The 72,089-nt window shown below is 36.1% G+C and overlaps 3 protein-coding genes and 2 long non-coding RNA genes across 5 annotated transcripts; 2 read left to right on the top strand and 3 right to left on the bottom strand.

Moving 5' to 3' along the window:
* Nucleotides 1-31,298: 31,298 nt before the first annotated feature.
* LOC113300544 (serine carboxypeptidase-like 18) lies at nt 31,299-34,449 on the bottom strand. Its single transcript, XM_026549751.1, has 12 exons — nt 33,971-34,449; nt 33,740-33,868; nt 33,552-33,654; nt 33,388-33,425; nt 33,200-33,301; nt 33,014-33,100; nt 32,695-32,853; nt 32,441-32,549; nt 32,248-32,356; nt 32,000-32,116; nt 31,856-31,901; nt 31,299-31,529 (listed from the first exon to the last, which is right to left on the bottom strand). Exons 1-12 carry the CDS (start codon nt 34,394-34,396, stop codon nt 31,446-31,448), a joined length of 1,509 nt encoding a protein of 502 aa, XP_026405536.1. The 5' UTR covers nt 34,397-34,449; the 3' UTR covers nt 31,299-31,445.
* A 771-nt stretch (nt 34,450-35,220) lies between these two features.
* LOC113293996 (phenylalanine--tRNA ligase, chloroplastic/mitochondrial-like) lies at nt 35,221-39,533 on the bottom strand. Its single transcript, XM_026542432.1, has 11 exons — nt 39,419-39,533; nt 39,079-39,322; nt 38,737-38,927; nt 38,268-38,474; nt 38,039-38,156; nt 37,831-37,907; nt 36,528-36,707; nt 36,332-36,376; nt 35,877-35,981; nt 35,613-35,726; nt 35,221-35,531 (listed from the first exon to the last, which is right to left on the bottom strand). The coding sequence occupies exons 2-11, from the start codon at nt 39,320-39,322 to the stop codon at nt 35,481-35,483; spliced, it is 1,332 nt and encodes a 443-aa protein (XP_026398217.1). The 5' UTR covers nt 39,419-39,533; the 3' UTR covers nt 35,221-35,480.
* Nucleotides 39,534-42,141: 2,608 nt separating this feature from the next.
* On the top strand, nt 42,142-43,971 carry LOC113293173. Its single transcript, XR_003332094.1, has 3 exons — nt 42,142-42,480; nt 42,640-42,770; nt 43,577-43,971. It is a non-coding gene; the product is annotated as an uncharacterized LOC113293173 (long non-coding RNA).
* Nucleotides 43,972-67,135: 23,164 nt separating this feature from the next.
* LOC113300534 lies at nt 67,136-67,941 on the top strand. The gene is made up of 2 exons (XM_026549742.1): nt 67,136-67,221; nt 67,431-67,941. Exons 1-2 carry the CDS (start codon nt 67,136-67,138, stop codon nt 67,939-67,941), a joined length of 597 nt encoding a protein of 198 aa, XP_026405527.1.
* Nucleotides 67,942-69,698: 1,757 nt separating this feature from the next.
* Nucleotides 69,699-70,527, bottom strand: LOC113300506. Its single transcript, XR_003335816.1, has 2 exons — nt 70,326-70,527; nt 69,699-70,184 (listed from the first exon to the last, which is right to left on the bottom strand). It is a non-coding gene; the product is annotated as an uncharacterized LOC113300506 (long non-coding RNA).
* Between the last annotated feature and the right edge of the window lie 1,562 nt (nt 70,528-72,089).

Below are 72,089 nucleotides of genomic sequence, written 5' to 3'. Positions count from 1 at the left end.
AATAAGATAAATAGAAAATACCACTCTTTATTGGAAAAATAGCTTCCTCTATCGCCTCAACAATGGGTTTTAGCTCCTCATATTAATCACTTGCTCAAGATACATGGTTATAGCCCAAAAGTTGATTAAAAGATGAAAAAGTGCTAAAGAAGCGAGTTTAAGACTCGCAAAAAGTGTCACAGATGAACGATGATAAAGAAGTGCTGCTATCGCTGTTGTTTTAAGACCGTACTTCTCTTGTCGTTGTCACTGTTGAAGAACGATTGTCTGTGAGGGTCTGTTCTTCGTCGTGCTCTTCGTGTGCAACAGCAGCAGCAGAACCCGATACTGGATATTGATTGTTTTTGCTTCTCTGAGGTTTTAAACTTCTCCCAAGGTTTTTCTGCTACTTTTTATGACTCGACCCAACCCTTATATAGCAAACAGAAGCCCTAAAACTCGATTTGATTCCCTCTTTTCTTCGGCAGAAAGTTCCGGACTTCTCCACTTTCCAAATTCTTCCCTACGCGTTTCTGAGCCGTTCATGTCACTAGAATATCTCTGTTAGGTTGATATGAATCTCCAGAGAAGATATCTTGCCTTATCTCAGACGTAACTTCCATATTTGGAACTCCACAGACCCGTAATATCTCCTCCTCCTATGTTTCCTTTTCTCGGCCATTCTAGCCCAATATGTTCGACCCAAACGCACACACAAACCCTGTTATGCTCTAGGAAGTCCAGCCCAATCGAATTCCACGATTGAATCTCTTTAAAACTGCTCAAAGATTCGAACCCAAAATTCTGTTTGCTGCAAGTTATTTTCCCGCCAAAGTTTTTTGTTTGAAACGTGAAGAAGAAGTTCCCCCTATCCAGAGTAGGGGTGCCGATAGCAGGTGCTTAGGGGATCCCTAGGGTGGCCCTTATCCAAAACGCGGGTGCCAAAATCGCTTTCTCCGGGATGTTTTCAGCACTTCTTCGGCGTTCCTCCGGGGTATTTCTGGGGTGTCTCCGACATACTTATGGGGTGCTTCCGGTACGTTATCTACGGAGGTTCAAATGCTACATTTTGAGCCAATTTCGCCGCAAAAGCTTATTTTTCCAAAAACACCTACAAATACATAAAATAACCAAATAAGTACAATATCGAGCACTAACAATATATACAATTGAGATATATTAGACACATAGATGCGTCTATCAACTATGTGAGGAAGAGATGAAGAACTCATCCCTTCGACTTAAAATATTTATGGTTTCAATGCATCATCCAATAAGCCGAAAGGAGAAATAACAATGTGTATCCTCTCAAGAACATAACTAAAGAAGTAGTATTCTGCGTGGTTGATGTGGATTCTTCATACAATTCCTTTATAGGCAGACCATGTCTTCATAGCATTCTGGGAGTGGCTTCTACCTTTTCATCAATGTATCAACCTTTACCTCAAGGCATTGGAGTAATAAGGGGCGACACTAATGAGGAAAAAACCTGTAATGAAATTGATGTTCACAAAAGTGAAGGGCGCGCAAGTAAGAGAAGAAATTGGAAAAAGGAGATACAAGAGGGCAAGAGAAATTAAATATTAATGGTTGATGTTATAAACAAAAGCGGAGAAATGAATAAAATTTCTACTAAGGAGACAACCTTGACATCATATCATGACCATAACAAGCGCGTCAAAGAAGGTGAATTTCATCCAGGAGAATTGGTATTGCGACAAATACCGCCCATCCATAAAAATGGAAACGGAAAATTGGAGAATGCATGGGAAGGACCATACATCGTCAATAAAGTTATTGGAAATGGAATATATGAGTTGATGGGTGATAAAGGAGAAAATATGGGAGGAAAACTCAATCAACCTTGGAACCAAGTATATTTTAAGAAGTATTGTCCTTAGGCAATGCGGCAGTCATAATACATCTAAAGAAAATATTTGAAACGCGAATCTAATGAAGAAGAAGGATTAAAGGGAGCAAAAAAAAGAAAAAAATTTGATCTCAAGATATGGGTTTTTTACAATAGGTAGTTATTGTGTAGGCGAATAAATGAAGAAAGAAGAAACCCAAGTTGTACGCATCAAACATATGAATGAAAATGAAAGATTATTTCTTCTTCAAAATTGAATGTTTCATAAAAAAATACAAGTAGAAGAACGAGGAAAAAATAAGATCTTATAACCTCAATAGGAGGCAATAAAAATCAAAACCTCTAACTAGGAAGGCTTGGCATCCAATTGTGGCGTGCATCCTAATTCGCGAAAACGCAAGAGAAAAAAATAAGACCTAACGCGCATCATAATTGGGGAAAACCTAGTAATGCCTGACTCGGGGGAAATCTAGATCGATCCTGAAACTTGAGTCATGGAGAAGTTGGGGCGAAACAAAAGCATATCCAGCAGAGACTCATGAGTCGAAAGACTAAGGTACTAAGCTCTTTCCTAAGGAGTGTAGAAACTCGATCAAGGCGTCGCGGTACACGGTTGAGTCAAGAGTGTCTGGGGCGTCTGGAGCGTACCTGGGAAAACAACTGATTGTTGACAAGTCCTGACTATGATACACTCGTCTCCAAAGATACCCCACTAGGGTGTGATCTCTTATGAGATCACAAAAACAGTTGATTGTTGGCATAACCGGATGGGAAGAGCCCACCCTAACCCGGTAGGGGTAAGCTTCCTTGAAGAGTCAATCAAGCGGAAGATAAGGGTGGTCCCTCCATTAGGGAGCTGAATTATGTGAAAAAGACATCAATATCACAGGGCTATGACTCAAGGGAGAGTACGGGCTTGTCGTATTGACGAGTCAATATATCCTGCAGAGGCAAAAATACGAAAGACGATAAGGAGAAATCAATAGGTCACTACTTGAAAGAGTAAGGACCGCCTGGTATTTCGTCGCCCTACCATAGAATAATAACTTGAGGGAAACATAAGACCTATCAACAAGAGGAGGCAAAATAAGACCTCTACCTAGGGGGCGTAATAAGACCTCATAAGAAACAGAAATAGACTTATATAAATGCCTTTGAAACTAACATTGTTTTGCAGGGAGGTAGGTCAAGAATGGAATATACAACATCAAATAAAATTGAATACAAAGGAAAAGAGAATTTAACGCACATATAAATAAAATAGAAAGGAAAGGAATAAAAAAAATGCACATACGCAAAAATAACAGCACAAGAGATAATTGAAGCACTGGAGGTAAAGTAAAGGAAAAGATATACAGGTATATATGATATTAAACCAACAATTTCGTTAATGCGAAAAATATGCATAATAAATACCTCATCCGTATAAATCCATGTGAACAATAACGCACAAATACATAACCCAATCATATTGAGACGGCTAACAGAGGCAAGAATGGGAATAGAATCATAGAATGTTACCTGCCTCCATATGATAGACTTATGCATATGTTATACATTATTATCGTCGGTATGGTGCTTTTATTTCGATTAATGGACAATTGCAGGATTAACAAACACAAATAAAGGTACAAAAGGAATATATATTGAAGAAAAATCACGGGAACATCCAATGTGCAAAAGGTGAAGAAGGAGAATGTAATACTAAGAGCATACATGAGCATACAGGAGATTTACAAGCAAGAAAGGGAAGGAAAATCGAAAAGGATCTTCAGAAAGCGCGGATATTTTCCGCCCATACCATCTTCACCATCTTCAGAAGAATTCTCTCCTGAGTCTCCCTCAACCTCCAAGCTACTGCCCTCTTCGCCAGTTTCCTCCAAGCCTCCGCCTCACTATCAAATATTTCAATGTCTTCCTCATTATGGGAAACGTCAGAAATATTAAAATCCGGAAGAGGAATATTATATAGGGTACAAATCTCTTCTGCGTTCTTCTGAACATGTGCATCACGCAACCGAACTGCGTCTGTATTCAAAATGGAGACACAAACTATCAATTTCTTCTTAAGTCAGCGGTACTTAGAATCCCTGGCAGAAAAATTTAGTTTCAAATCTTCAATCTCTTTAAGATGAATTTTCTCGATTCTGCAAAGGAACATAGAAACATTAATGCCGCGTACGAGAAAATCCTAGAACAACAACACAAAATAGAAATGATTAAAAGAGGAATTATAAGCAACCTTATTTTTCAGAAAGAATGGCCTTAACGAATTCAGCATGATTAGACTCTACGCTAACATTTGTAGATAAACCCGACCTAGCATTATCAATAACCCTAACAGCCATTCAAACTCATCGTCATTCTCTATAAGAAGACGAGAGCAAGTAAGGCGTTCTTTTCGCTCTCTCCATATGAACTTGGAGTTGAGCCTCAAGAAATTCATTCAAATCCTTAGAACCCTTAAGAACTGCCTGATCCTTTTCAGTAATAAGTGCGTTCTTTCTCGACTCTAGTCTCTTAATATCATCCTTATTTTCATGAAGACTGCGCTTAAAACTGTTATTCACAGATAACATGGACCTATGTTCAAATTTAAGGGTTTCATATTTCTGACCTCCTCTAGACTAATTTTCTCTAATCCATCATTTGAGATGTTATTCAAGGAAGCATGCTCTAGAGGAATTTCTTCCTCAACGGGGTAACTAATGACTTCATCAGTTAGATTGTAAATCTCTGCAAACAAGAATTATTAAAAGAAGTAGAAAAATGAAGCGGAGGCATTAGAATGAGAAGGAGAACATAATACATACCAATTAGCTAATTCCTCATATTAAGGATCTCTACCACGCGGCTAGAACTAGAAGAAAGATAGTCTTTAAGATTAAGGTTCTCAGCTTCAAGAGTTTGAATCTTTCTATGCAGATCATTAGTGACCGCGTAAGATGTACGAGCTCTCTGTATCGACAAGGATAAAACGAAAAAATAAGTAAAGGGCGTGAAATTATAATAAAGATAGACGCGTAAAAATGTAACTTACCAAAGACTCTAGTGTAAATTGAAAGCCAGAAGTTAAGGCAGAGGCAATACCACGAAGAGAGTCGTGACTCAAGGAAGGAGCATCACAAATCTTAACAACCGCATCACATGCACGACGTAATGCGGCATTATCAATAAATGATACTGAGTCGGAAAAGATACTATACAAGTCACCCATTGAATACGTGGATGCAGAGGTGTCAGCAAGAAGAAGAGTGTCATCATACGAGCAAGAATTTAAAGGAGTTTTATAAGATGCTTTCGTCTTCTTAGACTTCTTAGAAGGATTCTGAGCCATAGACGTGGAGGCAGTCTTCTTACCCTTACCTTTAAGAACATCACCACCCGAAGAGAGAGAAGCACCATTGTTAGAACCCTCGGCGTCTCCAGTCTCCACCTATGATCCCAATAGGAGATAAGAAATAGAGGCAACAATATTTTTAAAATTAAGTGAAAATATTTCTTACTTCATTGGTGCGCGAATCTGACGCCTTGCACGTATTTTTCTTGGCTTTCTTAATGTGCTTCACAATCTAAGATCAAAGACGATAAAAAAATAAATGAAGAAGAAGAAATAAAAAATAAATGAACATAAAGGTGAAGTTAAAATTAGTATACCACATCCTTCTCCTCCGGCCATTTAAATTCCTAAGGTTTATATGCGGCAAAGTCCTCAGGAAGGGGAAGAACAGACCCTTCAGCACCCTTACCAGTTATGTAAGGACCCTCAACGATAACATGACGCTCAGAGTCATTGGAAGGATTGTGAAAGTCAACATCCCGCGTGATCTTTTGATCTTCTGCGAAACCATCCGCTTTTTTCAAGCGAACGCCCCAACGAAATAATTCATTCTTCACGATGACAACCTCATAGTGAAGGAAGAAATTATCAACTGTGTACTATTCTTTGATGATTGGGTAGAAAGACCCCAACCCATCCGAATGATGATCATATTCTACCATTATCCTAATGCAATCACCACTTAATTAAAATATACCGCGCGAGAATTTGATATGTGAGAGGAGCTTATAGAAAAAGGGAATCTGAGGATTTTAAAGAGGAATGGAAAGACCAGCTGACAGTTTCCTAGGCGAAACAATAAATCTTTGATCACTCCATTGATCAAGAACGAACCATTCAGGTCCAATTTTAGAAGTGGGAGTGTAATCTTGCGGAACTGTGAGGATAATATCTTTGAGTTTAAGTTATGATTCCAATCTTTTGAACTCTTTAAGGTTCTTCCATCCGAGTTTAGGAGCCATTTGAAGAATGGGAATGCAAGGATAAAGAAAATGTAAAGATCAAGATGATCAAATCAATCAATATCAGGATGATCAATATGATGATGATAAGAAGAAGAGTGATAAACACTTTTTTGTGTCTAAGTTGTCCTCAATTTTCTGTATTGTCGGTACTCGATTTTGTACTTATTATGGTGTTTTATTTGTTTGTAGGTATTTTTGGGAAATAAACATTTTTGGTGATTTGGCTCGAATAATTACCCGGGGAGGAGTTTTGCTATCCGAACTCTCGGTTTGGATAAGGGGAACCCCAGTGGCTAAGGGGCACCCTCTTTACTATTCACAACCACCTGCTATCAGCACCCCATCACAGGAAAAGGGGCACCCCACCTTCTTCGTTTGAAAAGCAGATTTTGACGGGAAAGTAGTTATTCTCCTGCGTGATTTTTTGATCAAAAATTTGAAGACACACTGTCCGATTTTCTCATTGATTTGGATAGATATCGAGTTATTGCACCAAAACAGATTTGGTAAGAGATTTATCGACGTGAAGAAGGGAAGATATTCGTTGATTCTTGGTTGCACAGAGAATGAAATAAACCAAGCACGTTATGCGGATGATTGCATGAGTTTAAATCAGTCTGAGACGTGTGTTATACGTATCTAGAGATTTTGAAAAGCCATATGACGTCTGAAGGAGATAAAAAGGGAAACTAATCTTGTGCTTTACAGCCGCAGACACGTAAAAATGCAGGGAAAATATTCTCGAATTATTTTCTTAACTACGAGAACATATGGAATCAAAGTGGATAGATTTGGTCCTGGAGGATATAAATAGGTGTTTGTAGATTAAACAAAAAGGGATGGAGAGTTTGGGTGAAGAATAAAGGTGAAAATCAAGTTGCAGTAATATCTCTGCTGGTTGTTGAGAAGAAAGGTCGAAGAACATTGAGCTGCCAAAGCCTGTCGGTAATAAACCGTGGTTTATTCCCGGTTTTGCCACAGTCTTTGCAGCGACACATCAATAGTGGCTACATCACTTTACTGTTATCTTATACTATAACAAGGGTTTTGTAACATATATGAAACGTAGCAAATACCCGATTTTCATCATTTTCTCTCTATTTCATCTTTGTAAACAATTTTTCAGCATGAATCCATATTTTGAGCAAGTTTACACAATGATGAGCTAGACCCAATCTCCGGGACGATGGAGGAAGCTATTTCGTCAACGAAAAAGTGGTATTTTCTAATTATTTAATTTGTGCAATTCTTTCTTATGATTAGTTTCCTAGATTGAGAATAGATTTGATGGTTTTTGTTAAACAATTGTGTTTTCTATTGATGGAACATGCTTAGACTAGGGTTTTGATGTCTCATGCTTTGGATTAACAATTCTTGTTTTTAAAAAATCTACTTTTGCAATAACTTAAAATCAAATTGAACGTGTTAAATTGCATGATTATAATTAGTATCACTTTGGAATTGGTGAATAGTGGAATCCTAGCCCCGGTCTCTCCATAATTTTCACAACACATCAACTTTTATTTTATTTGTTTTCTTTTCTTTAAAAATTAAGTCTAAAAATCACAATCTTCACAAGTCTTAACGAACCACATTACTTACCACTGTAAAAATACCATCAATTTTTGGCGCCGCCGACGCGGACTTGTCTTTAGGCTAGAGTTTTTAGATTTTTTTTGTTAGGTTTTTATTTTTATTATTTTTACTTTGTTCTATTTTACGTTTCTTTGGTATTTGTATTTTCATTACATATTTTTCGAATTTGGAGCGAAAGAAAATGAAGTTTCCGAAGATGTTCGTGATTTCTTTGGTATTTGTATTTTCATTACATATTTTTTTTTATATTTAAAAAAAAAAATTAGTTTTTAGAAATTGTATTAGGATATTCTCTATTTTTGTAGTTTGCTTTTTGTTTTACACTTTTCTTTTTGGACTTTGGACTTTGGACTTGGACACTTTTTTTTTTTTTTTTTTTATAAAACCTACGGAAAGGTAGTATTAAATATAAACTATTTGCAGATAAGGACGATAATTACGATATTTCCTCGGCCCCTCGGGTTTGTACATGACATAGGAGTCGTGGCCCGAGTCGACTTCAGCGGTTCATCCTGCGTCTGGAACGAGAGGTAATTTTTTCGAAACACCCGCGAATCCTCTGTCAGCGGGTTACTATATTCCTTCTTTTGCATATATGTCGAGGAACTGAATACGAACATTTATTTTTCTAGTAAAGGGAAAAGCCTGGACATACAAGATAAGGGTTCGGATTTCATCACCATTCTCTTTTTGCCCGCCTTAATAAAACGAAACCAAACGCGGACCTAAGCCTAAAATTTTGACTAGAACGAGACCGATAGGGTAACGAGCTTAATAGGAAAGTCGTTCGAAAAATAATTGTTGCTCTCTTGAGTGTACTTTGAAGTTCTTGATGGTTAATGTAAGTTGAGCGTGCACGCCTTGTAACCCAAGTTAATGTTTTGTCAGTGAGGCCTGGGTGTCAAAGCTCCATTGAGCTTCCATTGTCTCTATTCAACTTACTTTAACTTAGATTGATTCCAGAAAAGTGTGATGAAATTGTAAAGAATTCCCTTCGAAAGAATAGAAACTGGTCAAGAAACAATCTATGTGGAGACAACATGCTTTTTGTTTGCTAGAAATCTTTAGGTTTTTTTTGGTGGAGTCATCCTGCTGTGTATTTCCTTAGAACCTCTCTTCCTTAGGATTTTTATTTTTAATTATATGTTAGTGTATGCCAAAAGCGCTCGATTCCATTAGCGAGTGTGCTTGGAAAAGAGATACTTTTGGCCGTTTGATTAGTGACGATCCTAGAAGTTCTTCTTTTGTAAACGAGGATCTTGAAGACTCTTATTTAGAGAGCCCTGGTTTTGGAAACTTCATTTTTGAGAATTAGAGTCTTAGTGAGGAATTCACCATAGGATTTTAACAGTAATGACAACTTTGAAGGAGTAGATGTACCCAACTATGACCAACCGGGCATCGTGTATTAAACTCCTAGCCTCTACTGCTACTTATGAGTTGAATCCTGGGATTCTTCAGATCATCCTTATATTCTTAGGAAAAGATGATGAAAACCCTTACTTTCATATTAGGGATTTTGAAGAAATTTGTGGAACAATTAAGATTAAAGACCTTAGTGACGAAGTCTTGAAACTTAGGATGTTTCCTTTTTCCTTGAAAGATAAAGCCAAGACCTGGCTTCATAACCTACCATCTGAGTCCATAGAAACATGAAAGGAACTTATTGCTGCATTCTATTTGAAATTTTACCCTAAGCATAAAACTACAGCTGTTAGGTAGAAAATTAGTGTTACTGTGCAGCAAGAAGGAAAATCTCTTTATAGGTTTTTATAGAGTTTCAATGATCTCCTTTCCCAATGTCCTCACCATGAGTTTGATAAAATGAAACTAGTAGAGATTCTTTATGATGGTTTAGACTATTCGACCAAACAAATGGTCGAGGTTGGTCGAGTCTTTGTGCGCTAGTGAGTTCACTAGTAAAAATGTTGATGATGCATTTTCCTTCTTAGAAGTTGTCGCTGAAAAATCCCAACAGTGGGAGTCTTGTATTGAACCCCCTAAAAGACTCTTGGTCAATAGAAGTATCACCAATGTGGTAGATACAAGCTTCGGGTCAGATGCTAAGTTTGTTGCTTTGTCTAGAAGATTAGAAGCTGTAGAATTGAATCAGTCTAAATATAGATCTCTTGTTGAACCTGATGATATAATTAGAGCCTCTTAAGTCTCTAGTTGTGGAATAGAGCCTGATAACTCGTTTTGGAAGGTCAAGTTAGTGAAGAACAAGCCCATGCTGTCTATAACAACTCTAGGTTTGCAAACCGTCAAAAGTTTGACCCATACTCAGAGACCTACAACCTTGTTTGGAGAAACCATCCTAATTTTTCTTGGTCTAAGGACCAGAATCAAGGTCAGTCTAGTAATTCTCATCCTCCCCCATGATTTGGTTATACTCAGAACCCTTTAGGTCAAACCCAGTTTCAGAACACTTCTGAGAAAAAGATATCTACCTTAGAAGTAACTCTTACTATGTTAGCAAAGAACCATGATATGTTATCAAATAATCACCTTAGCTTTCAACAAGAAACCAGACAGAATTTGAAGAATAATTCTCAGACTCTTGCTAAATTAGAACTTCAAGTCGGCCAAATAGCTAAGTTTATAAGTGAGAGAGAAGATTGAATTTAGCAAGATGATGATGATAAGAAGCAGAGTGATAAACATTTTCTTGTGTCTAAGTTGTCCTCAATTTTCTGTATTATTGGTACTTGATTTTGTACTAATTATGGTGTTTTATTTGTTTGTAGGTATTTTTGAGAAATAAACATTTTTGGTGAATTTGGCTCGAATAGTTACCCGGGGAGGATTTTTTCTATCCGGACTCTCGGTTAGGACAACGGGCACCCTCTTTACTATTCACAACCACCTGCAATCAGCACCCCATCACAGGAAAAGGGGCATTCCACCTTCTTCGTTTGAAAAGCAGATTTTGGTGGGAAAGTAGTTATTCTCCTGCGTGATTTTTTGTTCAAAAATTTGAAGAGATACTGTCCAATTTTATCATTGATTTGGATAAATATCGAGTTATTGCACCAAAAAAGATTTGGTAAAAGATATATCGACGTGAAGAAGGGAAGATATTCGTTGATTCTTGGTTGCACAGAGAATGAAATAAACCCGGCACGTTCTGTGGGTGATTGCATGAGTTTAACTCAGTCTGAGACGTGTGTTACACGTATGTGGAGATTTTTAACAACCATTTGGCGTCTGAAGGAGATAAAAGGGAAACTAATCTTGTGCTTTACAGCCGCAGACACCTAAAAATGAAGGGAAAATATTCTCGAGTTATTATTCTTGACTACGAGAAGATATGGAATCAAAGTGGAGAGATTTGGTCCTGGAGGATATAAATAGGTGTTTGTGGATCAAACAAAAGGTGATTGAGAGTTTGGGTGAAGAATAAAGGTGAAAATCAGGTTGCAGTAATTATTTCTGCTGCTACTGTTGAGAAGAAAGCACGAAGAACATTATGCTGTCAGAGCCTGTCGTTAATAAACCGTGGTTTATTCCCGGTTTTGCCACAGTCTTTGCAGCGACACATCAACAGTGACTATAGCACGTTACTATTATCGTATACTGTAACAAGGGTTTTCTAACATATCTGAAGCGTTGCAAATACCCGATTTTCATTAATTTCACTCTATTTCATCTTTGTAAACAAATTTTGGGCATGAATCCATATTTTGAGAAAGTTTACACAGTGATGAGCTAGACCCAATTTCCAGGGCGATGGAGGAAGCTATTTCGTCAACAAAAAAGTGGTATTTTCTAATTTTTTGATTTGTGCAATTCTTTTTCTATGATTAATTGCCTAGATTGAGAATAGATTTGATGAAGAGGCAAAGCGAGGTGTTAACTAAAGAATTCTCGCATTGATCCTCTTGCAGAAGAACAATGTGAGAAGAGGCAAAATGTAGTGGCGAAATATCGCATGGAACTAAAATACAACCTCGCCTTAATTAATACCATCGTCAACACGAAGAAGAGAAACATAGGGCGAATAGAAATCACGCGATAAAGGAAAAGACGCACGAAGTATAGCCGTGCGACAAATGTGGCACGATGTCCACTATGAAGATTACGAACAGCCACGCGAAAGACAGTGACATCTCCCAAAAGCCTGACGAATAAGACAAATTGAACAGAGATCAGCTAGCAGAGATTTTTGCACGTGAACTCAGTTGTCTTCTACCTTGATATCTTGCTATATAAGGATTCGAATAACAAAGAGAGAAGGTAAGTCAAGAACAGAGATAGAACCACATAAAGCAGAGAAAGAAAGTGATTACGGCTTGAGTTTACTCATCGTTTCCATTGTTGTAAGATTATGTCTTTGTGATCATTGTAAGAATACCATATTTTCAATATAGAAGTCTGTTTGAAGATCATATTTAGTGTCAAGTGGTATGTAATATCATGAATGTTTGAGTTTATCTTCATGACTTAGACTTTGTGTTCTTATTACTTCATTAGGTGTAGTTGTGGGATTTTCTGCAACTACACCGAGAATCCACTTATTAGCAAATTTTCCAAATTGGGTTGAGGTCGAAGACCCTCCAACACCGTATCTTCATCTTCATCATCATTACTGTAGCTCCAATATAGACATATATGATTTTCTCAAATTTAGCTTATCCTCTAACTTGGCTTTCTCTGCATCTTCTATTCCTCCTCTCACATTCTCTGAACTTTTTATCCATAACACCTGAAGGGAGTTAAGGCCTGCTAACTCTTCCATCCCACTATGACCACTAGAACAATTATTATCTTGAGTACTTCCACCTAACTGAATTTCTGCTTCTTTCCTTACCGTGTATGACCTCAATGTTTCAAGGCACGTTAGCTTTTCTATACCCCTGGGCATGATAGGATCATCATCTCTGTAGTGTGTAAACTGTCTTAATTTCGGCCAATTCTTAATTTCTTCGGGAAGCTCACAACTGTATCCAAAATTCACTATCTCCAAATTACAGAGGTTGCTAATGCAAGATTCAGGCAATATTTTGACCTTAGTACATGACAAATCAAGGCATCTTAATCGGTCAAAGCTCCTAGTTCTGTAGGCAATGCATATAAGTTCCAACAGCTCTCAGAATCCAAAGTTATTAAATTTCTAATGCAAGCGATGGAATAAGGTATTTTTGTAATTGATGAACATGAAAGATTAAGGTAAATTAGCTGTTTTAACAACCCAATATTTTCGGGTAAGGATTCAAATTTACGACACCATTGGAGATCCAACCTCTCCAAATTAGTGAGGTTAACGATACAATCACCAGGCAGAACTTTGATATCAGATGAACTATCAGATCCTGAGACATCGAGATGCTTCAAATTTTTCAAATGCTCAATTATACCAACAAACCTAGAAATATTTTTGCAATATCTCAGTACCAATATCTCCAAATTGTGAGAATGATTTAATGACAAGTCATGTGATAAATCAAATTCACAGTATTATAGGTCCAGGAACCTTAGATACTTCAAGTCATAAAAAGAAAAAGAAAGTTTTCTATACCAACCACCGAGATATAATATGCGTAGCCGTTTAGTATTAAAGAACTTACTGAATTGGGAACGATTATAATTATATGGATCAAGCACCACAAGTGTTCGCTGATTCTTTGCCTTACGCAGGACTTCGGCAGTTGTGGCCGACGATCCTTTGTCACATATCAGTTGTAAACGACCAATTTTTGAAACATCTTCCTCCCCGTCACTTACATTTATAATCCCAAATTCATTACGATCTATAACACTCGTTGCAAGATCATGCACGAGATCATGCATCTCACATCTAAGGATGACACCAACTTCATCCTGCTTTATGTCCTGAAAGAATGAGATCCACAACAAAAACTCAAAATAATCATTTCCTATATCTTCAAAGGATCTATTACTTACCTCATCTGCAGGTACCTGAAGAAATCCCTCTGCCATCCACATACGAATCAAAATATCTCTTTCAATTTCCCAGTCTTTGGGGAATAAGCAACACTAAGAAAAACATTGTTTCAAAGGTGAAGCTAAATTATCATAGCTCAATTTCAAGATTGATACGACTTTTTTATTTTCTGGTTGAACCCACAAACTCCTGTTGTTATTGATTGAAACCCAGTAGCTTTCTTCTTTTATCGAGTGTGGTAAACTTTCAAGAAAATTTGCCGCAAGTAGTAAGCCATCGCATTTCCTCGCGATGTCCGGCCCAATACTTTGAGCAAGTATTCTTCCACATGGAAATGATTTTATTTTTTTTGCATAATAGACCAACAAACATCATCTGTTAATTTTTGCAAATTATATACCTTACCACCAATAACAGACGCAACTTTTCGGCTGCGGGTGGTGACTAATACTGTGCTGCCTTCAACACCATAGACAAGGACTCCCTTAAGTTTTTCCCAATCTTCGGAATCTTCATTCCACAGATCATCCAGTACGATTTCTAACCAATCAGTTTTTCCTTAACTTGTCTCGCTAACACATCAACATTTGATGGATCTCCACATGAAACACTAGTAATGGACTTTAATATCTTATAGACATCAAATTTGTCAGATACGCATACCCACATTTTTTGCTCAAAGTGGGTTTCTATTGACTCTTTTCTGTATACCAGCTGAGCTAATGAAGTCCCACACAGACCCCCCATACCCATTATCTAACGATGCTGACAATGGGATTGAAGTAAATGGTTTATCAGTTAACATCTTTACTATGTCTTATATTGCAACCTCCCTACCATGAAGTACAGAATCATCTACAACAGATGTAGTTAGTCGGTTTCGTTGTTCTATATAAAACTGATTGCCTTGAGAAGTACGAGTACCAGCAGCAACATTCAATGAATATATCTAACTTGATCATTGTAGATTTCATGTAAGCTTTTTTTTTATGGCTCGGATTTTCCCATCCATCTTAAACTGAAACGCAAGTGGATTGGAGGATTTACTCATAAAGTCGTGTACCTTGTACTTGAGCTGATTTTCCCTGTCGCAACGACGCGAGGTTTCATGACAAATTTCATCCATAACATCTTCGGCATCAGAAACAACGCCTTTGAGCCTTCTCAACCAAAGTCTGACAGTAGCATATACATAGATTTCTAGATAAGTTATTCCGTGTTTTGGTCTTATTGTTTGGCACGTCTTAGTATTTTGGGTCCAAGTTTTTCCGGTCGTTGACCCGTTACACAACAATGGACTCAGGTCAAACCGCTATGATAGTTAACGCCCGTTTGCTTATTTCACTTCAACTCTTTTTTTTCTTTTTTTTTCTTAGGAAAAGAAAAGGTATATTAAAAAAAAAGATATATACAATATTTAGAGTAAAATAAGTCAAGAGACTTAATATCGACAAACAACAGCTTCAATAATTATAACCCAAAAGCTTATATATAATTTGAGTAGAAATTGCTGAGCTCACATTAAAAATCAGCCCAAAGCTTGAATTCTGTCCTACCAATAGGAATTGAGGGTTATATTCTATTCTGGCCGTTTTTGTTGCCCTCGAAAAGGGTTGGCGGTGATTACCCGAACCTAATACCCAAACCCTAATTATCTTTTCTATCGCCTCTTTGGTATGCTTCTCCTCTCTCCGGTAACCACCCAAAGCAAATACGAAAACCCTAATCTTCTTTTCATGCCATAATCATCTACCGCCTTTTTTTTTATTCTTTTCTCTGTTTCAATTGTACCTTCTGGAAATTATTCTTTGTTTCGATCTCCTGTTGATCGCTTTATCCACATATGGTGATGTATTTCACATTGAGCTTCAACAAAAAGGTATGAAAATCAACAGATATTTAATCTACTCGAATTCATCTGATTTATATACATGTTGGGATTTCGACCCTTTAGTCGATAAACTTAATTTGTTTGTAGTTAGATTTGTGTTGATAATCGTCCACGGTTTTTTGGAATCGAACTTCTATTTTTACCTATTCGTATTTTCACAGAAGGTTATCCGATACACGTAAAGAGGTTAAGATAGTGTTTCTACTTACAAAACAGTATGTAAAGTTGTTTATGTGGAACAAGGAACCATATTTTCCAACAACCCATATGCCAAACAGGTCTTCTGTTTCTTCCATTTTTTTCTCCGTTTGTTTTTCGCTACTTCCCTGTGCATAAATTGTTGTAAGCATGGAGGTACATAATGTTCCGAGTTTATGTATTCATTTGCATAGAGACACTTCCCGCATTCATATGAAGCATTCACAATTAGACCAATACCAGAATGGTGAATATTTGGTTGTTTTTTATAGGAAGCATCACAACGTATTGATTAATATGGAGCTATAGGGGCAATCAAGTAAGAGAATAATAGGAAGCATCACATTGCTTCCCGTGCCTTCATTCAGTAGCTGAGTAAGCTTGACAACTCCAACAGGATTCGGCCTGATGTCTTGGAAGGAAGCATTGCAGCGAGCTTTCCGTATTTGCGCCAAAAATGGACCATGGGAAGGAAGAACACTTCAAGAAAAGATAATAAGACATCAAGCGTAATCTTCTTTTTCATGCATCATCCTCATCTGTTAGCAAATCGTCAGAATGTCTAAATTGCAGATTAAACAATACAACACAACCAGAGATATGGTGTCGTTCACCCTACCTAGCATGGCATGTACTTTCTACCGTTTTTCCTACTTCGACTGCCAAACCTTTCGGTATTCCCGTTATGTGCATCAATTTGAACTGGATTATATATTGAAAACTGATTAAATGTTTGTTTTGTTGTATGCGAATGTTGATGTTACAGCAATTGCTGGGAGTTGTTGAAATACTTCAATTGATGACCAATTGTCTTTATTTATAGAAGAGAAACGAGCTGGAAAAACATGAAGATGAAGTTTGTATTTAACTAGAGATGCCAAGCGAGAAGCGCAAACTTTGGTGATCAAATTTCGCAGCTAATTAGAAACATTAATTAGAGCAATATGATAAGCAAACAGGCATGCTTTGTATTGTTACGTGAAATTCTGCAAAGTTTTAGGTTTAGGTTAAGTAAATGAATCATTTTTTTTTCTAAACCTGTGTTGTTTGTTTCATTGGCTTTTCTGTCAGTCGATATTATCATCTGTTTGACTAATGGCTTTATGTCTTTATGTACACGTATATAGGTACTTCGGATTGGTTTCCACATACGCTCTATCTCTCCAAAGCGGTTACCAAATAACATCTCCAAAAATTTATTCACATAAAACCAAATTGAGGAAGGTAAGGCCTGGATTACTCGGGTCTGTATCTCTCAAAAGTGGAACAATCTTGATGTCATATAGATAAATGATGTGACCAGCTTGGATATGCATACTCTTCCATAATGCAAGTAGCATTCCCCATTGTTCAAATTTGCACTGTACCATTTAGGTCTCTCAGACACTTACTGATAGGATGTCATCTTATGACTGCCTCAGGGTGATTAACTATGTGTGGTTGTTCCTAAGAACTTGATTTGCTTTGATGAAAATTATTCCCTTCACAAATTCATGGTTGACGCCGAAGAGAAACTTCCATCCCTGTAGGAATCAGCACTGTGTCTTCTTAAAGTGGGATACCGATATCAAGGTTCTCAGTAGAAGTAGAAATTCCAGGGAGACCCCTCACAACAAGTTTAAGCTAACAATTCAGAAATCTGTTTGTTAGATTCTGAGGAAAAGGGTTTCTGTATGTTATTGCTACGCTACAGTTTATGTTGTTGCTATTTGAAGGTCCAAAGGAAGAATCCACTCTTCGAGACTGGGATATTCAGAACATCACACGTTGATCAGTAAAATATCTAACTCTTTCATTGACTATTCATCTGCTACTCACGTTCCACTAATATGATATGCCTAATTAGCACATCATCATCAAGAAAAGTTACTATAGATTCAAGAGAGATGGTCAGTCTAAAAGCACAAAATTGGTACTTGATTGGTAATGAATAACAAGGAGGTTGACAAGGAACAACAAATATAGTTGGAATAAGAACAAGCAAAATGAAAAACGGGCAGAACTTGGTCTTAATGTAGAGGCACGTCTCTACTTTCTTGATCTCCATGATAAGAATCCTACGCATTTTGAGAAAAAACATTTCTGCCGCTAGAAATCTGATTTGGTATCACAAATTCCGAGACATGATAGAGCGGTTCTTCAATGATGCAAACCTGGTACGCTGTCCTCAAAACTTTAACTTAGAGTTGTATTTATATACGTGGATAGATAGACTTGTAGGGAGGACTAATGTTCATTATTCTTTTTGCAGGGAAGGTATATCTTCCTTGACGTCTTCTGTCATTTGGCTACTGTAAGAGTATAAAAACAGTTCTACCGACTCTTTCTTTGTCATGATTCTATATTTTGCTTAAGACTCTAGGTAAGGCAAATAGTGGAATAGATTCAACATATCATGCGCATCGATCTTCACCATCTTATTATTAAGAGTTTCTGCAGCATTTTGTTTCTAGGCTTATAGAATTTTAGCTGATACTTGATATGATCCTAGAGTTTCAAGAGCCTTAAAAATTCAAGGGGATAGAAGTCAAACCAATATAGAAAATTGACTACAGAAAGCATTGCAGCATTTCAAGAACATGAAAAAGGAAGTCAAAGTACTAATCCCATGTCGCATATTTTCTTCTAACAAAAAATGTGGTTATCACCGGAGTTGTGACTCGGGTAAATACCGAAAACAAAATGGCCGGATATTCCCTGATAACGACTGAAGTATATCCTAGAGGTGTACTTCCATTACCATTTTGGAAGTAGGATCGGATTCGGTAAATGTAAAATGATGAGATGTACACATATACCCTGTAAGCATTATGGACACTATTAAAATTTATGGCAACGCACAAATAATAGTTAAACTTAAAGATTGGAGATTCTGAACCTCTCACTAACTTAAACTTAAAGATTTGGGACAGTCGATATGAGTCCGGACAACGTATAAATAATAGTTCAATCAACATGAACCCGTGCAATGCACGGGCAAGACCCTAGTTTGGTGAATGATATGAATAACACAAATCCATTTTCCATGCTTCGAAAAAAAAAAAAAAAAATCCATTTTCCACAACAGTTGATCTTCACCTTGAGTTAATTGAATGAAACCCATTTCAAGCAAGAAAACCAACAGATTTTTAAATCAATCAAATAATTCCCTCCGTAGACTAAAAATAACTGAAATTTAGATTACTAAATGGAATCAAGAAGTACACAAATGAATCGACTTGAGTTAAATGAAGAGAAACTAAACATTTTCTACTTGCATATTCTTAAGAATTTCAACTTCTTCTTCTTCCACGGGTAATATGTGGTTTGAATCCCATGTATTACCTCTATTCTCAGTACTCCATTCGTTTTACACAAAATTGGTTAAAAAGACCAAAACCAATAATTCCTGGATGAAAAGGACACTTAGATTTTAATACTGTTTAAATGACCAAAAATTAAAAAATAGCCAGGATGTAACCAATTTCATCCTGCCAATTTTCAAATACTTTTTCTTATTTTTAATTTACACAGGATACATCCAGTTTCATCTTTGCTATTTTTTTTGTCCATTTCACCCATATTAATTTTTACTCGTCCATTTCAACCATGTTTTAAAAATATTTGCACAAATGACCCATTTGCCATTCATTTTAACTGTTATTGAATTCGTGGACTCTTCTATCACTTCAAGTCCAAAATGGGGTGGTTTTTATCACAGCTTTGACCTTCAACAGGGAGAAAACTGTCAATGTAAATAACATGTGAAGATGAAGATGCTGCGAAGAGGATTTCTAAAACCCAAGGAATTGAATTTGAATACCATCAATTGAAGAAGAGCCATATTTTTTGGCTAATCGAAGTCTCTAATCAATGGATTGAATAACCGAAATGATGACACTAGTAAGAAAACATTTAAACTAACCGGCGTTAACTATGTTATCGGGTTTGTCCTTTAGTTGACTAACAGATTAACGATCAACACTCAAATTGAACAAATTTAGGAATCAAATTTTTAGAGGTACCAAATCTTGAGACCCAACCACGTTATAACTCTCACAAAATCCACTCAGCGCTTCCCCATTTTCGCCTACCAGATCTGAAATTATCCAGATTTCGAGACATAAACAGCACAATTGGACACTACGAAATTCAATCACGCTTGCAAAGAAGTCAAATTATTCGGTTTAAATTAGTTTTATTATTTTATTTTGTTCTCCACTTGGGTAATCACTTAGTAATTGGGAATCAGTCAAGACATAGTGGATAATCACAAAGTACATGTTACTTTGTGAAGGAACATGTACTTATTATGCAATCTTAACATAGTGGGAATGAGTCAGTGAAGACCAAAGATAGCTGGTGTGAAGAATCTAGGAATTTGAAGGCATAGGCTTCCAACTTTTGTCTCTTTATTTGTAAACTACTCTCGGTTACAGTTCTTACACAGTAAACATTGTCATATAAAAAAACAGAGTTCCACACAATATAGATAAGGCCTATTCCTATGCACGTGCCAAAAACTGATATTTGGCATATATGCACCTATTATGAATGTGTCAAACTGCCAAACTTATATGCCTATATGTTATTCCTGACATATAGGCAGACACGGCAGAGTTTCCAGCGAGCGATAGAATGTTCATCGCTCGATGTTCAAGCTAGTGCTCGTTGGTCATTCTAGCGCTGGCGCTAGTCAAGCTGTCGCTCGATGGTAAGATCAACGCTTATCAGTTCCTCATCCAATGGATATAATTTTCCCCATTTATAGATACCTAATTTCAAACTCATTTCAACTCACACCAGAATTTCTAAATCTCTCTATAATTTCTTAATATCTCAATCTTTTCAAATTTGAAACTATCACACCTCCTCTACAATTTTATATTTTCTTGTAAAATGGATTCACAATCTCAAAGTCAAGGCAAAGGTAAAAAGACCCAAGTCCGTGGTGCAAAATACAACATGATAGAAGATCAATGTATTTGTTGTAATTATGTTTTTCTTACCCAAGATTATATCGATGGTGCACAAAACATGGTAACACCAATGGTCATGATGCAAAAGGATTAGAAGAACACTTCATTGTAATCAACCGGGAAGTGGCCGCTTATGTTGCATTAATAATGCAAGCCAACAGAAAAGGCAAGGACAGTAGTCAGACTGATGTTGATTTTGAAAGAGAGGTTCGTACAGATTGGCACCGAAAACATGGTAAATATCTCGTTACGAAAGTTGTTATCATATTTTGAAGGGGTTGAACAAATATAATCCAGTTTACTTATCAAATAATCAACAAGTACCTGAAAAGTCACCATATAATTCTTCTCCCTCAATACCAAATTCTTCACCATTTTCACCAGGTCCATCAAATTCTTCACCAGATACCCCAAAAATCTCAAATACCAACTTAGTTTTCAATAATTATGTTGATGGTAATAATAAGGGAAAACTTCTAGGGAGGAACAATGCAAAACTGGCTAGAAAATTAGCTCAAGAAGGAGGGAGTTCCGGAGGATTTAACATGGCGGAGTTTATGGAACATCAAATGACCGTCGAGGAGCAAAAATCAGTTGATAGGAAATTTCAAAACCGGGAGAGTAAGAGAAGTCGTCTTTCTCAAGAAAAATTTTGGTTTGACTATGACAAGCATAAAATTATTCAAGATAACACTTCAATTATGAACGCCCAACAAATACATGTATGAAAATCGAATTCGACAGGATTCAATCACAGATTGAACAGCAAGCTAGATTTACTAACAACCAACCCAATGATGATGATGATGATAATGATGATGATGATGATGAGTTTGATGTTGTAGTTCCTCTAGATGATTAATGTACTAGCTTAAGTTTTAATATACTAGTTTAAGTTTTAATTTGATATGTTGTTATTCATTCCATTTAATATTAGTTTGAAATGAAATATTGAAGTTTATTAATTAGAAATGTTTTTTTTAATAACTTCTGCATTCCATTTAATAATAACTTTTAAAAATACATAACTTAAGTAAAATAAATAACATAACTGACAAAAATAAATAACCTAAAGATTAAAAATAAATAACTAAAAAAAATATAACTTAATCATTATTTTCCATGTTCTTCCCATAAATTCAATCTCAGATCATCTCTTAACCTGTCATACAAATTTCGGTTATGAATGTAATTAGTCATTTGACAATAATTCCTTGCAGGGATGCCTCTTTGTGGTCAAATCTCCGGCCTCAAATCTTCATCTTCAGAGTTATCTAATATGAATCACGGCGGGTTTCCTGAATTACCATGTTATGAAGAATTATGCAAGTGAGCATAGTCTTGTGCATTTCACGAGGATTCAACCCACGATATGGGTCACAAATGATAGTGAACTTCCTCTTCAAAATTCCAAAAGCGCGTTCCACATACTTCCTTAATGTCATTTGGGCATCGTTAAAATGTCAGTATGAACGGCCCAATGCACCAGCAGGATGTTGACGGTAGCATTGAACCAAGGTGGACCATTTTGGGTAGATACCATCCGCAAGATAATAGCCATGAATGTACTGATGGACGTTGATCATGAAACGGACTTGGAAAGAAATTCCATACTTCAAATATTCAAACAGAGGCGACTTGTGCAAAACGTAAATATCATTTTGTGAACTCGGAAGACCAAAAAAAGCGTGTCGAATCCAACAATCATAAGAAGCAGCAGCTTCAAGGATAACTGTCAGCCTCCTACTGGTGGTAAGCTTTTTCATAATTAAACTAATTTTATGATGTTAAATAACCAATTTTAGCTCTAATTAAAATCTTAAAACTACGTATTAAAAATAAAATTTGTATTTAATGAAAAATAAATCACAAACAAAACGATTAAGATTGTTTTTTCCCGAACTAATGGAACAATTTGGATAAGGAAGTCTTGTTTGTGTTGACACCTAGGAAACACACACAAAAACCTTCGAAGAATCTCTAATGTTTATGAACATATGATTTTATTTTGGAGACGTGACTTGATCAAGACTATGAACGTCGTACTCCCTCCATACAAGTTATATAGGCGGAGAAACCAAATATATTAGATTAAGAAAAAATTTATGGGTTTTATACACCCTCTTTCTTGTTTTACCCTTTAATTTTTATGCAAACTAGGTATATTAAAATAGTTTTACTATAGTATTACTACCATCAATATGGGCATATTTGTATAGATTTGTAAAGAAAATTGAAGTATGCCTATATGGATGGACAACCTAAACTAATTTTCCGCCAATATATCTTGGACGAAGGGAGTATATTATTAAACTATACATTTTCAAATTAGTAGATCAAATGTGTTATTTCTTCTGTGCCACGTATAAAGGTGGAGTTTTAGATTTTCGTTGTGCAATTAGATAGGAGGAGCTCCTATTCCAATATGATTTTTACCACATATTATCCTTATTTGTTAAACATAGATATCACCATAATTAAGATTATGTTTCTAGCATTGGAAATAAAATAAGGGTAAAACAAGGTAAGAACATTGATATTCATGATATCAAAAAGGTTTCTTAAATTAAGAGAAATTTTATTTTCCGCCTATATAGTTGGTTCGGATCAGGTATAAGGAAACAAATTTCTTAATCAATAAGGCCTATTCCTATGCACATGCCAAAAAAAACTGGTTTGGCATACCAGTTGGCATGGAAAATCAATTGTGCCACTATAGAAAAACCATTGAGCGACTGAGTTTCTAGAGAGCGATATTCATAGTATCGCCAGTCGTGTAGTCTTTATCAATGGCATCATTCTTTCCTTCGCGTTATAAATAACAACGCTGACGATATTAAGATTATCGTCCAGTAGTTATTCTGCAACGACTATTTCCCCCTGGTAATTCCTATGTATGATCCCTTGTACATCTCCAAGTAACTCACACATACTTCAACATATATTTCACCAATTTATTTTTCTATATTCTCAATTTTAAATTTCATAATCATCAATTTCAAGATCCAATGAAGAGAGGAATATTATTATGAATTGGTTCATATTACAGCAAGAAACGTACCGTATGAGGTTGCAAGAAATTGACGATGAGGAAGCTGGAGATAATAAACTAATCGACACTTTGATGCTTGTACATACGGGCCAAATACCTAGAGTTTCAGAGCCCAAAGAAGTATTATCAAGAAGATATATATAAGTATCGAGGGAGGAAATTTCACCACCAAAAGCTGATGCACGATTATTTTCTTCCAGATTATGTGTACTCTGATCAAAATTTTCAAGGTCGATTTCGCATGCCTCGTCATTTGGTGAAAAATATTATTGAAGAGCTTTGTCGAGTAGAACCTCAATTTAGTTATCACTTTGATGCACTGAATATTAGAGGTCATAATCCTGAACAAAAAGTTACTTCGGATTTAAGGATTTTAGGTTATGGCACTCCTGAGGATACGAACGATGAGTACATTCGTATGGATAAAACAACTTCTTACACTTACCTTTCATTATTTTGTGAAGTAATGATTAATCATTTTGGTCCAACATATTTACGAAAACCAACCGACGAAGATGTTAGAAAAATATTGAGGGAGAATGAGGAAAGGGGATTCCCAGGAATTCTAGGTAGCCTTCATTATATGCATTGGGTATGGAAAGGATTCCCTGTTTATTGGGCGGTCAATATAAGGGTCATTATCCAAAACCAATACTTATCCTTGAAGCTGCTGCTTCTTATGATTGTTGGGTATGACACGCTTTTTTTGGTCTTCCGGGTTCACAAAATGATATTTATGTTTTGCACAAGTCGCCTCTGTTTGAATATTTGAAGTATGGAATTTCTTTCCAAGTCTGTTTCATGTTCAACGTCCATCAGTACATTCATGGCTATTATCTTGCGAATGGTATCTACCCAAAATGGTCCACCTTGGTTCAATGCTACCTTCAGCATCCTGCTGGTGCATTGGGCCGTTCATATTGACATTTTAACGATGCCCAAATGACATTAAGGAAGTATGTGGAACGCGATTTTGGAATTTTGAAGAGGAAGTTCACTATCATTTGTGACCCATATCGTGGGTTGAGTCCTCGTGAAATGCACAAGACTATGCCCACTTGCATTATTCTTCATAACATGGTAATTCAGGAAACCCGTCGTGATTCTGATCGAACTAACTATGAAGATGAATATTTGAGGCCGGAGATTCAACCACAAAGAGGCGTCCCTGCAAGGAATTACGATCAAATGACTAATTACGTTCAGAACCGAAATTTGTATGACAGTTTAAGAGATGATCTGAGATTGAATCTTTGGGCAGAGCATGGAGAACAATGATTAAGTTATGTATTTTTTTTAAGTTATTTAGACAATGATTAAGTTATGTATTTTTTTAAGTTATTTAATTTTAATCTTTAGGTTATTTATTTTTCTCAAGTTATGTATTTTTATTTTTTAAGTTACTTATTTTTAATCTTTCGGTTATTTATTTTTAAACTTTAAGTTATGTGTTTTATTTTAAGTTAATGAGCAAAAATTATTAAAAAAGACATTTCTAATTAATCAACTTCAACATTTCATTTCAAACTAATATTAAATGGAGTGCAATAACAACATAAATTAAAACTTAAACTAATACATTAATCATCTAGAGGAACTACTATATCATCATCATCAGTTTCATCATCATTGGATTGGTTGTTAGTAAACCCAGCTTGTTGTTCAATCTGTGCTTGAATCCTGTCAAATTTTATTTTCCATACATGTTTTTGCTGGTTGTTCATAATTGAAGTGTTAGCTTGAAGAATGTTATGTTTGTCATAGTCAAACCCAAATTTTTCTTGTGAAAGTCGACTTTTCTTACTCTTCCGGTTTTGAAATTTCCTATCAACTGATAATTGCTTCTCAACGATCTTTTGATATTCTATAAAATTAGCCATGTTAAATCCACCGGAACTCCCTCCTTCTTGAGATAATTTTCTAGCCAATTTTGCATTGTTCCTCCCTGGAAGTTTTCTCTTACCATCATCATAATTATTGAAAACTAAGTTGGCGTTTGAGTTTCTTGGGGTATCTGGTGAAGAATTTGACGGACCTGATGAAAATGGTGAAGAATTTGGTGTTGAGGGAGAAGAATTATATGGTGACCTTTTAGGTACTTGCTGATTATTTGATAAGTAATCTGGATTATATTTGTTCAACCCCTTCAAAATATGATAACAACTTTTGTAAGCGAACTGTTTACCATGTTTTCGCTGCCAATCTGTACGAACCTCTCTTTCAAAATAAAAATCCACCTGACCACTCTTCTTGCCTCCTCTCTTGGCTTGCATTATCAATGCAACATAAGAGGCCACTTCCCGGTTGATTACAATGAAGTGTGCTACCAATCCTTTTGCATCACGACCATTGATGTTCATGGTTTGTTTTTCATATTTCCGAAATTTGTTATCCTACATGGTGTTACCATGTTGTTTTCCACCATCGATACAATCTTGGGTAAAAAAACATAATTACGACAAATGCATTCATCTTCTATCATGTTGTATTTTGCACCACAGACTCGGATTTTTTTACCTTTTCCTTGACTTTATTGTGAATCCATATTACAAGAAAATAAAGAATTGTAGAGAAGGTGTGATAGTTTTAGATTTGAAAAAGATTGAGAGATTTAGAAATTCTAGTGTGAGTTGAAATGAGTTTGAAATTAGGTATTTATAGAGGGAAAAAATTGTAGCCGTTGGATGAGGAACTTCTGACGATGATCAAGTCAGCGAGCGATACAATGACTAACGCTGGCGATATAATAACCAGAGAGCATAGGAATAGGCCTAATAAAATGCTGAAACAACGCAAATGGGAAAACTGAAAACCAAAAATAAATAAATTGTGGCTTTTTTTCCTATTCGGTGTTAGGTAAAATGGTTGAAAATGTTTGTTTCAACATAGGGTGTATTTAATTAGGCCAAGAACTACGGTATCATGAGTATTTTAGGTATATCTTATTTATAGCGAATTCCAAATATCATGAGGCGTTGTTTTGGAAAATTACTATGGCTTAGAAAGAGTGGAACACATCTGTTCCACTTTTAAGATAAGCGATTCCTCACGGAAAATGAATTTCTGTTTGAAAACTTGCTGAGTTTTCGAATATGATATTTCAGTTTTAACATATTTTTACTCCTTTTTTTTTTACTCCTATTATTTTTCTTTTAACTCTTTTATCTAATAAATTCTCTTTTTTTGTATTATATCTTCATTATTGTCTCTTAAATATTTTTTTTACCTATAAAAAGCATTTATCTAAATCCAACCAAATAATATTTTGATAAATCAAAAGCTAAATAAAATTTGAAAAAAAAATGGAACTATTTATCTAAATTCAGTTTCCGTCTCATTAGGCTAAGCGATGCCCAACCCTTAATAAGGTACAATTGAACCCTTATTGCCCTCGGCTACATTTAAGCTCTGGAGTCTGGACAAGCGTTTGCTTTATATTCCCCCATAAAGCAAAAAAAAAAAAAAAAAGCAAATTATATCTTACGATATACAAAAATATACCATCCCAGACAGATAACTGAAATCGTCGTAACTCATAATTGTCGTAATTCTTCCTGGCTAAATTGGGGCCTATGACACTTAATTGGGGCCTATGAATTACTTGAACCAACCTAAATAGAAGGATATGGGGTGTCTAAACGATTGTAAAAATACTAAATTAACCTTTAAAGAAACCTTATTATTCTAACACAAATATAAAATCATAATCATTTAATTAACAAATACAAAAATCATTAATCAAAACTCAATTTTTCTTTCCATTACCATCAAAATCAGAATTAAATCCTAATCAATCACAAACAACAAGTGAAATCTAATTTCTTTTTGGGTTTTGACAAAAAAAACCCAAAAACAAATAATTCAAGTGATTGAGTTAAATCCTTTTAAACCATTCCTTCTACGAGGTACTCTACAATGATTTACCTCTAAATCTTTAAAATTCACTCATCAAATTTTCTGAAAATCCACCCAGAATCGGTTTATAGGTGAACCATATTAATCTGATTGTGGCAAAAATCGTTTTTTATTGTGAAACTACATAACCTGATTCTAGGTTGATGTGATGAACATCAACTATAATCGGTTTATAGTCTATGTCCCTAGGCGCGTGCTTCAATCACCAAGAAAGGCCCTTAGAGTCACCATAGAACCCATTTGTCTGGCTTGTCCATTTCATGTACGCAACCTTGATACTCCTGTTGTACTCGCTTGACTCTCTTGAGAAGGAACGATTAGATTGTTTGGATCATCGTTTATTGTTGGCGCTTGACTTTATTGAGAAGGATTGATTGGATCCTCATGTTGCGAAGGAGCGATTGGATCATTTGAAAGGAACATAATTCCGCTACTTGTCCCGATTTCTCCCTTCTTTGGTCAACCCATTTTCCTCTTAGTTGGTGCCTCTTCATTCTCAATTTTTGAAGGAACGTTCGAAACATTTGTCTTGGCTTTTGCGCTACTTTTCCCGCTTTCCCCCTTCTTCGGTCGATCCCTTTTCTTTGGAACCTCCGCTTCTTCATATTTATGGTCTTCATACTCATGTTGAGAAAAGTTTCTTTTATGACTCAATAACGGCTTTTTTTCGATACTCAGTGCAACCTTAAACTTGTTCATTTCTTCCTTCATATCCATATTCGTAGGTGGTCTACCCGTCGGCGGTAGCACCGTTGGTTCTCCGACCGGTACCATATAGGGGTTAGCGGCTAGTTTTAAGTCGTACATCAAAACTTTTCGTCACAAACCATCATTTTTTGCAAATTTCTCGATGAGTTCTATTCCAATATTCGTTTCCACAAAGGATTAGAGTGGTTCTTCGGTTGGGGGTGGTTTGAAAGTTAGTTGTTTTCAAAACGGATCAATGATTTCAAAAGGAATTCCTTGTTGGTACCTCGCAATCATGTGACGAACGAAAATCCGAAGGCCGTCATCTTCATACATGAGCATGTAATTCTTCTTCTCCCCATATCCTTTTCCACATAATATTTGTAATCCTTCATCATAAAAATGATTGCCCAGTAAGACACCATATAGTTTAATATTCAAATCAACCAATGATAATCCTTGTATCTTGTGATGATTTTCATACTCCTCTCTTCTATTTGTGCGGTTATCTTGATGATATCATCCTTGGTGTATTAATGCATGACTTCTTGTACCGTAACCACACTGTTGTGGCTCCCTCGAAGCAAGCTTTTCAAACGTCCATGAGATCCTTCTGTGATACTTGTCGCCTCATTCTTGTAATGCATGTGTTGGTACGTGTAAGCATACACACATTTTTCCTTGTACGGATCCAACAATTCCTTCAAGCAATAAACCACACATTTCGCGTAATCCTTCTTCCAAAGCCCAATAAAACTCTCCAAATAGGATTCAAACTCGGCCAAGGAAATTGAGTGTACCATTAACTCCCAATGATGTTGAAAATCCTTCCATAGTTACCCATTAGCTTCATACTCCAATTTCCTTTTCTTCTTGTCCTCCTATCGTGTTCCGGAGTTGGTTTTTGAAGAAGCTCATCTTAGTCCTTTTCACGAGCGGTACCTTTTTTAGGCTTTGGATTTGGGAAATGACCCCTACAATTACTTCTAATATTGCATTGTATGTGCCATGTGCAAAGAAAATGCTTAGCATCCGGAAAAACCACTCTTATGGCATTCATTAGTGCTTGGTCCTTATCCATTACTATGATCCTCGGAGTTTGATCGCCACAATATATCTCCTTCAAGGTCTCTAGCATACAAGTAAAACTCACATCATTCTCCTAATCCATAAATCCCCATGCTATCGTGAAAGTTTGCTTGTCGGAAGTATGATTGGTCTTGTACGTACAATCTATTAATAAAATTTGATAGATGCATTGGAACAACTTGATCATATCCGGATGTTCCAAGAAAATACGAGTCACTTTGCCTTCCAATACCTGCTTCCTCATTGTGTATCCGTGTTGATCGGTTGACCACTGAGATTGTTCTATAACCGCTCTACCGTCCCATTCCCTCTTCCTAAAGGATGCTCTTGCAGTGTAAATTTTCCTCAAAGTGAAAAAGTTAGTCTTATCATCCTCCTTAATCATATTAAGGATGTCACTTGGTTTACACGCTTTCATCGACCTCACCGTTTCCAATCGATGTGGTTTCAACCCACAAACAGCCGCTTGTCCAATAAGAGATTTCGAATCATCATGATTATGACAACCATTCATCACTTTATCGATCTTGTATACCTTACCACTGCGTCTATTGGGTCTATTAACTATAATCTTAAACGGGCAATCATACTTCTTTTATTTAGTAATGTATTCTCTTGTCGTCTTCTTCACGTACGGTCTCTCCTTTTGCTAGTGACTTTCTTGCTTTCCACCTCTTTCACAAACAAGTTCCAAACGATCTCGTCTTGAATGACGACCTAAAACTAATGCGCATTTGATCTCTATGCCCTTTTCTATAAACCATTGCTTTGCATCATTCCTTCCATTCCATTCCAAATCAGTGAAATAGTGAGCAGAGGTATCAGGACCTAGCAGAGATACGGCTTTGGGTTGATCTTCTTCAAACGCCGCAACAATCTACACCAAATATCAACAAGTTCAGGATTCAATATCGGTTTATATGTTATAGTCGAGACAACCGATTGTCAGTAACCGGTCAAAATTCGCAATCGGTTCATGCCGCGTTAATCCAATTTTTGTTCTCATTTATCCTGGAACTTTTTGTCTCTAAAATCGGATTACATATACAGGTAAATAAATCGATTGTGAACTTCGTGTATTCTACTTGATTATTCAAGCGAAGAAATTGGATTGTGAGCATCACCAACAAAAACCGAATTTCTTCAAGTACCCATCGCGCCAAATTTTTTACTATAATCGGTTTATGTTGTGACTAAGAACAAACGATTATTGTACCCAATTTGGGGATTTTATCCAGAATCAGTTTATGTGTTTCTATCGAATAAACTGATTCTGGGTTAACGTTTTGAAATTTTTTCCGTTTTTGGGCAATTGGGACATGCAAATACATGTTTGTAGATCGTTACAACTCATACATGTCTATTTGAAGCATTACCACCTTCTTCTTCCCGCATAAATTGTTCTTGTGCTTGAATAATATCCTGAAGCATTATTTGGTTGACATTCTCTTCTTCATTCAACAAATTATCCACTTCGGTAGGATTGAAATCCTGATTATCTGATTCACCCACTTCGTCGTCACTACTAGAGTCTTCATCGTCACTACAAAGTTTCATTTTTACTAAGAAAATCACAAACCCTAGTTTTTCTTTTCTCCCTCTACTTCTTCTTTCCCTCCAAACCTTAAAAGAGGAAATGAATTTCTACTCTAATCCTAACATTATAATCAAACTCAAACACTAATTAATTTAATTAATACTAATTTAATTAATCATTACTAATTTATCAAAGGCATATTAGGTATTAACATAAATAGTGGATAAGGGGTTTCTAGAAATTACTTCTTAATGACCATTTTTTGTCATGTAGTTATAGGTCCCAATTAAGTATCATAAACCCAAATTTAGCCACGTAATTCTTTCACTTCAAGTTAAGACTTAGACAAATGGTGCTTTCAAGTCAAAATAAATAAAATAACTTCCACACTAAAAGATAAATAATAAGAATGTATAAATTTCTGACGCTAATTGATAGAGCTATTAATCTGCATATCAGTCCTTTACAAAGGAGTATTTGAAAACCACCTTTCAAACATGTTCAAACATTCTTTTGGGGTGTACTCTGGAGCTGTATGACCACTTCCCTGATTGCAAAGACGAACACAATTAAATATTTAATTCTCCTTTTTTTGTTTAATATAATCTTTTCTCTTCAGAAAAAAAAAAAGAAGTTTGAAAATAAAAATTAGTTAGGCAAACAAGGTCTTCGATGGTCAAAATGTTTAGTGTTGGGCAAAACTTAGGTACTAATTAAAGTACAAAAAGCCGTTCATTCAGCGAGAGGTTTAAAGTCATTTTGCACCGTATATATGCATGAGAGCTGACTGCTAGCACATCACGAATTAATAGACAACACATTACCTGCACAAAGTAAAAAATATCCGATGAAAATGTAGCTAATTTTACTTGCCTTAACCGTCGCATATGTTAAGCCATTAGAGTAAGTCCTTGTGTATCTGCAATAAAAGAAGTTTGCATAACCAAGTTATGATACAATTTTTGATTAATTCTTTGAATCGTATGATTGGTTATTTTATCATCAAGATTAATGTACCCTGCAACTTGTCCGTCCACGAACCACGGACGCCACTCCTCTGTGATGGACAAGTTGGCAAGTGTTCGTATCCATGCTTCCGTAGATATATGTGGAACAATCATGTCATGGTCACCACTGTAATTTGAAAATCAAAAGAAATATTTTAAAAATAAACGGTTTGGCATCTGACTTGAATCTTAATTTGATTCAGACACCAGATTAAGTAAAAACTGATCTCCATGTACTTCTAGTGGTAATTTAATTACCTGTAAATAAAAGATCTATAACCTTTCGGGCTAATGTTCTGATGATATTCTATAGCATTTGTTACTTCGGCGGTGTAGGGTAAGTCATAGTTGCATCTATTCCATTTTTTTTATTGTTGCCTGCTCATTGTTAACTTAAAATCATAGTGAGCGTAGTTCCATAAGAAATTGTGAACAGTAGATTTTTTGTTACCATAGGAACCAAATTCTGGTAGCGTAACTGTACGAACCTCTTTAACATGGAGTGCTTTTCGAACCCGATTATCGTTTGCCCAATGCTCCAATAGTACATAAGTATACATCTACAATGTTTACGATATACATATAGGTAAAAATCAGAAGGCGGATGGTTGGTTTATGCAGGTAACAAGAGGGAGGTAAAGATCAGAAGACGGATGGTTGGTTAATGCAGGTAACAAGAGGGAAGGAAAGAAAATGAGAGGTTACCCGTGGGCAACTAGCATCATACGCATGTAAACCTTCTCGGGTTGTAACAAGAGACCTTCGGCGTCTATTTTTCAACATCTCTTTGGGGTTTGGGGAAGTAGTAAGTGCATTATGACAAAGGGGTTCTGTAACTTGATTTCGGTTTATTCCTGAGACCAACTACAAAAATGAAAGGAAATCATAAGAATATCCCAAGATGATCATGTTAGCATATAAAATGGATTCAGATAAATGGTTCTGGATATATTTCAGTGATAAGTTCTGCTGCTATTTCTTTTGGTGCTTAGAACAATAGTCCTCATTCTTTTACTACACGTACCTCTTCAAATTCCCGGCGATCGTCCGAACAATTCCCATTTGAGATATCAAAATTAAGAAAATTTCCCCTGCAGTTTACCCTCATTGACTGTTTGCAAGAGAGTATAAACTAACAATAATCAAAAGGTTATTACTACTTATTTTGAAAAGAAAAAAAAAGAAGAGGGTTATTGACTAAATGCATCACCTGATAGAGTTCATAAGATACAAACCCCAAGTTACGGGCAAATGGTATAAATGAATTTTCTTCTAGTCGGCGATAGGTAACCGGATTGCCCAACGAATAACCCTGATTAAGGAACACCGTTAACTTCAAAAATCTCTATAAATGTAGAGCATTTTAACTACCAGCTAGATTACACTCTCTGGACGAACCTTAAAATTGAGAAATGGGTACTTTCCGACTTCAATATCTGCAATGTTACATTTCCATATGACAATGTATTAGAGTATTACCACCTATACCGCACCGAACTTTAAAATCAGTAACTTAAAAGTAAAAGACTTTCTAACTACTGTATAGTAAAAAAGTTTTTTACCTCTAATCAAATCTTGCACAATGATTGGGATAATGATGCCAGAATATGAATCACCGGAAATGTAAACTGGGTTAGACTGGAATTCTGGGTTTTGAATCAACCACTGCAAATCAAGTCAGATGAAATTTATAAAAAAAAAAAAAATCCGGAAAGTGACCTGCCATGTACTAAAAGGTCTAAAATCCCACCTTTACAAGAAATTCGTAAGTATTTCTAGCCGATAGAATGTCACCCATTTGTGATTGATCATGTGAGGACTTTGAATAATATGAGAATCCAGTGCCCACAGGCTCATCCAAGAAAATCATGTTGGCAATCTGAAAATTAAAATAATTGTATCAGATCATAGGAGGGTAATTAAGTCATTAGGAAAAAACTGTATATGGTATAAATTACAGCAAAAATCATAGAATTCGTACCTTTGTCCATGAATACGGATTCAATTTGAATGTTGGTAAGCTAGTACCATTTTTGTATTCCACTACTTTATCAATCTGTATAGGACCTCTGTTGAAAACTAAAGGACTCAACCCGGAGCAACGAGGACCACCGGTGAGCCATAAAACAAGAGGAGCTTCTTTTCTCTCCGACTTGAAAAAGTAGTAAAACAATTGATTAGCACCTTCATCATCACTGTCACCGTGTGAGGATGATTTGCTATTACTACCACCACCAACACCTATATACCCAGTTTCTAGATGGAAAGGAAGAGGTTGAATTGCTAATCCAGGAAGATAAGTTACCAGGTTACCACTTGAGACTACTGCTTCTGAATGATTCGCAGAAAATAATATACAGAACAATAAGCAAATGAAGAGCAGCAGCTGGATAGGAGGAATAGTCATTGTTTGTTGTCGATTACACCAACAAAAACCAAAGACAACCACATATACATAATATTGATTAAGATGTGGTTAATGAATGTTTGTTGCTATTAGAGGTTATGGTGTTAGCAGTTTCCACATAGCTCGTTTAGTTCTGGCGTTTTGTTGGGTATTTAATTGGTTTAGTTGATAATAGTCTCACTATGGCACGGGAGTTAAGAATCTAATCCCTCGTTATATAACTCCCAAAATTTAATCAAATGATGCGATTAAAATGTTGTGTGAACACTCGGTAACAAACTGTGCACAAAATTGAACTTTATTATTGGGCTAAAAATTAACGGTACCCGATTTTAATACCCAGAGATCATATTACTTTGTTTTATATAAATCGATGCCCATCACTTTTGATATCCCCTATTATAAGCTATGTATAAAATGAGTTAGTTTGATACTCTTAATTTTGAATCATCCCCTGACACTCAAAAATATGTTAGGTAGGATAAAATAAAATAAAAACTTGGGAAGTATACCTACCTGTCGAGTGCTGTTCTAGTGATGGGGAAATTATTGCTGGGGCATGGATTAGGTCCAACACAAATGTTATGATTGAGACTATGGAGATGGGGAGTACGACAAATTGAAAATCATCCACCCCCAACCCAAACCAAGATATCAATTCTTGTATAATATGGACCAATCTGGAGAGACATCTACTGCAAAATATATGCAACTTTTCCTATCCAAGTTCCACCATTGTGAACAAGCCATTGAAATGGTAGAATTAGAGGGAAGTTTCATGGGTTTTGATTGATTATGCAACTCATATTCTAAAAAGTGTTTTGTGCCCGAAACTTAGAAATACTTGGAATTTAACGGAGATACATGAGTTGACATCTCAGATTCAGAATATGATACTCGGAATCTACATGAGAGATAAACATGATGAAACACCTGTGCAGATACAAAAATGTTACACTGAAAAAATAAAGAAAATAATCTCAACTTTGGATTTTCTTTTTATGAATTCATTACCTCAAATTAATGGCATGTTAATGGGTGTACTTTTACATAGCCAAAAAAGAGAAGAAAAAAGGTAAGTTTATCATCTCAGAACAACCTTCAATTTGCTCTCAACTTCTTCTCTGACGTTGAACTGCGGCAGAACCCAAAGGTAAGTTTCCAAAAGAACAGTATAGAAACAAGAGTATGAAGCAATTCTTATATCAATTTTTACCTGCAATTGATTTATTTCCTCGTCTGTCAGAGAACGTTCCATAGATCTATATGCGATTCTATAACAGTGACTTGTCATCCCTTTCTTGTTTGTGAAATTATCAATCAATTGAACCTATCACAAGTTGCAAAATTTATAGTTTTAGTTACGAACAACAAATTTGCTTATAAAATAGAATTAATGTATCTTTCTTACTATCCAGTATTGACAGTTAATCAATTCGCTACTGTAATGTTGTTAATTGTTAATATGCAACGACATTACCTCCTCCGCTAGATCCCCAGCAACTGCTCTTACAATTTCGCATAAATTGTTCTCAGTGAACGAGTCACTGATCCAGAAACTCATATCTTTATAGCAAGGAGGAAACTGCATAAAAAGAATCAAACAAAGTTACAGAATGTATAAACTATTTTAGGTCTCTTTAAGTACTTACTAATCCGTGTACAGGAACTTTACTGTGTTTACATGTGAATCAATATAAGCTTGTAACACCAACATGACACTACCTAGTCTAATTTTCTTTCAATTCATTTGTCCGTTGTTTCTATAGCACAACTGTCAAACTTTCTCAGTAAATCATAAAGCAAGAAACAAGTCTCCATTAGAGTTCAATCGTACTTCAAGATTCTAGCTCAAGATAAACTTAAACTATCATCCCATAACGCAAAATTCATATCAATCCGTAACTGAAGTGTGATGATGGTCATGGACCCTACCTTTGAAAAAGGCTTGAACTTGACTCCAAGCTGCCCTTTTGAGAACTGCACATAAGTTGCATAGAAGTAGCTTTAGAACATCTCAAATTAGAGTATTAAATAAAAATAACTGCTGAAGTCACACAAAATGGCAAATATACGAGTAACCGAGTGGAAAAATATAATTGCTAATATCTTCAAATTAAGTATGTAATACCTGTGACGTGAACCGCTCATCAGAAGTCCAGAACAGCCTTATGTCAGGTATCTCAAAAAGAACCATTGCAAGCCGTTCAAGCCCCAGTCCAAAGGCCCATGCAACCTTATCCACGTTACCACTTCTTTTTAAAATCTCCTGCTCAGTCACCCCGCAACCCAAAACCTCCAACCATTTCTCCTGAGAAAGAAAATGGACAGAGCTTTGATGAATTGTAATAGATTTCATCAAGTATATGCACTCAACATGGGTCATAAGTATCCATTAGACAGGTACAAACTGAGGAAACGGAAAAGATGGAAGAGAAATGGCATATGGAATTGAACTCATTGAAGAAAAGATGGAAGATAAACGGCATATACAATTTACAGTGGAACACAAATGAGTTTGATTAACTAAAAGAAAATGTAAGCAGATTGCTCAAGAAATGTGACCCAGCAAAAAGAAAAGAAAAACCGAAACAAACGTTGCTCTGTTCTCAAAAACATTTTGAACACACTCAGCCTACTCTTCTCGAAAACAGTCTGAGAAGAACTGCCTCTTTCCTATTCGGTTTTTGGTTACCCTTTCACTCAAGGAAGAACCGTGGTTGCGCCGAAACTTCAAACAAGTTGCCGCATGGCGTTACCATACGTGTGGAAATGGAGATGGACATATATACACCATGGCAAAGCCAAATAATAAGTAAAAAAAAAAAAAAAACTGACTTAGTAAAATGTTGGAAATTTTGGTAAAAATTAACCAATATAATCAATGTAATTATCTAACTACTATAAGTAATGTTTTGAATGTTAAAGTTAAAGTTTCAAATATATGATGCAAATGAATTTTGATTAGCATTTGAGGTGTGCGATGGTTCACATTTGTGTATATCCTAGAAAAATTAGCAGTATTTTTAATGTATACAGCCGTTTCCACATATCGTGAATTTTTGGAATTGCCGTATTGGACACACGGAAACGTCTCCGTATCGGACACTCATTTCCGTTTCCATGCAACCCCGTGAAGAACAGATATACAACCTAATTATTTGACATTTGGAAAACTTCCTACCCCTTGCTTCTTCTTTCTTTCTTTTGTTTTCTTTAAGTCTCTTACATATGGCTTAAATGGTTACACAACAATAAGGAAAAATGATAAACAGGAAATAAAGCTGCTCGACCATGCTTGCTAACGATCACAAGGAATCCATTACTTGAAACTATAGCATTTTCCATTTAAATAGGTTTAACTTTTAAGAATATGTAATGCATTTGATTAGGTGCATATATACGAAATTTATATGATTGGTTCAGCAACAAACCTGAAAAAATATCTCGAGTTCAAATGATGGCTCCGTAAATGGAAAGTAAGTATCCACCCAGCGCATTTCTACTGCACCTGTAGGATTTAACAGAGCCAGGGTGATTCATGAAACCTATCACGCTATAATTACTAATCTAGAATTCTGAACAGGACATCTATTTTCAGGTTTGGAAGAACAACTAGATAAGGTTATAGTCCAGGTTTACCAAATAAATGGCGTGCCAAACCCTCGAGGCACTTTTTGAGGTCCTCGGCTGCATAAGTCGTGCCATCTTTGCTAGACGCTTCCCACTCATCGGGAGAGAAAACACGAACCCCTTCCATCTGCACAGTCGAGATACTAACTCAACAGGTAAAAGAAGTAAAACCAAATTAAACTTAGACGAACTATTAAATGATGCAGGGAGAAGTTCAAATTAGGAAATAAATAAGAACCTGATGGAAAACAGGGTAATGAGTCGAGTCAATAGAATCCCTACGGTAAACATCTCCAGTTACAAGGAAATGAGTGTGACCGTTCCTCAACAGCTCTGCCTGGTGAGCACTTGTATGACATCTCAAGACAGTTTGAGCATCAATATAGTACGTATCATTGTAACTCCTGCTTACATGATCAGCGGGAACTAACACATCATCGAAGTTCTGCAAGAGAAGCAGCTTAAGTGATAAAAATGAACATAGTATTTAACATTGCCAAGAGGATGCTACAAATCAAACTTCTGTTTTAAATCCTCGGAGTACAGCTATTCCTAAGTTTTTCCCTTGGGACTAAAAAGTCCAGTTAATAGTAAAACCAAAAGCTAATCATTTTATGTCCACAACAAGTCTCAATTGTGCCATATATCACAAACTAACTACGGTGGAGACCAGAACCATCTTATTGCAAGTTAATGCATAGAAGTACCTCTTTGGCAGAAACTATTGGGCATAGATCGTCGAATTTAACAAACTTCCCAGAGTAATTCGTGTCGAAATAACTGTGAATTGCATTCTTCAAGATCCCAAGTGGGTGTTTATCCCTCTTGTGTAGTTGCAAACCAAGTTTTGTATATATCGAATCAGGAACATTGTTTGTTGGATCATCTTTCACCACATCTACCATACAACCCACACAAACACAAAATAAAAACATAATTGTATTTCAATTCAGGCATTTCCACAAACATGTCTACTGCATTACCCATACTGATGAATTGAACTTCCAACATACATAAATTTGCAATTTTGAGATATGGGTTTTACTTACCATCCTTATCAATAGTCACTCCACCAATCTCTAATGCAGAAACCACTGGTTTCGATCTCGCAGAAGAAGAAGATAAAGAACGAAATGACGAGGATACGTTAAATCCTCCTAGTAATTGACTCTGTTTTAGTAGTGATGGTATACAGAGAGTTGAATGATGAGTATTAGTTAATGTTACTGCCATGTTCATCTTGAATTGGTAAGTGGAAATTCCTCTAGTGCCTGTCTGTATAAACATCTTCATCTGCAAAAAGAAAAGAAAGAAAATTTAAAGCTCAAAAAAGTGGTACAAAATGGGGTTTTTGAAGATAAGGGTTTCTAGTGTAAAAGAGAGACAGACCTTGTTTGATTAGGGTTTTGGAGATGAAGAACAGAGGGGTTAAGGAGTGGAGAGGATGAAGATGAGGAGGTTGAAGGGATGAAAATGGACACTGAGGATCACTGGATCAGGTCAATAGCTGAGAATTGCTTGTTTCAAGTTTTCATGGGCCGTGGGCCAACATCTTAGCACCTTCTGACTTAGTGGTACTGACGACAGTAATTGTTCAGTCGGCGATTAATTTGAAGTCTGTTTTGGGCATACACGAATCTTATTAGGCATATCTAATAAAGACAAAAAAAAATATGTGAAATAACGAAATCAGAAGTCCCTTAATTTTAATGGCAAATATGTCTTTTTTGTATTAGTGTTAATAATAATTCTGATTAGTGATTAATGATTATTGATTAGTAATCAGTTTTAAGATTATTTAGTCGTAAATTTGTGTAGATGAAAAATTTTGAGTAAGAAAAAAAAAATAGATTTTTTTGGAGAAGGAGCAGGGGAAAATGAGAAAAATTTTTGTATTTGATTCAATGGATGAGAACGGTACACTTCTCCAATGCGTTCAACATGGTTAGCAGATCTCATCTCATCAAGGAGGTTCGTCTTCAATGTCCAGGTATTTCTCGCTGGGTGGAATTTTGTTACTTGAGGCCTGCTAAACTCTACTATGACCAATTTATTTTGTCATCTGCTCTTGAAGTCCAGCAGGGTGACCCTCTCGGTCCCTTGTTGTTTGCTTTGACACTTCACCCCCTAGTGAAGACAATTGCCTCCAGTTGTAAGCTTGATTTGCACGCCTGGTACCTGGATGACGGTACAATTATCGGTGATACGCTTGAGGTGGCCAAGGCTTTGCACATAATAGAGACTGAAGGGCCAGATAGGGGTTTACATCTAAATATAAAGAAAATGGAAGTCTTTTGGCCTTCTATTGATCCCAGAAGCATTGTTGTTGGTGTATTCCCTTCTGATATTGGTAGACCTTCTAATGGGTTAAACTCTTGGGAGGGCCGGTGAGTTTGGATTTGAACTTTATTAGTGATATGATGTTGAGCAGGGTGAACAAGACTGTTCAACTAATGTCTGCCATCAAAAAACTCAAGGACCCTCAAAGCAAGATATTATTACTTCGTAATTGTACTGGTGTGTCAAGATTATATTTTGCAATGCGAACTACCAACTCTGCATCCCTTCAACAAGCCATTAATCTTTTCGATGATGATTTTCTCAAGTACTTGAGACTCTTAATCACTGGTGATCCCTCGGGTTTTGGACCTTTACAGCAGAGATTAGATACCTTGCCTATCAAAGATAATGGTCTTGGGATCTATACCATGGCGGACACCCGCTCCTACTGCTATCTTTCTTCTCAGAGCTAGACCGCTTCGGTAAAAAAGGTGATCCTTGGTAGCTTGTTCCCAACAGACAAAGGTTCGGCCTATCAGTTGGCTCTTCAAAACTTTATCCAGGTATGTGGACTACCGTCTTCTTATTGCGTCGATGATACTGCCCCCCCTTCCATGCACTCCCTAGCAGTCACTTATTTTGATGCCGCTAAGAAGTGTATCACATACTAATTTTCTATGTCTGCAAGAGACTCCATTTTATGGCAGCGTAATCGTGTCAAACATGATCAGGATTGTTTTTTGGCTGTACCAATTAGAGGGCTTAATAAATGTCTTGGACCAAGACAGTTCAGAGTTGTTTATTACTATCGCCTTAGTATCCCGTTGTTTGTTGAGAACGGTCTTTGTTCAAGCGGCAACATATCTATGGATATCTTTGGGAACCATGCGCTTCATTGTGCTAAAGATGTTGGAAGTAAGTTTCTACATGACTTTGTACGTGATATAATTGCTGACATTTGTTACAAAGATGCGGTGCCTGCGCGTAAGGAAGTTTCTCTTGGGTTTTTGTCGGATGAGGACAAAGAGTTACGACCTGCTGATATCCTTGTTCTTAACTAGGAAAATGGTCAAGATTTTTGTATGGATGTCACAGGTGTCTCGCCCTTCACTGGTGATGGTATCCGCTCTTTCGTCCCAGGTAAAGCTATTTCTAGTGCCGTTTCGTGTAAACGTACTAAATACTTGGACAAGTGTGTATCACATGGTTATGGTCTGGGTGTTCCGGCCTTCTCTACCTTAGGTGAACTCGGGGAAGATACTTTGTGCTTTTTTAAGCGTCTGAAGCATTGTTGAATTATTAACGATGCTACTAGTGGTGCTGGTAGATTTATTTTTCATAGATTAGGTATTGCTATTCAAAAAGAAGTTGGTGCCCAGCTTGTTGCTAGGTTACCAACCAAGGTTGTATGCCGATCTTAAATGTATTTTTTCGAAATATAATTTTTCTTATTATTTTTCTGCATTATTCTTTTTACCAAAAATGAAAACATTCCATGTATATCAGAGGCTATAATACAGTAATCAAAAATAATAATATTATAGATATTTTGCATGAATGTAGTTTTTTTTAATGGAATTGACCAAAAATAACGATATTGCAGATATTTTGCTAAAATGAGTCGATAGAGATTTTTTTTTATTAATTATGAAATTCGTTTAAAATTAGAGAAGGAAACTTCTTTTATGATTTTATTTTCAAACTAGAGAAGGAAATTTATTTACGATTTTCTTGGAAAAATATAAGACGTTAATTCCAAGAATAATAATAATAATATTCCTCTGAAAAAAAATCCAAAAATAATAATATTTTCTCCTCTATAAAAACGCTTGGGAAAAAGCCGAGTCTCACAATTTCTTTCCTCTGCATGTTTTTTTAGGGCTTTGTTGTTGTGAATAATATGCTTACTTTATTTGCAGAAATGTTTTCGTATGATCGGTGGTTATCGTTTATTTTTGCATACAGACGATGGATGTTACTTCTCGCAATCGAAACCAGTTTAGGTGATTTTCTCTCCTTCTTATTGTATTGTAAATATTATTTCTGAAAATGTCAAGGTAGCACCATAGCAAAGCATTAAGCTCTGCTGAAAATATTTTTAATATTGTAAACAAGTCTCTGTCTTACTACAATCGTCTCCGAGACAGCGTAAAACGATCCATTGTTTTAAGGTAATCAAAATCTTCTTTAAAAATTTATATGTTAAGTTTTTCAGATTCTGACTTTTTATATTTGCTGGTGGTTTTTATTATGAAGGATTTTTTTATTTTTTTTTGAAATAGGATCCTTTGAGAAAAGGAAATACTAAAAAAAATTTATTGTTTTTGCAGTGTGTTCATGTTTATGATTGTGAAAGTGTTGTTGTCAACAAGTTCGCATTGAATATATAACTCTTTCACTCTGGAATATATACCAAAATCATATTTGCTATGGCTCTGGAATATGGTTTTCCATACACATGGTAATTTATTCTCCTTTTTTTTTTGCTGTTTAGCTGAGCGGTTAAATTCAGAGGTTAAATTCAGGTTTTCTATAATAAGATCACAGTTGATTTGTTACAAACAATTGTTCTATAGCATCTGTACTGTAAATAGAGATGTTGATCTTACTTAGTGTTACTCTGGTAGTTTCAGGTAGTTTTTTCATGACCCTGGATTTTTTTTTCTTTTTCTGTTTCAACTACATTCCTCAATTTTCTAACTTCCATTGTCTACTTTCTTTGTATAGGTATTTTTTGTTGTTCCAGGCCTTGTGTTATACATGTATGTTTAAAAACACCAGTTATGTATCTTTTGATTTTCCCTACGAGAGTTTATGGATTTGGTCTGTTTAAAAAGAGTTGGACGAAAGGCGAAACCGAAAAACCATGTCGCTTTTAGGTTTTTATTCATTTTTTCCTTTTCCTTAGGGTTTTGGGTTTTGCTGACTGATTTGCCACTATATACCTGGATATTTTTCGTGATATTTCAAAAAAAAAAAATATGTTACTCCTATACTTGGATATTTTTCATTTTGATAAAAATATACCAATGATAATAGGGCTATTTGTCATTATTGTTTTTCGTGATACTATTCATTCCATAGAAAGATAAATATAAATTTTATTCCTAAACCTTGTGAAAGATATATACTCAATGTTTTGTTTTGAATGAAAGTATTGCAACAAGTATAAAAGATAGATATTTTTAGATATGGACACTCTTCACGATAATTTTTTCTTTGCGGTTGATGGTTCTTATCTAATCTACTTCGTTGTTTATTTTGCAGGTACCCTCGATGACGCACCTGTTGCTGTTGTAAATATTATTGCTGCCATTTTGGAAAAAAGAAGAAAAGAAGTCTTTGAAAAATCGTGTGAAATCATATTTCTAAAAATATATTAAAGAATGAATATGGATATCAAAAATAACCGTGATTTTCCAGAATTATTAGAAAAAAATACGTATACTTAATACTGCCAATTGGTATTATTTTTCAAATATCGCCTTCTATTGTTGGAGTTTCTGGGTTTGGTCAAGATCTATATAGAGCAAGGCCAAACTCTCATCATTTTATGTTTTTTTTCTCTCCTATTGTTTTACTATTTTGTATTCTTGGTTGATTGGTTTTATACTTTTTGGTTGTTGGTGATATATCCTCCCAATGAAAGATGAAACGATGAACTGGGATCTTCTGGTAGTTAACTTTGTTTCTTATTTTTTCCTTATTCTTCCTATGATTAAATTACCTATTTTTGGTAACTGTTGTTCTTAGCTAAATAGAATATTATGCTTGAAAAATGATTGTTGCTGCACACGGTTTCTGCCTAGGTTGCTATATAGAAACACTTACTTAAACTATAGACCTAGCTAAGAAGTATCTACACCCATAAAGGCGTCTAGCAGAATCAACCAGGAGAAATATTCACATATTATAGATTATCGATCCTAACTTGAACCCACACACATTAAATCTTCAGACCATTACATGATTTAAGCAAGCCTTTTTTTTTTACATATTCAAGTTTCATAGACATTGGTCATCAGTCTGTGCGCGAATGATGCTCATAAAGTTAGGGCTGTTAATGGGGGTATCATTTTGCTTCAGGGCGTACCAATCCAAAGGGAATTTCTTTTTTGTCCTATATTACATTAGTACATCCCAAGCAAAATGTTACCTCCATTAACAGCAGTGATAAAGCGTGTAACTTCCAACAATATGTATCCCTGTAACTGCTATAAGGACCTTGCCGCAGGTATAGGTTTGTCTAATCTAGGGAAAAAAGAGAAAACCCTTACTGAACATGCCGCCTCATGTTTTGACGTTAACGAATATTACTTCCTTATCAAAGATCTTGATTTTTAATCCTACTTTAAGAACTAATTAAAAAAAATCTAACAAAAAAATTAAACAAAATCTGAAATACGTATAATGTACATTAAACCCTAATTAATATATGAACCAAATATAAGCGATCTTTAACCCATGGAAAATCACGTGATGAAGCTAGAAGAACTATGACAACTATGTAGGTAAAAGTATCACTTTGAAAATCAGCAAAAACAGGGGAGAAAAAGCACAGCATCACCATCCACAGGCTTCGTCCAAATCCCAAATGCAATATTACGACCCACTGACCCCATTAAAATCTATGAGTAAGTTTTGCATAGTATACATACTTGCTACGAATGTATCAAATAAATTACCGTTTGATGCTCATCTACGGAAGCAAACATTGTACTCTTAGATGGAGATGGAAACTGATTAGAGATTACAGGTGCAACAAGATGGTGATCCAACTGAATAATATATTCGCCAGAAAGCTAAAATCCAAGTTTAGCAGAAAGAAGAGAACTACTTATTTTCCTATCAAATTTTGGGATTTTTTAACTCAAGAGGCCCGCACTGTTAAATTATTTAGTCTTTTGATGCGTAATCGACTTGATTGTACTGTCAAATTTTAAATATACCGAAATGTTATCCACACTCTTTTCTTGATACTTGATAATGGTTTTGGTTTTGGGATGTGGGTTAAATTTTTTCGTCAAATAAAACTGGCGTACAACTACTAAACGGAAAATTTTGAAAAGAATTTGTGTCTATTCATATTTCGGAAAACAATCCATTTTGTTAGTCTCATTCGCGTGTTCTTATTTTGAAAAGATGCTTGATGCGTGCATGATTAGTACGGAAATAGTTGCTTGTATTTAACCTGGAAATCATTTTTAATTTGGCCTATAAAATCTAAGCTTAGAAGGCGAAGTATCGGAACGGAGTAACCTTCAATCAATTTTTGGACTATACACTTTAAATACGTTGAGCTTCTAATTTATTTATTATAGAACATATAAAATATTTTGGCCTCTATTTTCCATGAAACTTTCATCATTTATCAAAGCCTGCAATTTTGAGCATGATACCAAGTGTAAATTCCATCATTTTAATCATAGACGATACCAAATGAACTATACCAAGTGCATATGCTCCTAACCCCTAATGTGGTAGTCTTAAGGAAGAAGTCCCATCATAGTATTCCTATCTCCATCTTGAGTAACATTTGAAAATCCTTTCTCTACTCTACCAAAAAAAAATAATATGGAAAGAATTGGTTGGCTTAATGTAAGAGGATATTATTGAGATAGTTTTGCATGCGCTGGTCCTAATTACACTACTTCTTATCATCCGTGTGTGTCGTTTTATCCCTCCTAGGTATTTGCCTCAATACGATATGGTTTTGTTGGTTCACTTTGGAGGCACAATGCCCTACTACACTGAATTCAAAGCAACTATCCAAGATACTTGAATGATGCTACAGTTGGTGTAAATCAGGCTACTAACGGGACTAATGGATTAGCTGTGAATGATAAAAGAAATAAAAATTATATTCATGACATAACCAACTTTCCATAAAAAAACTAATACTCCATTGTACTTGCTCTACGCATGACCTAAACAAACCTTCCCAATGGGAACAAAAAAAAAAGTAGTTTGCACATGTGGAAAATTATGTTCATGTACTACAAATTCATATACCAAGCCTCCTCTGGAATTTACGGAATCTCTGTGGCCATGTAGGGGATAGCTTATTTAAAATAATTCGGGGAAAAACTCCGGTTATACTACAGGCATAAAATGCACCCAATTCCTCATCCACTACCTTTATGATAACTTAGAATTTGAACATTCTCAGAGAATCGCGTTCTCTGTGTAGACCATTACTTGGGCTAAGCTTCCATACACAGACCGACTCTATGGAGGAGGTTTGACCATCCAAAATATAGTAACAACCATGGGAATATTGATCAGCTTCTCACATATATCAAAAATGATATATCTATTATAGTGGTATATATGTTCAAGAAAGAGATGTAATGATACATTGCATAATAATATCAAGGGGAATAATCTCCATGACGCTTTGACGCTGTTCGATGATTCAATAAACAAGACGTATTTTTTCGATGTGTTCTTTTTTTAGGTTTAATGTGGAAACTAGATCAAATAGGTTCATGGTCTTTGAAGTCAATAATTATGATACTCTTTACCAGGACAAAGAGGAAATGTGGGAAGTCAATAGTTATGATACTCTACCAAGACACATAGGAAACAAAACAATTCTTTGCATCCAAGATAACAATCGTTACTTTATAGACCGCCATAGCATTTTTCAAGGCAAGGAGAAAGAGATGTGGAAGAATGCTAAGAAGATATTCATTTTCATTGCATTGGATCCTTAGAGTCTATATTTGTTTTACCCCATTCTTTCCTCTCCGCAGATCGACTAATATACTAGCCTATTGATTTTTTATTTGTAAGAAGAATATCATACTGATTGATTTGTTACCCTTTCGATAATATTATTTATAACAAGTATCCAATATTTCGTAAGTAAAAACAGATCCGTGCATCGCACGGGTGAGAAACTAGTGATCATAAATTTGGCGGTTTTAATTCTTAAAACCGTTCTCTACCGTTGGATCACCGGTTTGGTGAATGGTTGGTGTTTTTTTCTCGGTTTCGATCTGACCCAACGGTTTGGATCGGCTATGTGCAGCGTTAATTAAAATAAGTGGGAGACACCAAGATACATGTGTATCCAAATAATCAGAACACAAAAAGCGTAGAAATTCTTCTAACGATTCGTCGTTCCATGTATTCTAAATCGATAATCGATTAAAAGTACCGAAACATTTGCAGACCATATTATCTCTCTTTTATATTCAAAGAAAGAAAAGGTGAAATTTTGAAGTTGTTAAATCTTCGAGTAGTGTTTCCAAATTCATTACTAATTCATAATGTATACATGTTCCTTTGAGTGTACATTCCTTTGAGCAACAGGAGGGTTGGTTCTCGAATAACTTTAAAAGCTGCGTGTATGTCCACTTCATTCCATTGCCCTCCGAAAGCTGCTTAAACCTTATCATCTCTGGTTTCTTTCTTATTGGAAAAATTCTATGTTTTCCTTGCATAATTGGCTTAAGTTAATCTAATTCCTGAGCTTGTTATGGGTTCATACTTTTATAAGGAAACATTAATCCAGCAACTTATGCATCTAAATTTTGGTTATCTATAGATTATTGTTAAACATAAGATTATAGTAAAGAGATGAAGTGATACTGTATTCTGACTTGTATATGGTGGTAATATTATTAATGTATATATTTTATTGTAGTTTTTGCAACTGCACTATTCTATGGTTCCATTCGAATGATTTAAGTTACATCTTCCTTTCCATATATGTTAGATGGTATTGTCTTTATTTGATTCCTCGGACCAGTTTGTTATCCGTCCATGAAAGTCAATTAAACCATCTATCACTTAATAAATGTCGAAGTACAAGTACATCCAAATCTGTTCGGCGAATAATTAGTACCAATATTCTGAAACCGGTCAGGACGTCGAACCGGAAAAATTACTACGTAAGAATTAAATGGTTTAACCAGTGGTTCAACCCGAATTCACCGAGTCATACACATTATATATTATAATAATATATGTGATTTTATAATAATAAATTATTTTATATAGATATATATATATTAATGTGAAAAATCAAAAAGATAGCTAATAGTTGGGGGTTGGCAGGTGGAGTCACAATAAAATGGGACTTATCAGGCCACGTTTACCTCTTTTATTTTAGTAATTTACACCCATAAGCCTTGATAAAAAAAATATCAATTTTGTTTATAAAGCATGCATTTTATTGATAGAAGATTATATTACAATTTGACGTGGGTATGTGGTACTCACGGAGTCATGGAAAATAACTTGACTAACACAAACCGGGATTGTCTGGTCCTAAAATTTGGTTGAAAGATTTCTCATTTGACTTCTGTCAGCCGCATGATTGGCCAAGTCATCCGTTGCTTGATTTCCTTCTCTGTAATTGTGTTGGATAGCGGCTTGTGGAATCTGCCGTATTCTGATCTTTATTTCTTCAATCATCCCTGAGATATGCCAAGGAGGATCAGTGGAGGATGTGACGAAGAGCAGAAGGTTCTCTGAGTCCGTCTCGAAGAGAATTTTTGGCCATTTCCTTTTTCTTGTTGTTATTGATGCCAATAGCAAAGCCCAAGTTTCTGCAGTTAAAGCAGTTATAATTCCTAGAGGTTGGGTTAAAGCCGTAATTGTTTGCGCTTCGGAGTCTCTGCAAATGACACCGGCACCTGCGAAATGTGGATGCCCCATGGCTTCCCTGTCGGTGTTAATCTTAATACAATTCAAGTTTGGTGTGGACCAACCTACCGAAATTGTCGAAATCCTTTTGGCATTTCTTGAGTGGTTAAGAACCGGTGAATCTCCTGGTAGCACTGGAGGTAAGGATTCTATTGCCACTGAATATTCTTGTTGTTGTTTTTCGCCCAAGCCACTATTTGTTCTGATGTTGTTTGCTTTTGACGGTAAATTAGTTGATTCTTGGCCAGCCATAAGGTCCATAATAGAAAGCAAACAAAAGAGATGACAGATACTGGTGCTGATTGTTGTAAAATTTGGGAAATGGTTGGTTGCGGCGTTAAAAGACATGTGGGGTTATAATTGGAGTTTGGTAAGGTTGATAGCTGAGTAAATAAGGTGTTCCAAGATGAAGTCGACGTTGGGAAGTGAATTAGCAGGTGAGTCGATGATTCCTGATTAGCTTTGCATCTGAGGCAAATGTCGGAATTGGTCAGATGGATGTGATGTAGGAGAGAGAAGGTTGGTAGACCCTCATTGATTGCTTTTCACAAGAAAAGCTGAATTTTTGGTGGACATGGTAAAGTCCAAAAGAATTTTGTAGATGGGAGGGTTTTTTGAGTAGGTCGACCTTAGGTTAGACATTTGTATCCCGATGAGGTAGTGTATTTTCCAAATTTTGAATGGGGCCAGATTATTTTGTCCTGGGGCTATCTTGGGGTCGGTGGATGTTTATTATTTTCTGAGTTATTTGATTGGGTAGGGTGTTTAATTTTTCTTGGTTCCAGTTATGAGAGATGAGATCAATGATATCAGCCACATTTTGGATAGGGGAACATTGAGTTGGATCTAGGTTTGGGGAGTATGGAATCCAGTTGGCTTCTATTGGTGTTGATAACCCATTTCCAATACAATGAAAAACCAATTGTTGCATGGTAGGGATGAACGACGCTAATTGTCTCCATTGAGCGCTGGAGGAAGAAGGTATGGTATCAACGCCCTGTAGAATTGGTTGTCGGTTCAGATATTATTCGCTGCATAGACTTCCAAAAATGTAGTTAGGTTGTTCATGTAAATTCCAAATTCTTTTCATGAGAAGTGCCCTCGTGATACGATCTATTTGTTTGTGGACATTGATGGGGAGATTTTTTGTTTGCATGAGGTGGTTTGAGGTGGGGGTTAGGGAGGTTTTAATGAGGACAATTCTTCCAGATGGAGTCAGACATTTTATCATCCATCCTCTAGCTTTTCGACCTAATCTTTGAAGGAGCGGTGCAAAGGTGTGATTAGATTCTCTTCCTTGTTTTAATTGGACTCCAAGATAAATTTGGGGTTTTGATGTGGACGACATTGATGCGTGTCGTAACCACAACAAATTAGTGAATATTTTTCCACTCAATTAACAAGTAATATGGTGGTAGTTAAGTTCATTCCCACGAGGAGCAAGAGGTTTTAGTTGTCTTATAATGTCATAAAAGGGTGGTTTTGGTTTTAGATTTTATAAAGAAAAATAAATAAACAAAGCAACTAAAAGATAAAGGAAAATCAATAAGAGATACAAGATCAAGGAATCCTTCTTCGTTGCAAAACAATGATTCAAGTTATGTTCTTTTCCACTTTTTATTAGTCACAGATTATCACTAACCATAGGTAAAGTATCTAGATCAGTGCTAAACTCCTAAATCCCTTGTATCACCGGATACGGAAGTTCTCGACTACCGGATTCTATTCACCAAACCACCTAGTAGTAGATCACTCAAGATGTAACTTAGTTAAACGCATTAAGATTCATGAATTTATTAGGTTGATAATAGTAGTTAGACTCTTAGATCAAGGTCTACTTTCTAACGTTTTTTTTACACACAATTGCTCCAAGGAATCCCTCCGCAAGGTTTCGTCTTTTCTACTTGTGTAAAGAGTCAAGAAACGATTACTTATCCCCTAACTTTCACTAGCTTTAGATCAATTTAGTATGCATCCTAAACGACCTATCAATCAACCATGAATGTATAAACATTCTTATTAGTAAAAAAAAACGATAATCATGTGAAAACTTCAAATTAGATTTAAAACAAAACTCAAAACATGTCAAGAACTAGGAATTCATCCTCAATCAATAAAATTACCTACTCATGCTAAGGAGTTAATACAAAGAATAAAAAAAAGAAAAGTGTTGTGTATGTAAAGAGGTGTAGAAGTGTGCAAAAGTCTGTACAGTAAATTAGAGAACTTCTCTATTTATAGGCTTCAATGCTCTCCAAATCTTCCAAGGAATAGAATCCCTTATCCATTATAGCTCATCTTCCATGTCCAAGTCTTTATAAAATCTTCCATCTCCTCTTTCCAAATTCAAGCCCAATTCGCCAAGTCCAGTCTTCACATCCCATGAGAGAAACTCACACAAAGATCTGTTATCTTTTTGGTCGCTGGAGAAAGTTCTCAGTATCACCGGAAATCGGCCTGAAACGGCACCGGAATAGTACTGCCGGTGTCTGGAATCTCCTTCTCTGATATGGAATATTCCGTCATAGTTAACAGTCAGACTGACGGTCTTTCGTTAGTAAAGGGAGTCAAGGAAGAAATTCAGATACCCCGTCAGCAATCAAACTAGGTCTTACTGGGCTTACTCGACTGAGTTGCAGGGATGGACCGGTTAATGGACTCTTATGGATCGACTCGCTGGAGGAGAAATTTGGGAAGAGTTCTGTTTGTATTTCAGGTGTATTCCGGCTAACTTTCAAGCCTTTTTCTCTAGGGGTGTAAATTCGGGCAGGCCGGGCCGCCCGACCCAAAACTAAGACAGGCCGGGCAGGCCAGGCTTCATATTTGTGAGCCCGTAAACAAATTCAGGCCGGACAGGCCGGGCACAAGTAGATAATTTGCTACCCAAAGACCGCCCAAAGCCCGCTTTTTATACGGGCAGGCCAGATCGGGCCGGACAGGCCACTATTTTTTTTTTTTTTTTAAGTTTAAATTTTCAAATAAACAGTATTAAATACAATATCCTTTCCTTTCCAACATTGCATATCATAAGTGATAGTATTATTTTATATTTAAATTACACTGATAAATATTTAATTTTAGCCTATAATAAATAATTAATTAGAGTACAATAAACTTTCTAATAAGAAAATATATTACCATTAATGTTTTGAAAAGGTTAATTATAAGTAAAAAAGCAATTATATATTTTATTTTTCTTGACACAAAATTGACAATTATAAAATTGTAACTTTTAAGTCTTTTAAGAGGATATTAAATGATTAATGGCACATAGAAGGCTTTCAGGCCGGGCACCAGACCGGGTATCAGGCCGGGCATCATAATTAATCGCAAAGCCCGAGACTAGGGGTGTAATATACCCGAAAATACTCGGCCTGCCTGTACCCGCCCGAGCCCGCCTGTACCCGAAGTAGCCCAAAGCCTGTTATGGCCCGTCATGGGCCACCCGGCCTGGCCTGGATTAATTTATTGGGCGGTATCGGGCTTTGCGATTAATTATGATGCCCGGCCTGGTGCCCGGCCTGAAAGCCTTCTATGTGCCATTAATCATTTAATATCCTCTTAAAAAGACTTAAAAGTTACCATTTTATAATTGTCAATTTTGTGTCAAGAAAAATAAAATATATAATTGTTTTTTTACTTATAATTAAACTTTTCAAAACATTAATGGTAATATATTTTCTTATTAGAAAGTTTATTGTACTCTAATTAATTAGTTATTATAGGCTAAAATTAAAAATTTGTCAGTGTAATTTAAATATAAAATAATACTATCACTTACGATATGCGATGTTGGAAAGGAAAGGATATTGTATTTAATACCGTTCATTTGAAAATTTAAACTTAAAAAAAAAAAATCAAAATAGTGGCCTGTCCGGCCCGATCTGGCCTGCCCGTATAAAAAGCGGGCTTTGGGCGGTCTTTGGGTAGCAAATTATCTACTTGTGCCCGGCCTGTCCGCCCTGAATTTTTTTACGGGCTCACAAATATTAAGCCTGGCCTTCCCGGCCTGTCTTAGTTTTTGGTTCGGGCGGCCCGGCCTGCCCGAATTTACACCCCTATCCGAGACCGCCCAATAAATTAATCCAGGCCAGGCCGGGTGGTCCGTGACGGGCCATAACAGGCTTTGGGCTACTTCGGGTACAGGCGGGCTCGGGCGGATACAGGCAGGCCGAGTATTTTCGGGTATTATTTACACCCCTATTTTTCTCTGCTTCATACCTGTTAAGAACCTAGGCATAAATCGAATAATTATATTCCTGAAGCAGATCTTCACTCATCAGCTCAACACCAATCTCAGTTCACCTGAGACCACCTATCTTCGATTCACCATCTCAATCACTGCTACCACTTTTTTCAGCCCTTTAATTCATCTTCCATATTTTCAATTGAAGAAACCCATTCATATTATCACAACTACCAAACCCAACTCGAATCCTCAAATTTCACTTCGATCTCCTCCATCAATCACAGGCCCATTCATTAATTGTTTCAGAACCCATTAACAACATCATCAACCGAAACAACAACAACATGATTTCGTCGATTAATTTCTCTGATATGACCAAACCCTAACCTTCATCTCTACATCACATCAGTGCAATTTCTTCACCAGAATCAAACCCATCTTCATATTCACAGCAACAATCGCAATCGCCAGATCTCATTTCAACTACCAACAAACCCCATCTCTTTATCTCCAAAACCAGCAGCATCTTCTCTTCTCCTGTATCTCGATCTGCTTCAACTCTGGTTTCTTCAAAACTCAGAAAATCCTTCTCAATCTCTATCTTAATCTCACCATCAACAAACCCTTATTACATTTCGGTCTTGTATCAACAGCAAACACCCACTTTCTCTGTTCATAACCGTCTTCAATTTCTTCTCCCTGAGTTCAATTTCTCGATCTCAAAATGCCACCTCTTGATTTCAGGCGCAGTCGTTGTCTGGTTTTTCTTCTCAATTTCAGGTGAAAGGTGCAAATAATGATTGAGAATAAATTGTCGATTTAGGGTTGTAGAAGTAGAGTTATATTCAGTGCCCGGTCATCTTGATAAGGTCTGCCTAGATAGAATCCCCTTAACCTTGGCTTGGATCCCAATAGTATTTGTATGTAAAATGACAAATGTTTCCCTTCTTGACTCAATTTGGGTGATTTCTTATTCTTTTCTTCCACATGACTCCAAAGTAGCTACAAACTCAAAAACACGCGTAAAGTACATAATTCACAAGAAAAATAGCAAAGAAAGCATAAACCATAGATGATAAATACGGTGTATTCTACACCTATCAAATTCCCCCACACTTAGACTTTGCTAGTCCTCGAGCAAATCAAACTAAAACTTACAAATTCAAAGCGTCCCAGCGTCCCGAGCATCCAAAGATCTATGAGGACATAGAGTTTATGCATGCTAGTAATAATAAGTTAGAAATACTAAAGATTATATTCTCATTCTTAAATGTTGAGTGAGAAATAACCACACCGTAATGAGAGAATGCGTGTTTGAGAGTGATCAATAAGAATTTCGCCTCGACTTCTGCCTCACCAAAAAGGATTTTATGAAATTGCACTCAAAAGACGTACTTTGATGGTTCTCACATTTGTGCAGGTAGGATTGAAGAGAGAAATCCTGCAACACGTTGAATGGTGGGAAGGACAACTTCCGAAATATTTTAAAAACCCACATCTTTTAAGATTTTGAAAAACCATTTTTCTGACGATCTCTAAGAAAGGAAATCAACCACTATTATCGAGGATGAGATTACCTACTTACCTTCATATCCGATTGCAATGATGATAACACCACTCTCAGAACATCCAATAGAAACGTCTTCATCTTCTTGGTCTTCGTCTTCGGCTTCAACTATTGATGATAAACTCTTGAATTCGTAATTCCTTGACAACTTGTAACTTTTTCCCTAAAAATCCTTGTCGCTTGAAATTTCTTAATATATTTTTCCTTCCCCACGGCTTATTGAATAAAAAAAACCAAAAACAATAAAAAACATTCTTTTATCATCATTTTTTTTTCATTTTTTTTTTTAATTTTTTTTAAAGACAAGAGAAATAAAATACAAAACAAAGTGAAAATAAAAACAAACCATGGTCGTGGGAAAAGTACTTTACCGCTTGATTCTTCACAACTTGTATCGTCTCGAAATCATAAACTTCAAAATAATCCTCATCTTTTGCTTTTCTTTTCTCTTGTAAATAAGTCTTCAACTTGCTCCTTATATGTAAGTCTTCAACATGTATATATAAAAATCCGCTCATTATATGTTGCTTTACTTGGATATGAAATTTACTCTTTTCTTGTTCCGTTGCTTGTAAACTTTGAACGTTTTCAACTTTCCTTGTAGATTTTGATGTCGCTCCCTTGTTGATGATGATGGTGTTTCTATGGATCCGTTGTTGTCCAGAGAGAGAATAGTGCTAACTGCAAATCGAACTACAAGAAGGAGGCTTTCATCTATATACGTCACCCTCATGATTGACAAAATTAGCACTCAAGAGATCAAAGAGTAGTGCTTCAATTGGTGGGAGGTTGGGTAGCTCACCATTCTACCCGGAATTAATGTACGGTGACACACACTCAAAAGAAAGCTTTTTTAGTCATCTACAAAGAATTTTTTTGGTCGGTGCCTCACATGATATAAATACGGGTAGTCACCACTAATGATTGATCAGAAACTCTAATAATACATTTCCCCTACTCCAAATTTGCATCACCGTCATGATTATATCCATTATTTAACATTCTAACAAGTAAGAAATCCGAACGTAGTTCCCTAACACTTCCAAGTTCAGTTATGTCGGTCAAAATTCTCTATGTAAACATACCTAGAAGTATGCTAGTGACTCTAAATCTCTACAAATTGGAGGTTTTATGCATTTTTTTTAATAAATGCTTAACCACTCCCCCACACTTAAACCTTACATTGTCCTCAATGTAATTGAATCCTCCTAGCTTAGTCAAGGTGGGAAATCTTAACATGATATGGAACAAGAAAAATAAATAAACAAAACAAAAAGCAAAAGGATAAGAAATACTAAACCTATGCGTTGCCTCCCATGAAGCGCTTTTTTTAAAGTCGACGACCCGACTTAGCTCTTGCAAGATTCACTCCCCATATACTAACAATCGGAAAAGTTTGGGGATCCACCCATGCTACCTGTTTTGCAAATAATAGCTCCACACAAATGTTAGCACAAGAAAATAATAACGATGTTATCGTTTGATAGATTTTTTCTCCACACTTATTCTTGTCCATACTCGGAAGTGTATAAAGAACATAGAGTTTGGGAACTTCCATATATTCCTCTTGGAAAAAATGCATAGTGTTAGAATCAAGTGTTTCCAATAGTGGATATCGAGAAATAAAATTATCCAAACATATTTTAGAAGCACATACATTCAAACCAATAAGAGGTAAAGGAGAAGAATCAATATGCAAAGTGTTAAACAAACCTTGCACAATCTCTTATTTTACAGAATCCTCTTCATCCTTAGAAAATTCAAGTGAATTAGTTACCTCATGTATATCGTGGTCCTCTATCAAACCTTGCAACCATTCTTCATCCGTATTTTCCTCAACTAAAACCTCGGCATTATTAAATTCATTGGCAATTTCAATTGGGTCTTCCACGAATTCAATCAATTTGGTTTCATTATCGAGCATCATCTCTTCAACATCTTAATCATTGGAATCGGGCCATTCACTAAAATGATTTTCGTCGGTATAGATTGTTCTTGTAAGGGTGTTACGCCGTTTATAACAATAAGAAAGTTACACCCAATCTCCTCCTTTTGAATAGGTGAATGATCGTTATGATAATCTGGAGTTGGAATAACTTTATCCTTATTACGATAATTTTCAAAAGGTTCAAAATCATCATCGAAACCCATATAATAACGTTTTTCACGCTCCATACTTAAAGCTCTTTTAGCTTAAAGAATTTCTTCGTCCGATGCTAGACCTTCATTGATCAATTGATAGAACCTTCTCTAAAGTTCCCTCAAACTAGGTTGCCTTACACCAAGGAGATCACACATAGATTTAGAAGCATAACTATCCTCCCCTCCTAGTGATTGTTCATTTACATACCCGTCATAAGGTTGTTGATATGTATGAGAATATTCATAAAGTATGTATCCTAAGGATGGTTGGAAGTTCACATAATGTTGAGGTTGAAAAAACATATTAATTATTGTAATATGCTTGCTCTTGTCCACCGTACATGGAAAAATGGTACTTGAAGATTCTCAGAAACTAAGTTAGATACGATATAGAATCTAACAAAGCAAGAATAAAGCAAAAATAAAATCAACTAAAATCGTCCGCTGTTCCCCGGCAGTGGCGCCAAAATTTGATGCGTGTCGTAACCACAACAAATTAGTGAATATTTTTCTACTCAATTAACAAATAATATGGTGGTAGTTAAATTCTTTCCCACGAGGAGCAAGAGGTTTTAGTTGTCTTATAATGTCACAAAAGGGGGGTTTTGGTTTTAGATTTTCTAAAGCAAAATAAATAAACAAATCAACTGAAAGATAAAGGAAAATCTATAAGTGAGACAAGACCAAGGAATCTTTCTTCGTTGCAAAACAATGATTCAAGTTATGTTCTTTTCCACTTTTTAATAGTCACAGATTATCACCAACCGTAGGTAAAGTATCTAGATCAGTGCTAAACCCCTAAATCCCTTGTATCATCGGATACAGAAGTTCTCGACTACCAGATTCTATTCACCAAACCACATAGTAGTATTTCACTCATGATGTAATTTAGTTAAACGCATTAAGATTCATGAATTTATTTAGTTGATATTAGTAGTTAGACTCTTAGATCAAGGTCTACTTGCTAACGTCGTTTTTACACACAATTGCTCCACGGAATCCCTCCGTAAGGTCTCATGTTTTCTGCTTATGTAAAGAGTCAATAAACGATTACTTATCCCCTAACTTTCACTGGCTTTAGATCAATTAACAAATCAATTTAGTATGTATCCTAAACGACCTATTAATCAACCATGAATGTATAAACATTCTTATTAGTAAAAACAAACGATAATCATGTGAAAACTTCAAAGTAGATTTAAAACAAAACTCAAAACATGTCAAGAACTAGGAATTCATCCTAAATAGTTAAAATTAGCTACTCATTCTAAGGATTTCACACAAAGAATAAAGAAAAGAAAAGTGTTGTGTATGTAAAAAGGTGTAGAAGTGTGCAAAAGTGTGTGTAGTAAATTAGAGAACTTCTCTATTTTATAGGCTTCAATGCTCTCCAAATATTCCAAGGAATAGAATCCCTTTCCCTTTATAGCTCAGCTTCCATGTCCAAGTCTTTCTCAAATCTTCCATCACCTCTTTCCAAATTCAAGCCCAATTCGCCAAGTCCAAGTCTTCACATCCCATGAGAGAAAATCACACAAAGATCTGTTATCTTTTTGGTTTCCGGAAAAAGTTCTCGGTATCACCGGAAATCGGCCTGAAATGGCACCGGAATAGTACTGTCGGTGTCTGGAATCTTCTTCTCTGATAACGGAATATTCCGTCATAGTTAACAGTTAGACTGACTGTCTTTCGTTAGTCAAGGGAGTCAAGGGAGAAATTCAGATACCCCGTCAGTTGTCTAGCTAGGTATTACTGCGCTTACTCGACTGAGTTGCAGTGATAGACCGGTTAACGGACTCGTCTGGAAAGACTCGCTGGAGGAGAAATTTGGGAAGAGGTCTGTTTGTATTTCAGGTGTATTCCGGCGAACTTTCAAGCCTTTTTCCCTGCTTCATACCTGTTAAGAACCTAGGCATACATCTAACAATTATATTCCTGAAGCAGAGCTTCACTCATCAGCACAACACCAATCTCAGTTCACCAGAGACCACCTATCTTCGATTTACCATCTCAATCACTGCTACCACTGTTTCATCCCTTAAATTCGTCTACCCTATTTTCAATTGCAGAAACCTATTCATATTATCACAGCCACCAAACCCAACTCGAATCTTCAAATTTCACTTCGACCTCCTCCATCAATCACATACCCATTCGCTCATTATTTCAGAACCCATTAACAGCTCCAAGGAATCCCTCCGCAAATTTGATGCGTGTCGTAAAAAGGTGTTGTGTATGTAAAAAGTGTTGAAAAGAAAAGAAAAGTGTTGTGTATGTAAAAAGGTGTAGAAGTGTGAAAAGTGTGTATAGTAAATTAGAGAACTTATCTATTTATAGGCTTCAATGCTCTCCAAATCATCCAAGGAATGGAATCCCTTTCCCTTTATAGCTCAGCTTCCATGTCCAAGTCTTTCTCAAATCTTCCATCTTCTCTTTCCAAATTCAAGCCCAATTCTCCAAGTCCAAGTCTTCACATCCCATGAGAGAAACTCACACAAAGATCTGTTATCTTTTTTGTCGTCGGAAAAAGTTCTCGGTATCACAGGAAATCGGACTGACACGGCAGCGGAATAGTACTGCCGGTGTCTGGAATCTTCTTCTCTGATAACGGAGTATTCCTTCATAGTTAACAGTCAGACTGACAGTCCTTCGTTAGTCAAGGGAGTCAAGGGTTCAGATACCCCGTCAGCAGTCTAACTAGGTCTTACTGGGCTTACTCCACTGAGTTGCAGGGATGGACCGGTTAACGGACTCGTCTCGATCGACTCGCTGGAGGAGAAATTTGGGTAGAGTTATGTTTGTATTTCAGGCAACTTTCAAGCCTTTTTCTCTGCTTCATACCTGTTAAGAACCTAGGCATACATCTAACAATTATATTCCTGAAGCAGATCTTCACTCATCAGCACAACACCAATCTCAGTTCACCAGAGACCACCTATCTTCGATTCACCATCTGAATCACTGCTACCACTGTTTCAGCCCTTCAATTCATCTTCCCTATTTTCAATTGCAGAAACCCATTCATATTATCACAGCCACCAATCCCAACTCGAATCTTCAAATTTCACTTCGACCTGCTCCATCAATCACAGACCCATTCATTCATTGTTTCAAAACCCATTAACAGCTCCAAGGAATCCGTCCGCAAATTTGATGCGTGTCGTAAAACGGTGTTGTGTATGTAAAAAGTGTTGAAAAGAAAAGAAAAGTGTTGTGTATGTAAAAAGGTGTAGAAGTGTGAAAAAGTGTGTATAGTAAATTAGAGAACTTAACTATTTATAGGCTTCAATGCTCTCCAAATCTTCCAAGGAATGTAATCCCTTTCCCTTTATATCTCATCTTTCATGTCCAAGTCTTTCTCAAATCTTCCATCACCTCTTTCCAAATTCAAGCCCAATTCGCCAAGTCCAAGTCTTCACATCCCATGAGAGAAACTCACACAAAGATCTGTTATCTTTTTTGTCGCCGGAAAAAGTTCTCGGTATCACAGGAAATCGGACTGACACGGCACCGGAATAGTATTGCCGGTGTCTGGAATCTTCTTCTCTGATAATAGAATATTCCGTCATAGTTAACAGTCAGACTGGCGGTCTTTCGTTAGTCAAGGGAGTCAAGGGATAAATTCAGATACCCCATCAGTAGTCTAACTAGGTATTACTGGGCTTACTCCACTGAGTTGCAGGGATGGACCGGTTAACGGACTTGTCTCGATTGACTCGCTGGAGGAGAAATTTGGGTAGAGTTATGTTTGTATTTCAGGCAACTTTCAAGCCTTTTTCTCTGCTTCATACCTGTTAAGAACCTAGGCATACATATAACAATTATATTCCTGAAGCAGATCTTCACTCATCAGCTCAAAACCAATCTCAGTTCACCTGAGACCACCTATCTTCGATTCACCATCTCAATCACTGCTACCACTTTTTCAGCCCTTCAATTCATCTTCCATATTTTCAATTGTAGAAACCCATTCATATTATTACAGCTACCAAACCCAACTCGAATCCTCAAATTTCACTTCGATCTCCTCCATCAATCACATGCCCATTCATTAATTTTTTCAGAACCCATTAACAACATCATCAATCGAAACAACAACAACAGGATTTCGTCGATTAATTTTTCTGATCTGACCAAACCCTAACCTTCATCTATACATCACATCAGTTCAATTTCTTCACCAGAATCAAACCCATCTTCATATTCACAGCAACAATCGCAATCGCCAGATCCCATTTCAACTACCAACAAACCCCATCTCTTTATCCCCAAAACCAGCAGCATCATCTCTTCTCCTGTATCTCGATCTGCTTCAACTCTGGTTTCTTCAAAACTCAGAAAATCCTTCTCAATCTCTATCTTAATCTCACCATCAACAAACCCTTATTCCATTTCGGTCTTGTATCAACAGCAAACACCCACTTTCTCTGTTCATAACCGTCTTCAATTTCTTCTACCTGAGTTCAATTTCTCGATCTCAAAATGCCACCTCTTGATTTCAGGCGCAGTCGTTGTCTGGTTTTTCTTCTCAATTTCAGGTGAAAGGTGCAAATAATGATTGAGAATAAATTCTCGATTTATGGTTGTAGAAGTAGAGTTATATTCAGTGTCCGGTCATCTTGATAAGGGCTACCCAGCTAGAATCCCCTTAACCTTGGCTTGGATCCCAATAGTGTTTGTATATGAAATGACAAATGTTTCCCTTCTTGACTCAATTTGGGTCATTTCTTCTTATTTTCTTCCATATGACTCTAATGTAGCTACAAACTCAAAAACACGCGTAAAATACTTAATTCACAAGAGAAATACGAAATAAAGGATAACCATAGATGATAAATACGATGTATTCTACACCTATCAGACATATCGAAAATTTGTTGCAGATTATTTGTTTCAACCATATCTAATCTCGATTGATGAATAATTACTGATTTGGAAGTATTAATTACCTGGCCTGCTCAAGTGTCGTACGAGTGAAGCAGGTTCTTGAGTTGGAGATTACTCTGAGCATAAGCTTTATATGTGATTATAAGATCATCAGCATACATTAAATGAATAACCGGTGGCGCTTTTCTCGAAATGTCAAGTCCTCGAACCAACTTTTGATTTTGAAGGTTTCCCAGATTGGTAGACAGGATTTCCGCACAAATTATGAATATATAGGAAGATAGTGGATCTCCTTGTCTAATACCTCTAGTTGGGCTGATATATCCATGAGGTGTGCCATTTATGTTGACCGAGTATGTAACAGTTGTGACGCGTAGCATAATGTAATCTATAAATATTGTTGGAAATCCAAGTTTGGAGAAGGCAGCTTTGATGAATCCCCAATCTAAGCTGTCGTAGGCTTTCTGGATATCTAGCTTTAAAGTTATTTTCGGGTCTTCGGTGAGGCTTGAAGTTTTTATATGGTGAAATAGCTCTCCAGCAATTGTTATGCTATCATGAATTGATCTTTGTGGTACAAAGGCACTTTGAAAAGGGCTTATCAGAAAAGGGAGTAGTGGTCTAATTCGATTAACTAGGATTTCGGAAATGATTTTATAAGTGACGTTACAGAGTCATATGGGTCTCAATTGAAAAGGTTTTGATGGGTGGTCCACTTTGGGAATTAGTGTTAGGTTTGTGTGGTTCATGAGTGGATGTATATTAAGATCATTGAAAAAACTGTGAACCATGGAAATCAATTGAGGATGAGTTGTTTCCCAAAAAAAATTGAAAAACTTACTCGTATAACCATCTGGACCAGGAGCACTCTCGGAGTTTATTGAGAATAAAGCTTGTTTCATTTCTGTTGCAGTAACCTCTTTAGTAAGAAGGTCCATTTGTCTGGGACTTAATCTGGGATTGATATCTATGAAAAGATCTTCATCTATGATTGTAGGTTGAGCCGTGTATTGTTGGGAGAAATGGTCAAGAATGAGTTGAACCACATCTCCGTCGTCTTCTTCCTCTATTACATCACATCCCACCTCTCTGACCCTCTACCTCTCTCACACAACATCTCTCTCAATTATAACCATAGCCTTGAGAGATATTAGTTTTTTTTTTTTACATCAAGAAGATTTATTGCAACAAACATATCTTTTGTTGGAAGATTGATTTATGTTGATCTACAAGCTTAAAATAATTTTTGTGTTTTTGATCTATTTGATTTCATTGATTCTTCAAACTAATTTTTATCTCTATGAATCTTTGGGTGATATCCAAATGAAGTGAAGACGATTAATGATATGGATAGCCTATGGTTTGAATGCTTAAAACAATCTTTAGAAGAGTTCTGGATTTGTAGTTTTACTGTGTAACGATAGTGAGTCAAACCAGTAGAGACCCGTACTAGGTTATACGATTTACCGATCGGATCAGCCGGGTCAAACGGTTTACAAAAATTAAAACGCTTTTGACAAAATTAGTGGGTCAATGTTGAATCGGACCGGAAAACTTACTGGATCGCCGGTTTACTAGGCCGATCAGCTGGTCCGAGCCGATTTTCAGAACATTTATTAGTACTGTATAAACATAAGTGTAATATATTCTTCTCTAATATTGCACAACTTGCAACTCGTGTTTGTACGTTTGGATTAAGTTATAGTAGCCACTCTTAATCTGTTTGAGAAAATGGTATAAATTGTTTTCCATACAACTATTTTGATTGTTGGTGCGACTATCAAGTCCCATTTTTTTTTCCATTTCCTTTTATCATTACCTTCATTTTATTTAATAATATTATATGTACCTATTTTTGTTTATCGATTGTTTCCCAAAAAAAAATGAGTTAAATGAAAATGAATTTTTCATATTTTTAACATAATATTTTTTTTGTTTGCAAGTTGATTAAGGACAATTAGTTTATTTCAAGGAATAAATAAGAGTTTTACATGTTGTAGCCGCAGATGTTTATATGTTATTATTTTTGTAGGTTGATGAAGGAGGGCATATTCGATTTAAAAAAGATACGAGTCTAAATTTTTTATTTTTTTTAACCTAAAATATGAGTTTTACATAGTTGTAGCATTTAATTGGTAAGGATTTTTTTGTTTGAACATTAATTTTTTTAATCAGTGAGCAACTAATTATGAAGCTTATCAATGAATATGTTAATAATCGAAGGAGGTTACAAATCTTACATTTGTCGGATGTCTTTTGTCTAGGATGAGACTGGGATGGTCGGACGCAACGTTTGTCTCTCAAAATGTTATCTGATTGTGTCGTAGCGGCACAACCTTAATGTCACTGATGTACTTTTTCTTCCAGCATTTTAATTGTTCTATTCCCAAGATTTTTATATCTTCCTTTAATCTAAAATAATTTTCATAAATACATAATAAAATTATCCATGTATATATCAAAATATGACAACCAATTATTTAAGTAGTATATAGTCTACATATCTATATCACTTTCCATTAAATTTACCTTGCAATCACTAAATCTAGTTAATTAATATCTTGAATTATGTGATCCATTATTAATGATCAATAAATTAAGGTTCATAATGAAAGAGGTTACAAATACCATGATCGTCGGATGTCTATTGCTAGGATGAGATTGGGATGGTCGGATCACTCATTTGTTTCTAAAAATGTTATCTAGTCGTCGGTGCTCAAAAACTCATGCTATTTTGTATTATAGGATCCTAATTCCTTAATTTGTTTACATAAGGAGTTCCATCCATTAAGATAAACTTCTCTTCATCCTTAACCACTGGTATTTTTTTTTCGTATCCTGCTTAACTTAACCAGATTATTTTTCCTTTGATATTTCTAAAAAATCTGTTTCGTATACACAAAGGGAAGAGGTTACATTATGAATCATTACTCTTTACCAGTTGGAGACCGATTTTTCCTTTTCCAAATAAATATTCCACCTTTCGTTTTTTCAACAAGTGGTTCGAAACCTTTTATTTTCGATTTATTTGTTGAAAAGGGGCTCCTTAGCATCTATCATTTAGGGAAATGACTTTTACTCCTAAAATTTGTTTTATTTGGTATCTTATTCTAACATTTGTCCCGGGCCGCAGGGCTACATGGAGGAGTCCCCCTTTCATGATCATGTAGCCTGCATAGCTACTGGAGGAGTCCCCGTTCACAATATACCAGTATGGTTTCACATGTCCACCCTTCGAGGGACAATAATCGACACCTTCTCAGTAAATAGGCACATGAACCAAACGAGTCTTTCCCAAATACGAATCTGGGACGATGCTGAAGAGGTAGTCAGGCTTGTCGTTCGCCGCGCAGAGCGAAGAGCCAACCAGCACGCAAGAACCAAACACCACTCATATTCCAACATGTATTGTCCATCAAGACACAACCGTCTCCAGTATAACTAGCAAGACAAGCCTTTTAAAGACAGGCGAGCACGAGCGCCAGGTACAAGTTGTTCCAAATGTACACGCTGTGCACGAGAGATCTATCTTACTAACGGTTGATAATATTAAGCAATAAATGGGGGACACCATCGATACCTTCTCGATAAATAGGCAACACAGGAACCAAAATGGAGACACGAGACGGTCATGAAGAGGTAATCGGGCTTGTCGTTCACCACTAGGGGCGGAGATCCAACAAGCACCCGGGATCCAAGCACCGCTCATATGCCAACAGGTATTTTCCATCGACAACAATCGTCTTGGAAAGAACGAGCAATCCATATCAGTGGTGACAAGAGAAAAACGATCTCCCGAGACATATCATTACGGGTAGACTAACCCAACAACATAAAATTTAGTTTATTTCATTTATTTGCGTTATTATCGTATTTGGTATACTATAACACTATAATCTTAGTACATAAAAATTATTTACTCAATATATATAAACATGTCCGTGTCCTGATGATTTTGAATTTTCATGGTCATGTATCCACGTCATATCGTGTCTGTGTCTGCTGTCCTAGTCAGTACTTCCCAGGTACACGATAACAAATTTTTAAAACTTAAATTAGACCTCTGGAATCCTAGACTCAGACGACCCCGTGTCCTAAACCCTTTTAAGGATTGGAAAACACAATTGGGAAAACTATCTACTAAAACTTCCAACGAGTGGTTTAGACCAACTGCAATGGTGCGACTAAAACCAAAGACCAAAAATCAAAAAATAGTTAAAAATTTGGATTTAGTCCATGATTGTACGCTACGATAGTCGAGTATATTTGGTCAAGCGGAGATATAAATTACGTATGGTATAGCGCGGACATATAATTCTAGCCTGTATGAGGTGTACATTTCACTCATTCCCGTAGTGGGGCGTACATTTCACAAACGCCAGACAAGGGGCGTTTATATTTTTCACGCCTGATGGGAAGACGGACAATATATGTTCGCCTGATGGGGGGTGCTTCAAATCAACGGCCACTATATGTTCAAATCAACGGACACTATATGTTCGTCTCAATGGGGGCGAACTTGTAATGATCGCCTGTCAACATGCGTACATTTTGCCAACGCCTAGTCGGGCGTACATTTTACTAGTGCCTAATTGAACCGTTCATTATATACACTCCTCACTAACGACACGAGAAATATACCCCCGCTTCAACTGAAACATAACTTAAAAGCTCGCCTATTAACAAACAAACTTTTAAACTTCTCTCGATCGAATTTGGTTTTGGTTCGGATTCCAGACCAAATATAGTCTGATATTTGGTTTTAGTCTGGTTTTTAATCTTTAATCCGTTCGACTGTGTGAGGTTTCTGGACCAAAACTTTGGTTTTGGTCATCCATTGCAGATGCTCTTAGATGCAGTGAAAAACCGGACTACACTATTTTCTGTAAATCCAACATTTATCATTATTGCCATAAGGAAACTTCCTCCTACGCGATCGATGGAATGTCATAGACATATCAATTTCTAAATCCATTAATCCGTTTGTTTTCCTCATTTTGTTGATCATCTCTTAAGATATTAGTATATTTCTGCCATCTGTATTCCAGGATCATTCGGAAGATTCGGGTAAATATGCCGAATAACGTATCACTGTCAAGCTTTAATTTATGTTAAATGGTGACAACATCTGCACAGAAGCGACTAAATTGCCCACATGGTCAACTAATACTTTATATAGCTTCCATAGTACATGCTCAGAATCTGTTTCAAGATGTTCGTCGTCTCTCTGACTTAGTGGAGGCGAATTTTCTCATCTCCATGATGCTTCGTGTTCTTCTATATCACAGTATTGTCATTTGTTTCGTTGATTTTATTCTAGTTTATTGAGTAGGTGTTTTCAAGTTCTCTAGTTAAAATCTTTTATTCCAAAGATTAGTAGAGGAAAATGGCTTCTACGTCAAAGAAAAAAGAAGCAGTTTCAGAAGAAGTTCATATCCTAAACAACTATGTTGAAGAACCAGTTACTTATGTGTATGAAGATAGAGAGGAATAAAATGGGAAAAGTACAGAGCACAACAAGAATATACTATTCAAGTTTGTTTCAGGGAGAGAGTACAATATCAATCTAATTCACCAGATCTTAACCAAAGCTTGGAGACCATCAGGAGGTTTTACGATCTCGGAGGTAGGAAGAGGAATCTATAATGTCAGATTTACTTTATTATGTGATATGATTGCAGTGCTGCGGGTACTCCTTGGTCCGTGAAACAAGATTTAATGTTGATAGAAAGAGGTAACGAAGAACTCTTATTAGAAGATTATGAATTCATATATGTTGTCTTCGGTTTACACATTTATGGACTTCCATTAAGTATGTTGAATGCTGTGAAAGTGTCTAGTATTGTAAGCATATTTGGTACACCAGAACTAATAGATCCAGCAATGGCTGCTAAATGGGGTAAATATGCCAAAGTGAGAGTTAGATTAGATATAAAAAAACCGCTACCAAAGGATATGGAGATTACCCTGAAGTCCAAAAAGAAGATTACAATCACGTTCAGATACGAGAAGGTGCCAAGATTATGTTTCCATTGTGGTTATTTCGGCCACATAATGAAACAGTGTCCTCACTTATCCAAAAAACTGGAAGAGGATACATCCCTAAGTACAGATGATATCATGCAGAGATTGAATTATAGATCTTATGCAAGATACAATGAAGAGATACGGGCATTCTACAAGAATACATAAGATTAAGTGGATCGCTGTACTGAAGGTGTGAAGAAGATGGTTGTGGAGCTTCAAGAGCCGTTGATGAAGGAAATTAATCTGGACGGTGACGAAAATGACACACAAGTACTTAATCTGGAGTTGGACGTGATAAGATCAAACAGATCCAATGGCGAGAAAGCAACTAGGTTAAAGACAAGTGTGTCAAAGCTGCAAATGACTAATGACAATCAGGGAAAGGACAACTATACAGGAGGTAACACAACAATCTTACCCAATGGAAGAGAGAACACAGAAGGCGACTGTGCGTTAGCAGATCCAAGAATAATCCCTGGCAAGGACAACAACCACGTGGCAGAAAAAGCAGTTAATGGAGCAGGGATTGTCGGGGTCCATAACGGAAAGAAAAAAGATATATACTGGTGCAACAGGTGTAAGAAGTGAGTCATTTGCCACTTCAAAATGATGTGCAATCCACGTATGAAGAACCAAATAAGAATACGGGTAGTAAAACGGATGTGGGTATCGAGAGACCAATGGGTAACGAAATAAACCGAGAAAATTCCATAAAAAACCGAAACAATAAACCATAGAATCATTCTTATAAACCTAACCCTAAGTTTTCATATCCAGTTAGCTCTTTCATTCAATTAAGCCAAAATCTTTATATTAACGACACTGAAGAAGATGATTTCAGCTCCTCATCAACATCAACAAAGGAAAGTGGGAAAAAGACTGAGAAAGGATGGAAGAGGCAAGCGTGAAACTCAAGAAATGTCCAACAAAGTAGAAAGAATATGAAGAAGCTCTGAGTGGATTGAAAAGAATGGCGTGTCCGATGGAAATCGATTTACCAGTAAAGAAATTCAATACTTTAAACTATCCTATAACGGGTATGGTGGCTTCCCAGAACCAGCCAAAAGGCCAATGTTAATCTTCTCATGGAACTGTCAAGGCTTGAGAAACACCTCGACAGTCCAAAATCTAAAAGCGTTTCTCAGGGCGAGCAACCCACAAATTGCATTCTTGACGGAGACTTTAGTTGGTGAGGCTAACTCAGAAATATTGTTCAATTCTCTTAATTTTTGATAATTACAAGTATGTGCCTACAATAGGGAGAAGTGGTGGAAATGTAATTCTGTGGAAGAATTCGGTTGATCTGGAAGTGCTGAGAGATGAAAAGAATGTTATACATTGTCGAATACATCATATCATTGATAAAGACTCGGAGTTACTATGTGTGTATGGTCCTCCACAACAACAATTAAGGAAAAAATTCTGGTATGATTTTTCTCACTATACTCGCTACAAGAAAAACCATCTTAACCAACTAGTCAATTTAAGTTGCAAAAGCCCATTTCAAGTCGCTCTAAACATTATAGCAACTTAAAGTGGCACTCGCTCCCTAGTCGCAAGAGGTGGGATTTGTAGAGACTTAGAGCAGCTAGTCAATCGCTCTAGATATGTTTCAACTTCAGTAGAGCGGCTAAGAAATGTTATAGCTTTAAATGTATTCCGACTAAACTGGAACGAGTAAAAATTTCAGTCTATACATGGGTAAAACCGCTAAACTTCGGGAAGTCGGTCTTTCTTTGAAGTCCGCCGTATCGACTTTCAGCAACTTGTCTGAAATTAGCTGGTCAAACTCTTCCGACGTATATTCCGGTATTGAATGTTTCACCGTGATTTTAAATAAAAATTCTATAATCATAATTATATTGAAAATAAATATGAACCAAAAGTAATAAAAAAATTAACTTTTATTGTATCCGATTCAATTTACAACATCAATTCTTAAATAAAGAATTGCAATCTCAATTATTCTGATCAAAAAAATTACACATCAATTCTCAAATAAAGAAATACAATCTCCCTTCTTTTAAGAAAAAAGAAAGAAAAGAAATACAGATATAATCTGAAGAATAACAACTACTTCAACTTTGAAGAACACGTTAGTTTTTTTTCTGAATCACACACCAAGAAAAATAGATCTCATTATGAAAATCCCTTGCGTTGGTTTTGATAATTGACTCTAAGCAAAGATTTGGTTGCTCTTTCCTGTACCAAATTTCAGACCTTTGCCTCTGTAGACTTTAACCTGAGTCGAGATAATTATTCATGAAACAAGTACCCAGCATCATCTATTCTCAATAAAGGGGCCTTTGTAGGTGGTGATAAAACTGATGTAAAATCCATCAGCACTTCCTCAAGTTGAATCTCCACTCAAGCATAACTCACAATGATTTGAGGAGAAGAAGCAGATCCTATTATTAAAAAAATCACCTAAATCAGAAATTTCCATTACAAATAAATATCATAAAAACCACTAAATTGAAACAAAAAAGTAAAGCATATAGAATAAATTAGTCAAGCACCGTATGAATTAAGGTGAAAACCAAACCCACCTCTGATTTGTCAATATGTCATGTTCCATCTTTATGATGATGAACTAGTAAAAACCATAGTTAAGAAACACAAATTCTTGGATCTAATCAAAAGAGATAGAGAAATGGTTGCGACCGTCAACTAAAATACAGGGTGAAGAAGAAGATTGAGAGATACAGGGGAAATGAAAAAATTGGTAGTGGTGGAGGCGGAGGCGGAGGCAAAGGCAGAGGCGATAAAGAAAGATTTAGGGTTATTGGGAGTTTTATAAGAGAGATAAGAAAATTGAGGTTTTCTGGCCGTCGGATCATTCCTAATCTCGAGAAATCCAAGTAATAATCTTGGTTGCCGTAGACTGTAGTAAATGTATTTTATGTTTGATGCTATAGAACTTTGAATTTTTGACTCGTCGAGATAAAGAGAAGTCAACTACGTTTGCTCACCATAATCTGAGCCGTTAACTCATAATCGTGTGGTCAAAAAGAAGAGCACGCATATTACGTGGTTGTCTTCTTGGGAACATTATTTTTTATTTTTTTCCCGATAACCATTCCCGGTCCGATGCCTAATTAGCAATTTGTGGTTCAGGAAATGTTCAGGAAATGTGGTTCGGAACGTGATATGTACGCACATAATTCATTTTAAATATATGAATTCGGTAGAGAAAATTCGGGGTATACTAAGTGATAAGAAAATAAATTTTATATAAGTGTAGATGTGGTTTTGCAATTTTATTGAACTACAAAATAAATACAGTATTTAGACTTAAACACAGTGACAAAGGTGTCAACCAATATCCCTGACTAGGCCCAATAAAAACTGAAACTCATTAGTAGTCGGAGTGATATGGCGAATTCCTATGCGGTACGGATAAATCGCGTATTATTTGAAATACTCATAAAACACAGGAACCAGGTGCAAGTTTGCATTAGGACGGGAGTATTATCCAAAATCGATCGGCGCGAAATCATTCGCGAATAGTATGAAAAATTGCTAACTAAAGTTTGATGGTTTTCGTGCTCCCTCCCAGTACAGAGATAGGGGTTCATACCCTGTAATTACCATAATTCACTCCGATATGAGTTTGGAGTAGTTTTGGGATCACTAGTTTAGGGTATAAAACAAATGTTTTCTGTTTTCAAGTCACTTTATTAAATTCCGGGATAATTTCAATCTTGATCCATTTATAACGTCCGACCCACATAAGTTTAGTTTGGTAACAAACACGCATGTTCAGTTTGGTCCACAATTATTTGAAAATATAAAATGGACAAAAATAATTTTTCACAGATGTTACCTTCTTAAACATGCCCGCTTACCAAAACATATTTAGAATTTCTCTCTTTCATTTTTTTTCTTTAAGAGGAAAAGGGCTAAATTGATTAAGAAATAACAATCATCAAAACGATAGATGCTAAGTGTACATAAAAGAAAAAATCAGCTGCGACCAATAAAATATTCCCGATTACATATATATTAGAGTACCCAAAGTGTGATCCCCAAAGATCTTAAAATGAATAGACCGATTAAACATTGTACACTTTACAGAGAAAATAAGTAGCGTCATACTTCATTTTTTGTTAACTTGCAATTATGTTCCCTCAAAATCTGTATGCATACGGCATAAATGTTCTTATGGTAAATCCGTATATGAGTTTTCCGTTTGAGTTAATGTCCGTCGGATTATACATTTGATTTTCTTATTTGCAGGACTAATGTCATACGAATCACGATTATTTTCAAAGTAAATTTGTGTTTTTATTCATACATGATGCACCCTTTGT

Source organism: Papaver somniferum, chromosome 7 (genome assembly GCF_003573695.1).
Source record: "Papaver somniferum cultivar HN1 chromosome 7, ASM357369v1, whole genome shotgun sequence".
NCBI lineage: Eukaryota > Viridiplantae > Streptophyta > Magnoliopsida > Ranunculales > Papaveraceae > Papaver > Papaver somniferum.
This window is presented reverse-complemented; position numbering and strand designations above follow the sequence as displayed.

Bases quoted from the DNA above. Each gene is read 5' to 3' on its own strand.
- LOC113293996 (XM_026542432.1), bottom strand. From the start codon at position 39,322: ATGAAGATGTTTATACAGACAGGCACTAGAGGAATTTCCACTTACCAA. The intron at 38,157-38,267 runs GTTCTTATTTAT...TCGACTGTGCAG, and splicing joins ATTACCCTGTTTTCCATCAG to ATGGAAGGGGTTCGTGTTTT. The intron at 35,532-35,612 runs GTAAAAATTGAT...GTTCTGCCGCAG, and splicing joins AGGAAATAAATCAATTGCAG to TTCAACGTCAGAGAAGAAGT.
- LOC113300534 (XM_026549742.1), top strand. From the start codon at position 67,136: ATGGCTTCTACGTCAAAGAAAAAAGAAGCAGTTTCAGAAGAAGTTCAT. The intron at 67,222-67,430 runs GTATGAAGATAG...ATATGATTGCAG, and splicing joins GAAGAACCAGTTACTTATGT to TGCTGCGGGTACTCCTTGGT.
- LOC113300544 (XM_026549751.1), bottom strand. From the start codon at position 34,396: ATGACTATTCCTCCTATCCAGCTGCTGCTCTTCATTTGCTTATTGTTC. The intron at 33,655-33,739 runs GTGGGATTTTAG...CTTGATTTGCAG, and splicing joins CTTACGAATTTCTTGTAAAG to TGGTTGATTCAAAACCCAGA. The intron at 33,426-33,551 runs GTAAAAAACTTT...GTAACATTGCAG, and splicing joins TGTGCAAGATTTGATTAGAG to ATATTGAAGTCGGAAAGTAC.